General features: G+C 43.9%; 2 protein-coding genes across 4 annotated transcripts in view; one reads left to right on the top strand and one right to left on the bottom strand.

The window, feature by feature from the left end:
* Positions 1 to 20,833: 20,833 nt before the first annotated feature.
* On the bottom strand, positions 20,834 to 48,618 carry gtpbp8 (GTP binding protein 8). 2 transcript variants are annotated; one of them, XM_086006243.1, is made up of 6 exons: positions 48,157 to 48,618; positions 45,816 to 46,199; positions 34,178 to 34,308; positions 30,645 to 30,744; positions 23,658 to 23,776; positions 20,834 to 21,066 (listed from the first exon to the last, which is right to left on the bottom strand). In XM_086006243.1, the coding sequence occupies exons 1-6, from the start codon at positions 48,166 to 48,168 to the stop codon at positions 20,964 to 20,966; spliced, it is 849 nt and encodes a 282-aa protein (XP_085862369.1). In that variant the 5' UTR covers positions 48,169 to 48,618; the 3' UTR covers positions 20,834 to 20,963. The 2 variants fall into 2 exon arrangements, with proteins under 2 accessions (XP_085862369.1, XP_085862368.1); XM_086006242.1 differs by lacking the exon at positions 48,157 to 48,618 and adding an exon at positions 39,062 to 39,160.
* A 21,105-nt stretch (positions 48,619 to 69,723) lies between these two features.
* The window catches only part of smpx (small muscle protein X-linked), a 3,814-nt gene continuing 1,448 nt past the window's right edge, over positions 69,724 to 72,089 (top strand). The window contains exons 1-3 of one of the 2 annotated variants that reach the window (XM_086006245.1): positions 69,724 to 69,940; positions 71,127 to 71,188; positions 71,363 to 71,461. In XM_086006245.1, coding sequence (XP_085862371.1) covers positions 71,153 to 71,188; positions 71,363 to 71,461 — 135 coding nt within the window. In that variant the 5' untranslated portion in view covers positions 69,724 to 69,940; positions 71,127 to 71,152. Of the gene's footprint in view, positions 69,941 to 71,077; positions 71,189 to 71,362; positions 71,462 to 72,089 lie in introns of those variants that run through there. The other variant, XM_086006244.1, reaches the window with a different exon arrangement.

A 72,089-nucleotide genomic window follows, 5' to 3' on the forward strand; every position in this document is an offset into this window, starting at 1 on the left:
GGACATGGGAAATGGCATTCCAATCACTGGTGTACGCCTTTTGTTATTAACATTCGGCTGCTTAACTTTCAATACACCAAAACTCTGCTCATTTTGGATAACAAATGAATTAACAAGCACTTAAAATACTGTTGCAACAGTTATTGCGATGAGTGCATCAATTTTCAATTTAGGACAAACATGTTTCAGCCAAAGGCCATGGCCAGGCTGTCCTGTGCTAACTGACATTAATTAAAAAAAGATATTCAATTTAAAGAACATTGTACACTGGCTTACATATTTTACAGTAGTTATACAGGTTGTTAATGTTATTTGCAGGAGTGTATGTTGATCAGTAAGTTTGTTGGGCCCACTTGATCATTTCACCTAGTCCTTCTAACTTCTGTTATTCCCACCCAGATATTTATCCAAATCCTTTCTGAAGTAGCCAATTGAGAGTTTGGGCCTTTTTCACCTCCAAATTTTTCCCCCCATTCATTCCAGTGGGATGAGCTGGAGTTCATTTTGCAAAAAGTGAAAAGTAAATTTTAAAAATGGAAGTTAAAGACGACTTTTTAACCATTTGGAATTCACAAGATCAAAAAATAATTACGGATGATGTAGGCCATTCGGCCCACCTGAGCCCATCCACCTAGACTCTACAGTCCCTCCTCCATTGCAGCATGCAGCTGTTTCTTAAATTATCCCAGGGTTTCTGCTTCACCATTATATCTTGGAGCCCATTTCCATGTATTAGCCACTCTGTGAAGATGAACTTCCTGCTTTTAGTCCTAAATTTAACTTTTACTAGTTTGAATCTTAGTTTGAAGTAATCTTCCACATTTATCTTTGTCATACCATTTACCGTCTTATGAATCTCTTCACCCCACCATTGGCAACCGTGCCTGCAGCCCTAAGCTCTGGAATTCCCTCCCTATAGCTTTCACCTCTCACTCCTCCTTATAACCTACCTCTTTGACCTAGCTTTTAGTCACTGTTCCTAACATCTCCTTCTTTGGCTTGGTGTCAACTTTGGTCTGATTTAAGCTTCTGTGAAGCACCTTGGGATGTTTTTCTACATAAAGGATGCCGAATCCTTTATTCGTTGTATGAGATCACCACTCAGACACTTCCTTTCGAGACTAAAAGGTCCAAGTTTCTCCAGTTTTTTCTCATTACTCTAACCTCTAATAGTAGGGATCAGCCTCAAGCAAGACTTGCATTTATTTCGCTCATTTCATGACCTCACCGTCGCAAAGCACTTTACACACAATGAAGTACATTTTGAAGTGTAGTCACTGTTGTAATGTAGGAAATGTGACAGCCAATTTGCACACAGCAAGGTTCCACAAATAGCAATGAGATAAATGACCAGATAATCTGTTTTAGTGATGTTGTTTGAGGGATAAATGTTGGCCAGGACACCGGGGAGAACGCCCCTGCTCTTCTCCGAAATAGTGCCATGGGATCTTTTACGTCCACCTGAGAGAGCAGACGTTTAACGTTTCAGACAGTGCAGCACTCCTTCAGTACTGCACTGGAGTGTCAGCCTAGAATATGTACTCAAGCCTCTGCGGTGGGACTTGAACCCACAACCTTTGGACTCGGGGGGGAGAGCTTGGTACCCACTGAGCCAGGGCCGACACCTACACATGTAGCTTGACACGTAGCCCTTCTCAGTACGGCCGCCAGTATTTGAATGTCTCCCATGTGTCTTAGTGGCCAGAACTGGATACAGAAGCCAAGGTCTGGTCTGACCAGAGTGCTGCACAGTTTGAGCATGACTTCCTCTGAATTGTACTGTACTGTATTGGCAATTCTATTAGCTCTGCTGCTCTATGGCTGGAAATGCTGAGCGTCAATGTTAAGAATACTCGACCTTCTCGTGCTCAAACCACAAAAGAATACACCAGCTGGACTTCCTTCTTGGTGGGTAATAGCTGCAGGGTTATTGGTCTATTTATTTGTCACAGTAGGGGAAGATTTCTGGAGTTTAACAAAATCATAAACTCATTCTTTGCAAAGAGGTTTGTTACACGTAGTGCACAGAGGAAATACTCCCCACCATTTTCAAAGAACAAAATGGGAATCAATCTGCCAATGATAAATCTTTAACAGGTGCTATCACACACCTCTCTCTCGCCCAGCCAACATCGCTCTCAAGCACCTGTTATTAGTTTTCTCCCTTCAAAAGCTTTTTACTTCAAAACGCTTCTAACATCCAGCTTATTTTCAAATCAAAAAACATAATAGTGTTCTGAGGAAATACACACTTAGTTTTGCACTGAGGAAAGTTAATCTTAAGGTAAATGACAATTGTTTTCAAATTCTCAGTACAAACAAAATAAAGCATATGTGCTCACACATCATTCTCTGCCTCTCTGCCTAGCAGCAGTCTCTACTTAAAGTAAAAAAGCACCTGAATATAGTTACCTCAAAATCCATGCTCCAACTTGCTTTGAAAAAAATAAACACAAATAGCATTTATAGTCTGAGAAAAAATACACTTCCAGTTCTACGAAGAGAATCCTACTGACACATTCTGGAAGATTCTCAACACCGTACATGTTCAAAACTACAGCATCCTGAGAATTGCAGACACAGGTGTAGCAGATAACACCTTTGAGCTGATTGATAGTTCTGGGACAAATATCAATTGCGAGCCCATGCCAACATCAATGAAGGTATCATTCTGCTGGGATGATGAAGTTGTATCCCTGCTGGGAAGGTAGAATCACCTGGCAGCCTGCAAACTTCCCTCGGAGACAGCAATTAAACTTTAAATGGCACCAGTAGAAAGCAACAAAGGCAGTCATTTGGAATGTGCAGACACACTCTCCTATAACAGAAAATACCATAGCCATAGGGACCGATTTAATCGGAGAGTGGGATTGGCGCATGGGGAAGCTAAGGCAGGTGATGCACTCGAACGATGTCGTCGGAGTGAGGCCCAGTTGATTTTGGCAGCTGGGCCTCGTTAGAATATGATTGGCGGGCTGGCCGGTTGGTTGCGTTGGCAGCAGGGCATACACCCACCTTTGTCGTGCCGTTTCTGGCTGGAGTCCTGAGGCAGAACATTTAAAGGGTGAATGCACCTCTTAAAGCGAGATTGCAGTCACTGAATATAATCACTGTTTCAGTTTCTGATTCGGTTTCTTCTGGACATTGGAAATGGCAGTAATGAGGAGAAAGGTTGCCCTTTGGTTTTCAGATGCCTCCCTGGAAGTGTTGTTGGCACATATCATGGCCAGGAGGGATCTGCTTTTCCCACAAAGTGGGAATAAGATGCCCAACAGCCCCGTTAAGAAAGGTTGGATATAGGTGGCAGATGAAATGAGTTGCAGGAGCATCACCCCAAGGGTCGAGATATAGTGCATAAATGGCCTCACAAGGACAGCAAAGGTGAGTACAGTTCCTCCTTTCCCCTTCTCTTGCATTGCACCTGGTCACAGTCCCGCTCCTCCATCATTCAAAGCAAGCATGTTCCTCATCACCAATCAGAAGGGCACACTATAATACCTCTCATGCTCACTCCTAGGAACAGAGCAACAGTAGTTAATTCAGCCCCTCAAGCCTGTTCGCCATTCAATTAGATCATGGCTGATCTGTACCTCAACTCCATTTACCCGCCTTTGCTCCATAATCCCTTAATACCCTTACCTAACAAAATTCTATCAATCTCCGTTTTTAATTTTCCGATTAACCTGGCCGCAATCCTTTAATCATTTCAAACGCCTCAATTAGATCACCCCTTAATCTTCTATACTCAAGGGAATACAAGCCTAATCTATGCAACCTGTCCTCATAGTTTAACCCTCTTAGCCCTAGTATCATTATAGTGAACCTACACTGCACCCCTTCCAAGGCCAATATATCTTTCCTGAGGTGCGGTGTCCAGACTGAAAGCAATACTCCAGATGTGGTCTAATCAGAGCATTATACAACTGCAGCATAGCTTCCACCTCTTTGTACTCCAGAGGGGATGAGGTAAAAGCTAACACACGTTCACCTGCTATTTGCTGCCCTCACTAATGGCATGCTCTTCTCACCTGGTGTCCATTACTGAACATGCCTCTCCTCTCATGACTCCTTCCTCAATTCACACGCAAGCCACTTACTTCCCATTCAAAATGTAGAGACTAAGATCAGACCAATACTGTAGGTTGGATGGATAGTCACAGCATGGGACTCAGCAGTTACTCATTTACAATGTAGCACCTTCTGAAGTGCCATTTTTAGTATCCCAGGGATCTGCCAAAGAACAAATAGTATTGGGAATATTACAGTGTGATTGAAAAGCAGACGGTATGCCATATGAAACAGATGCTGCAGAGGAGTAGCATGCTACAAGGTTACAAACTCTTGGAAGAATATCAAGGAATGAGGAGGCCTGTGGCAGTCAAAGTTAATGCTAAATGCATCAAGACATATTTTGTTTAAAGATGTGGAACCTTCACAAGAGAAGTTCAGAAAGATTTAATTACTTGGAGAAAGTAGATTTGGCATGAAGTACTTTACAATTATTGTTTGTTTTCAAAATGCAATCTTATAGTAACTACAATATTCTTATGACAGTTTAATGAAACTTCCATAAAGTTTGCAATGATCATCTTAAAAATAAATTACATTTTTACAGAATGCTTACTGCAATTAATAGCTTATCAGCAAGGTTCAATACTTAACAAGTTTGGCAGTGTCCTAATTTTGAATTCCCTCATTTAAAAAAAGTTTTTCTTCATAATTAACTCCATTTCCTTGCTCTCCACCAGTCTACAGCTGAGAGTCAGCTACATACTATTATGCTTCTGCCAGTTCTTTAAATGTCCACTAGGAGGTGTGCAAGAGTTAGGGGTGACATCACTCCATTCTCCATCCCAAGGGAAAATTTGATTGATGTTCCTCAAGTGATCTTAGATGTAGTGTGTTCATGTGCTAAAAAGTGACAATTCTCTTTGAGAGCTTCTTGCATTCTGACACCCAATACACCTAGATTGATGAGTGTGCAGATCCTAAGCTTACATATGCTGTACCTATGCTCTCAGAAATTGAGGATGCAATGTGCACCATGCCTCTGGGAGAAGCTCTGCTCCATGGTTCTAGCCAGTTATCCTATATTGGTGGACATCTAGGTCATGCACTCCTACTTAGCACCTAGCCATTCGCTCACACTGTGCTCCATAGAGTTGTGACCTGTCTGAAGGCACCTGCCCGGAGTTTTCCATCCCTTGGCAATGCAGGAATGGCAGCTAGTAATAAGGACCTTCCCAAACAATCTGTTTCTCTCTGACGCCTGTCCTGGATGCAACTCCTGCTTTTGTGCTATGTCCACTGTCACCAAGTAAAGGGTACTGTTGTTTGGGAAGTGAGATGCTTGTGTTGTTGGGCCTGAGAATGCTCAGTGAAAGGAGCTGTGGAGATATGTGGTTCAGTGGATGTGTGAGGTTCTTCCATCCCTGCCCCCTATTGCACCACAGATGTTATTCTGTGTGTGCGTGATGCCATTTTCATCATCTCACCATTAAGTTTCCATCACAGTGGCAGTTAGCAGATGGGAGATCTGCATCAGGAGTCGCAGGAAACAGATGTGGGCGATGGTGTTTTTGTTTATATAATAAACTTCAATTTCACAGCAGTTGTCACAGAATCTAGTGACAGAGTATACACTCAATCCCTGGCAGAGTAATGAGATATAGGATGAACTTAAATCTGGAGCAATGTAGTGGGAGGTATGGGTCGATGTAGTGCAGGGGTCTAGGGAGAGTCTGGGATAGTGGATGGAGCAGCTAGGCTTCCTGCTGCTCTAATGAGGAAAGGGGTGCACTCAGGGAGGCTTGCGAAACAGTCTGAATTACTTGGAACATGTTTTTCCTTTTGTTAATGCACACATTTTAGGACCACTGAAATTAAAAACCTATAAGAAAAATACTGCCGTTCATCAGTACAGTATATTAAAATATACTTCCAATCTAAATAACCTATAACTGCTGTCAATTTACAGTTCGTGTTTGACAAAATTCTCAGGCTATAGCATTTTAATGTAATGTTACTGTGAAGCTGCCAATGAACAACCTATCTTGTGAACACAAACACAGAAAATGGTGTAAAACACTCGGGTCAGAACTGATGAAGGGTCATCAACCTGAAACGTTTACTTGGTTCCTCTCTCCACAGATGCTGCCTGACCTGCTGAGTGTTTTCGAGCATTTTATGTCTAGATTTCAGATTTCCAGCATCCACAGCATTTTGCTTTATTTTCCTATCTTGTGATAACGCAGGTGCTCTGGTAGTTAAATAACATCACTACGACTTGCAGCAATTTGATAGTAGCAAAACAATACAATGCAGTAATCGCTTGAAGTCTGGGGCCTAGAAATTGAGTGCCCTTAGCGCCGATTTTGCGGCGCTAGAGGGCCTAGCGCTGCATTTGGCGCCGGCGCCGAAATTGCCTGGGGCCCTTCCGCCGCGGTAGACCGGTAGCGCTGCGCCGGCACCGATGACGTCATCGGTGTGCGCAGCGTCCCGGTTGCCATGCCGACGGGCCCCAGCGCCGAAATTCAGTTGCGGCCGTCTCGCCCGTGACAGCCGCAACTAAGACTCTGGCAACAGAGTCTTACAAGTCTTTGCGCCGGCGCATTAAAGGCCCCGCGGCGGCCGGCCGCTTTCCCGCCGGCCGCCTGGCCGCAGCTCCCTCCCCGGACTTCCCCCCCCCCGGAACAGAAGCAAGCCCGGCACTTGTCCGAGGTGCCGGGCTCATTTTTAAAAAGATTTTCGCGGGCCGCGGCCGGGTGCAGGCAGCTCCTCCTTAAGGGAAGGAGGAGGCCTGCACTTCCCGAGCCTGCCGCACCGCATCGGGTGCCGCAGCGCCGGAATTGCGGCGCGAAACGGCAGTTAGCGCCGATTTACCGCCGCAAAGACCCTTCAGTAGCGCCGGCAGCCGTTTGGGCGCGGCCCTGCTGAATTTTTGGCGCGCGCAGGGGGACTTAGCGCTGGCACTAACTTCCGGCGCTAAAGCCCTGGCTAAGCCAAAACTCAATTTCTAGGCCTGGGTGTCTGCCAGAGCATAAAAGCTCCAAAACATTCTGAGACATAAATTGTACGCCTCACCAGAGACTCAGAGAATCTGAAATGGTTGTTTGCATTTAGATGAGCTGTAGCATTTAAAAGGATTAGAAATGAGGAGCGTTTATCAGTCCAAGCCTGTGAACATACTGTGGAATTCTGTTACATGCAATGCTTTGGGATGAAAAAGAAAAATTTCTTATCAACAAATACGCATAAAACTGAAACCTTGGATTTGCCAGCAGTGAATACATACACAGCACTATATTTCACTGTATACTGCAGTCAACAAACCAGAAAATTATTATGATATATAAAATGGTACTAGTATGCTGCTTAGGGTGTACAAAGAACCAGTAAAGATGTTGGGGTTATTACATGGTTCTCCATTTTTAAAAGAGATAAAAATACAAGCAAGATCTATGTCTTGTTCCGAGTACACAGTATGGTGGAATGCTTGCATTGGCATGATTATATCAATGCACATATCACTCCACAAACATGTGGGGGTAAATACTTGCAAAACCACTTCAATTACACATACAGATTTCTGACTCGAATTATAGAATCATTGAATACACAGAATGGAAGTCCATTTGGCCCACCGTGCACACGCTCTTTAACTGGAGCTGTCTACTCAAATCCCATTGCTCTTTCCCTGTATGCTTTTATATTCTTCCTTTTCAATTACTTATCCAATTTCCTTTTAAACAGTGTTTATAAGGGTCAGTAAAGTGCGTGGGACATCTGCTCCCCATATTATTTGGCGCAGTGATAATCTTGAGTCTGTGCCCCGTTGTTACTGATTCGCTGTGGAAGCAATTTCACTACTTACCTTCACTCGACCTTTCATAATTTTGAAAGCTACCTCTCTATGTGGCTACATTTCCTTTAATACCACCTGCCTTAATTTTCATAACAAATCTTTATGTCACCTTATCAAATGCCTTCTGAAAATCCTTATATACAGCATCCACTGCATTCTCTTTGTCTATACATTGTGATTTCCTGAGAAAAATCACTTAAATTAGTCAAGCATGACCTTCCATTTACAAGCCTACACTGAAAGTTTTCACTAATTTAATCTCAAATTACGACTTAACGAGGGTAGATCTTGATATTGTGCGATAGTGTAAAACAGGTGATAGTGAATCGGCAGCCCGTTTTACCTCTCTCCCCGTTTCTATTTCCATCGACATCCGTTGATGTACAATTGTTCTGTAGAAATATCTGCATAACATTTTGAAAACATCACATTTGTATTATCATACTATTATTCTAAAAATTGTCATAAACGTCTCACCTAACCTAAAAATGAGCAAAGTGTAGTACCGACAATATTTTTTGCTTGTTCTGCCAGTGTCAATTGATTAAAAATGTTACACTTAGTTTGCAGTCTAGAAGATGCTGTTCACACAAGCTGAACACACCAAATTTCATAAGGGCCCACCTTAACGTTTAATGTGCTGTTCCCAGTCGGTTTGTAAGGTGAAAGATTAGCAGAACCCAATTACAGCTCTTGGGAATGCTCCAATGCACTAATCCTGTGTGGCATCAGTGGAACGTATCTACTTTCACCAATTTGCTATGGAGGAGTTCTTTAGAAGATTATTCTGGGAAGGTAGGGCTGTCATTAAATAATCCATGTAAAAACATAAGTGGAAGTTAATGATGCACATTAACACTGGTGTCAGCTGTGGCTCAGTGGGTAGCACCCTCGCCTGAGTCAGAAGGCTGTGGGTTCAAGTCCCACTCCAGAGACTTGAGCACATAATCTGGGCTGACACTCCAGTGTAGTGCTGAGGGAGTACTGCACTGTCGGAGGTGCCGTCTTTCAGATGAGAAGTTAAACTGAGACCCCATTTTCCCTCTCGGGTGGAAATTAAAGATCGCATGGTACTATTCGATCAAGTACTCTGAAGAGCAGGGGGAGTTCTTCCCAGTGTCCTGGGCCAATATTTATCCCTCAACCAACATCACTACAACAGATTATCTGGTCATTTGTTGCTGTTTGTGGGGCTTTGCTGTGCATAAATTGACTGCCGTGTTTCTTACATTACAACAGTGACTACACTTCAGAAGTTCTTCATTGGCTGTAAAGGGCTTTGGAATGTCCTGAGGTTGTGAAAGGGGCTATATAAATGCAAGTTTTCCTTTCTTTCATTGACAGGACTTTCTCTTCAAGATGTTACTTAAGTATGGGAAAGAGGATGAGGAATTTGATCCTAAATAACTTGAATTACTGTAATATTTTGTGCCTGAACAAAAATGTTTCACCTCATGAACAGGAAAAAGATTTTTCAAATTACGTATATGTTTGAGGGTTTTCCCACTAGCAGACATTGATTGCTTTGAGGAGATCACTTATAGTTTTTTTTGCCAGCAGATGGGGATGTTGCAATGCCTGTAATTGCTGCTTTAAATATATGAAAACCACAACATCAGCACAGGGAAACTGATTTCATATTTGAGAAATCTAATAGCATAATTTTGCTTCTTATTAAACAGTGAAAGAGTTTATATTGTATTTGTCAATAGGCACGCCATACTTCTTTTAACAAAGCAAAAAACAGACACTCTCCACAAATTAAAGAAAAACACCGAATCCCTGAATTTCTACATGCTGTATTTCAGCAGCAGGCATAGAAATCATCAAAATCTGAAACATCTAACTAAAGCAGCCAATGACTGCTTACAGGCAATAAGAACTTATATTTTGAAACTATGTAGATTCACTGATGGTACCAGGGATGAGAGGTTTTAATTATGAGGAATCAGAGGAGAAACTGGGTCTTTTTTCATTACAACAAAGAAGGTTTAAGAGGGGGATCTAATAGACGTGTTCAAAATTCTGAGAAATTTTGATAAAGTAAATAGGGAAAGAATATTTCCACTGGTCAGTGAGTTGATAACTAAAGGGCATAAATTTAAGATCAGCCCAAGAATGGAGAGGTTAAGAGAATTCTGATATTTTTAATGCAGAGGTTTGTTAGGACATGGGATACCCTACTAGAAATAGCAGAATCCAGAATAACTTTTTAAAAATATTTAGCCACTTCCCTTTTTAAAATAATTTTTTAAAAGAGTATGAGGGAAGGGGAATGGGACTAAGCAGACAGCTCTTTCAGAGAGCTGGTGCAATGGGCCGAGGAGGCTCCTTCTGTGTTATAAAATTCTATCAATCAATGATAAAGTGATAAAATAAATGAATTTTATTCATAAGGGGCAAAATTTGGTTGGTTTGCGCCTCAGTGAGCACCCTAAGGGGGCGCGCTAACGGGGCACAAAGCAACTAGTGCCCGGGCGCGGCGCCACGAACGCCTCCCGCGAAATTCAGCCGGCTGCGGTCGGACAGCCCGACACTCCTCGAGTACCGGGCTCTTTTGCTGGCACCCCGCTCCCTGGTGACCCAGCTGGGTCCTGGTTTGCACTGCGCACGGCCCCTCCCCTTTTTGCCCCATAGTTTTCTTTTGTGCGATCAAGAATAAAGCTAGGATCCAAAATATGATGACTAGTATCATTCCATGTCTAGCAGTATGTGTGCAACTAGTGCATTAAATCAACTTTTGGTGTTAATATGGCAAATATTTAAATACTTAGCATGGGTGCTATTAGGGGGATATCTTAACTAGGATTTATTACCCCACACAGAAATGTTTAGACAAAAATGTGTGATATAGCTTCAGCTACACACAAATGTATTGTGGCTTATGAGAGTCTCAAGATTTGTAGGCAATCTGATTTTTGTTACAATGCTATGCATTAAAACATTGCATATAAAAACATCAAGTAAAGCTTAAGGATGAGAAGAGGCTGCTTGAACTTGTCCCTCTGGGATTTCAGCTTAGTCTACTTTACAAGAATTACATAGAATCTACAGCACAAAAACACGCTTTGGGACATCCTGGTGTGGTATTATTATATAAATGCAAGTCTTTTTTTCTTTATAAATCACATTATCTCCGACACTAGACCATTGTCTGGTTTTGGGTCATAACCTGATCATAACCTCGGCCCCTATTTCATTTTTTCTTGTAATTTTTCCACTCCTTTTCCCCCCCCCCCCACTTTCCTTTTGTTTCTCTCTCACACCTGGCAGCTATCTCTTGCCCTGCCAGTACACTTTACACCTAATCTCAGCCTATTACCATCTCGTCTAGCTTCTAATACCTTTTATTGTCTCTTTTTTACTTCTTTTGTTTCTTTTATTCTTTTGTCCGATCGCAGCCCTGCCTCCGATCTATCTTTTCTTTCCAGTTTTGAAGAAGGGTTCGACCCGAAACGTCAACTCAAATTTCTCTCCACGGATGTTGCCTGACCTGCTGAGTTTTTCCAGCATTTTCTGTTGTTATTTCTGGTTTTGGATGATTGAACCTGTATCCTCCCGTCCATTGTGTTGAGCATTATTGCTCGAATGATCAGCATCAATACTACATTTTGTCATTGATTCAATCTTATATTAACAAAAGAGTTTACTAATTATTCAAATAACAGGTTACTTTACCATATAATAAGCTTTGTTGCTTACCCCAAGATCCATGTCTGCATACAAGTCCAATATATCGAAACATCTGATGCTACTCCATTAGACAGCGCTACTCCATTAGACAGCGCTACTCCATTAGACAGCGCTACTCCATTAGACAGCGCTACTCCATTAGACAGCACTCTATTATGAACACTGCAGCCGTTTCAACTGATGAAATGTTGAAGGCAGTGGACAGCACCAAGTCTGTATTGGGCGTGACATAATTACCAAACTGACTGCAAAAATCCACAAATAAACCAGTCTATTGATGTACCCACAGACTTCAACTTGTAACTCATTAAAAACATAATCCACCAAGATCCCTAGCATAAATCCAAAAGTATCACTCAAAAATGTTGTTAAATCTGTCAGGAGACAACACACAGGCTAAGGTGACAGCATGAAGTACTCACAGTTGAACTTCCTACAGTTGAACTTGGTTATTCGCATTTTCTCAATTTTTAAAAATTCATTCACGGGATGTGGGCGTCGCTGGCAAGGCCAGCATTTATTGCCCATCCCGGATTGCCCTCGAGAAGGTGGTGGTGAGCTTCCTTCTTGAACCGCTGCAGTCCGTGTGGTGAAGGTAGGGAGGCAGTTCCAGGACTTTGTCCCAGCGGCGATGAAGGAACGGCGATGTATTTCCAAGTCAGGATGGTGTATGACTTGAAGGGGAACTTTTGTGTACTCTTTTGTAAGTGCTTGCTCTGATATGAAGATCCGAGGAGAACAAAATGATTTGTACAATTTATGAATTTGTAAATGTATTGGGATAGAGCTTGACTTTGTGCAAGTTGGCAGCCTGTTTTACAGCTCACCCGATTTTTTTTTCCATCAATGGAAATAAAACACTATCGCGCAGTCATGATCTAGCTCATTCTCTCTTAAATGCAATGGTGAATCAACTCTATAAAAGCAGGTTTTCAGTTTATGTATTATTTAGCATGGGGTTTTGTGCTCGGGATCTTGTTCAGTATGGTTATGTTTTCAATGGGTTGCAAGATAAAAGTCATAAAGCTGTGGGTACATCAAAATACTGCGGTCTATTTGTGGATATTGTCTGTCAGGTTGGTATTCTGCCATGCCCAATACAGAAGCCAAGAAAACACCACGAGCACTTTTCACTCCTCTTTTTGCCAAGTTTTAACTGCAATGTTTTATCCTTCGCTGAATAGAGACTGCGAGCCTTGCCAACTCAAGTTCAACTTTTAATTTGGACACTTTTCAAGACGCAGAATTTTGTGCCATTCACTTTTAAATTTTCAACGTTTTGAATTCTTTGCCCAGCAACGACCAAATGTTACATGTTTAGGGTCGGTTGTAGACACCTTCGCTGGTTCCATGACGTCAGTGACTCCCATAAGTGGTGAAGGTACTCCCTGCGCCCTCATGTTCCAGAGTCGACTCACATTGCCCATTATCTACTTACAAGATAGCGTAACCCAGGGGATGTAACAATGTGTCCTCGTTGGTATATGGACACTCTAAATGTATACAAGCCCCTTTGTGCACTTCTCCAATCTTTCAAAAGGCAGACACCCTTTCACAGTTGCCAAAAGGTAGAATAAAGTACCTGTATTGGGAAATATGATGCTCTTCAGATAGTGAAGTGGTGGCTGGGGAAGCAAATATGTTCTCTGCCCTCAATCTACACTGTCTATCTTCATGGAGTAATTGAAAATACTTTCCATACATAGATTTAAAATGATACAATATCTGGAATCCCAACACAAGTAGCCATTAAAGACGTAATGGAAGGAATAAAATGCTTCCCTTGAAAGTAGCAGCAACCAGATCAGTTTCCACCTCTTTCACCTTCAAATTCTGAGAGGTGAATTGCCAGATGCTTCCTCCTCCGGCAAGTACTCGCGTTGTGATGGTATTGCTAAGGATTGCTACACCACTACTTCTTTCTGCTGGTTCCCTTCATGTTGGGTGCTAGAGCATCACGTTGGTGGTCCCCTTGATGTTGCAGTTGACCGACAGAAAGAGTGAGAATATACCCTAAGAATAAAGATTTGGCATCTGGCAACTGTCTAAAGCTTGCAAATCGTGCCAATTGATTCATCCAATTCTACTGAAGGTAAAATAAGAAAAAAATGAGTACATTATTCCAAATGTGAACTCACTAGTGATCGGCATAGGATTCAGCAGAGAGAACAAGCAAGGAAATCATGGTCCAGAAAGCATAGCTTAGATGGCTGGACATAAAATTAGGATAGCTGATGGGCATAGGTGCTATATTGCCAGGCAGTAATAACAAGGCATTTCACAGAGGCGTGACAAAGACAAATGCCAAACCAAAAAGAGATTAGGAACGGTGACCAAAAGCTTGGTCAAAGAGGTGGATTTTAAGGAGAGTCTTTAAGGAGTCGAGGGAGGTGCAGGAACTTAGTGAGATAATTCCCCAAAGTGGGACTCAGGCGGAAGAGAGTACAGAGATAGGGAGTGGAGAGGCTATGGCGGGATTTAACCACAACAATAAGAATTTTCAATCTGAGGCATTGCAGGACCAGAAGCCGATGTAGGTTAGCGAGGTCAGGGATGATAAGCAAGCAGGACTTGGTGTGGGGGGATAGGGTACAGGCAGCAGAGTTTGGGATAAGCTAAAGTTTAAGGAGATCGAAGGATGGGAGGCTATTCAGATGGGCATGGGAGAAATTGATCTTGGACGTGACAAAGCATGTATGAGGGCCTCAGTGACAAAAGGGCTGAGGTGGGCCAGAGACAGGCAATATTACAGAAGTATTTATGATGACGAGGATATGCGTCCCAAAGCTCAGCTTGGTAAAGGTAAAAAAAGACAAATGCAGTTAGTTAGAGAACACCGTAAAACATTGCAGGAAACTCTCTTTTAACCGGCACCTAAATAACCAGAAACCTCTGTTAACCGGCAAAATTCAGGAGTAGGTTCAGGTAAGTTTTACTTCATATTAGTGGCAGTTCCTGGTTCTGTGGCTGTGTAACCGGGGTTCGTGCACTTGTTGCTAAGCAACAGGGACGCTTGGTCTGTGGCAGGAGTTCCTGCACATGTTGCTAAGCAACAGGGAAGCCTGGATTTGTTGCTGTGTACGGAGCTCTCGTACCTTTTAAACTATACCTCTCTGTAATCCGGACTTTTTGATAAACCGCCACCACGCCGGTCCCGTTGGTGCCGGATAATAAAGAGTTTCCTGTAGTCTTGATCTATATAAAAGGTGTGGTGTGGAGATGCCGGAGTTGGACTGGGGTGGACAAATGTAAGAAGTCACACAACAGCAGGTTATAGTCCAACAGCTTTATTTGAAGTCACAAGCTTTCGGAGCGCTGCTGACGAAGGAGCAGCACTCCGAAAGCTTGTGACTTCAAATAAAGCTGTTGGACTATAACCTGGTGTTGTGTGACTTCTTACATATATAAAAAAGGTGTGTAATGTTTTTACCAACTCCTGTGAAAAAAAAATGGGAGAGTAAAATAAGGCACCTGTAAATTTTGAGTGAACACCTGCCCAGTCAATTGTGGAAAGCAGAAAGCTCAAGAGATAGCAGATGCAAATTTTTCAAGCCAGCAGAGCAATTCCTGTAAACAGGCTGTGGTTGATTCGGTCACTTGCAGATTACCCTCGCCTCTGCACGATAGACGCAAACCTGGACAACTGTGAAAGATAATGTCATTGCCAGGAGGACGTTGTGGTGTATGTAACCTGTACCACCTTAAGAGACTACCTTAAGAGATGGACTACTTTCTCTTGGCTACTGTATATTGTAGTACCGGTGGTGACCACACCGGTATATAAACTCTGTGTAGTAATTTGCTAAGCAGTTCAGCCCTGACCTTCGATTAGTAAAGACCTGTTTTAGTTATTCTTGTTGTCTGTGTCCAGTGATTTATATTAAGCATATCTGGAACACTCAGACTCAACAGTGGCGACGAGTCCGATCTTACCCTGCGGCAGTTTGCATCCAAGGCAGCTTCGTCCCCAGAACGGGCGTCGAGAAGAGGCATCCGCCCTCATCATCCTGCTGAGCACCGCATTCGCACGGGAGGCATCGAGAACCCAGGGAAATTACTGACCACGAAGTCCTCCATCAGCGACAGCCAGTGATCATCCTTCTACCACGGTGGTGGGTAAGCCGATCTAGCGACACGGGCAGAAAGTCGGCCGCGTTGTCAGTGGAGAAGGGGAGGGAAACCGGAGGAAAAAGGGTGGAGAACTCGACCGCAGCCGGTGAAAAGGACCGGGCTGCAATCGGGGCCGAGAGGCGCAGCGACAAGGGCAGCGTTAAGGCCACGAGAACCGCGGAGAACTTGACCGCAGCCGGTGTAAAGGGCCGGGCTGCAATCGGGGCTGAGAGGCCCAGCAACGAGGGAAGCGTTGATGCCCACAAGAACCGCGGGGGAGCAAAAGCAGCGTCGGGGGAAAGTAAGAACCGCTGGGAGGCGAGAACGGCAACAGCGCGGTCAGCGCCATTGTAGCCAGCAGGGGAAGAAGACAAGCGCGGGACAAGCCGCCAAGCGCGGGAAGCCGCCATTGTAGTCGGCGGGGGAAGAAGACAAGCGCGGGAAAAGCCGCCAAGCGCGGGAAGCCGCCATCTTGGGAAAATAAAAAATAAAAATTCAAGGATGCCTAAACACAGCAACATCACTGCTTTTGATAGTGATGTTGAAGATTGGGCCACGTATGTAGAACGCATTGGAGTTTATTGTACAGCAAATGAAGTACCAGATGATAAGAAAGCAATAACATTATTAAACTCAATGGGGGCGAAGACGTACGGGTTATTGAAGCATCTGATAACACCAGATAAACCGGCGGATCAGACTTTCGCAAAAATTGTTACGATCCTGCAAGAACATTTAAACCCCACGCCGCTGATGATAGCAGAATGATTTAAATTTTACAGTAGAACGCAGCTGAAAGAGGAAAGCAACGCTGAATTCTTAATTGAACTGCGTAAGCTATCAAAGTACTGTCAGTTTGGTACAGGACTAGCAGATACTCTGAGAGATAAATTCGTGTGTGGATTATTAAAAGAAGGAACACAAAAGCGTCTGCTAGAAGAAAAGGACCTTACGCTTGAGAAAGCTGTCACCATTGCAGCATCGCACGAGGCCGCAGCAAGAGGCACCGCGGAAATGCAACTAAGGTCATCGGAACTCAGCACCAATCAAATGGCATTGGGTGCAGTAAAGTGTTATCGTTGCGGAAGGACAACGCACGATCAGAATCAGTGCTGGTTCAAAAATCAGGAATGCAGAAAATGTGGCAAGCTCGGTCACATAGCTAAAGTATGCCGGTCAGGTAAGAAGACCAGCAGCAAAAAGTCACCGCAGGAAAAGTGCAAAAAGGTACACAAGGTGACAGAGAACAGTTCGGATGAACAGAAGACGGATTCAGACTCCAGCAGTAAGGAACTGGGTTGTCTAAGAATACATAATGTGGGTAACACAGCAGACCACCAAACTATCTGGGTCACACTTCAGATAGCAGGAGTCCAAGTGAAGATGGAATTGGACACTGGATCGGCATTGACGGTCATGAATAAGCAAGATTACAAAGGGTTATTTCCACACATTCCCTTAAGGGATACGGAGATTGTTTTGAAAACATACACGGGGCAAAGAGTATACCCCATTGGAAAGATAAAGGTAAAGGTGGTCCACAAGGATAAAGAAAGCCGAGGAATGGACTTATATGTGTTACCTGAGGGAGGTCCACCATTACTGGGACGGGAATGGATCAGGAGAATAAATATGGACTGGCATTCCTTAAAAGCACTAACTGTAGATTCCGGCAAAAAGGAAGATGTCAAACCTAAACGACTGTCCAGAATATTGGACGATGCTAAAGAGGTGTTCCAGCAGGGACTGGGAACACTGAAAGGAATTACGGCAAACATCAAAGTTGAAGAACATGCAAATCCGAAATTTTTCAAAGCCAGACCGGTACCTTATGCGATACGACCTGCTGTGGAAGCTGAGCTGGAAGGACTAGAACGGTCCGGAGTACTGTCAAAGGTGGACTGGAGTGAATGGGCCACGCCCATTGTTCCCGTCATGAAGCGTTCATCGAGTAACAAACCGGGGGAACCGGGGAAGGTTCGCATCTGTGGCGATTTCAAGATCACTGTTAATCCGGTGCTTCACACGGTGCAATATCCGCTTCCACGGATTGAGGATATCTTCGCTTCGTTGGCTGGCGGGAAACACTTCACCAAGATAGACCTGGCGCAGGCGTATTTACAGATGGAAGTTGATGAAGCGTCACGCCAGTATCTCACGATCAACACGCATAAGGGCTTATATCGGTATAATAGACTGGTTTTTGGAGTGGCATCGGCTCCAGCGATTTGGCAAAGGGCCATGGAGCAGGTATTACAGGGAATTCCAGGCACACAATGTTACCTGGACGACATTCTGATTACAGGAAATGATGATGAGGAACACCTTGCAAATTTGGAACAGGTGCTCAACAGATTGAAAGAATATGGACTTCGAGTTAATCACCAGAAATGTGAGTTCTTTCAGAAGCAAATCTCGTACTGTGGTCACGTCATTGGCCAGGAGGGGCTTCACAAGTCACCTGACAAGATCGAAGCTGTTGTGAAGGCTCCCGCTCTGGAGAATGTATCCCAGTTGAGGTCGTTCCTAGGGTTGATTAACTATTACCATAAGTTTCTGCCAAATTTATCCACGGTGCTACACCCGCTGAACGCTCTTTTGCAGAAGGGAGTGCCATGGAAGTGGAGCGAGGACTGTAAGCGGGCCTTTCACAAAGGTAAGGCATTGATCACCTCTAAGGAAGTGTTGGCTCACTTTAACCCAACGCTGCCTATTCGGTTAGCTTGTGATGCTTCTCCATATGGTATTGGGGCAGTGCTCTCACATAAGTTGCCAAATGGCTTGGAAAGACCAGTCGCATTCGCATCCAGATCATTGACCTCCGCTGAGCGCAACTATGCTCAGATAGATAGGGAGGCTCTCAGCCTTGTGTGGGGAGTAAAAAAATGTAATCATTACCTGCAAGGGCAAAAGTTTACGCTGCTGACAGACCACCAGCCGTTGGTTTCCATTTTTAACCCTAAGAAGGGTGTTTCGGTGATGACAGCGCAGAGGCTCCAGAGATGGTCCCTTTTCCTAGGGGCACATCAATATCAGATCGAATTCAAAGGTACAAAGCAACATGGTAATGCTGATGGGCTGTCGCGCCTGCCACTACCTACAGCGGAAGAGGCACCGACAGTTGACCCTGTTGAGCTATTTCACTCGACAATCATCGAATGTTTACCAGTCACTGTCTCGGGTCTACGAATTGACAGTGAAAGGATGGCCAGCTCATGGTGAACCACTGTTACCGGCATTCTCAGCCAGACGAGAACAGCTGTCCGTCTGTCAAGGAACATTGATGTATGGAACACGGGTGATTATTCCTCCTAAATTAAGGGAGAGAGTTCTAAAGGAACTGCATGAAGGTCATCTGGGGGGGGAGTCAAGATGAAAAGCCTTGCTAGGGCTTATGTGTGGTGGCCAGGCATCGACCAACAAATAGAGGATCTGACTAAAAGCTGCTCAGGGTGCCAAAAGTTCAAAATGCACCTCCAATTGCACCGCTGCATCCATGGGAATGGCCTTCAATCCCATGGCAACATGTACATATTGACTTCGCAGGTCCATTCATGGACTCCATGTTTTTAATTGCGGTAGACGCACATTCTAAATGGCCAGAAGTGATTAAGATGGCGACCACTACCTCGGAAAAGACGATCGCAGTTCTAAGAACAATATTCGCAAGAAATGGACTGCCAGAACAAATATGTTCAGACAACGGACCGCAGTTTGTGTCGGATGAATTCCAGAAATTCATGAAGAAGAATGGGGTGAAACATTATACCTCTGCTCCATATCATCCGGCTACAAATGGGTTGGCTGAGAGATTTGTACAAACGTTCAAAAAGGCGATAAAGGCCATGAGCGAAGACCAGATTCCACTACAACACAAGGTGGACAATTTCCTAATGGCATATCGAAACGCCACTCATGCAGTGACGAATCAAAGCCCTGCCATGATGTTCTATAACAGGAGGTTGCGGTCCAGGTTGGACTTGTTAAAACCAAATGTGCGGAGGGAAGTAGAAAACAAACAGTTCCAGCACATAAATAACAGGACCACTCGGAGTTTCGAAATAGGACAACCAGTGTTAGCCCGGGACTATAAGAATGAGAAATGGCAGTCGGGAACAATTCGTGCCAGACAAGGACCCCTGATGTACACGGTAGATATTGGTGAAACCGTAATACGACGTCATGCTGACCAACTTGTAGAATCGAGAACAAGGGTCGAACCCATGACTACGACAGAGACACCAGTAGAAGTTAGTGAACCTGAAGCATCTACCTCAGACGCCAATGTATCTGATGATGTCCAATCCATAGAAAATCAACTAGATGAGTCACCCCAGCAACGAGAACCAGAGACCCCTGAAAGGCGTTATCCAACTCAGATCAGGAGGTCTCCTCAGAGACTGAATCTTTGAACAGTTTTGCATGAAGTTGTATATATGTTATCCATGTTATGTTTAAATGGGGATGTACACTGTTAAGCTAAAAAGGGAGGAATTGTGGTGTATGTAACCTGTACCACCTTAAGAGACTACCTTAAGAGATGGACTACTTTCTCTTGGCTACTGTATATTGTAGTACCGGTGGTGACCACACCGGTATATAAACTCTGTGTAGTAATTTGCTAAGCAGTTCAGCCCTGACCTTCGATTAGTAAAGACCTGTTTTAGTTATTCTTGTTGTCTGTGTCCAGTGATTTATATTAAGCATATCTGGGACACTCAGACTCAACAGACGTTATGACCATAAAAAGGTTTCCACTTACAAAGATGTTTGACCGTATCCAGCATTTGAATAGCCTTGTTTCACATGTGAGTGCATTACAAATGCTCTTAAGAACAACCCACCACTGGAAACAAACTTCTTTCTCGATGTGCACATACTTGATACAATTAACGGGTAATTTGCTAGGGAAAAAAGCTTTCAACGTCTCAGCTGTTCAAACGCTTCAAAAGTATTTGATAAAAATATGCCGAATAGTTACAGTGGGGGTTCTAAGAATTACAATGCTGTAAGTCAATTTAGGGCTAATGCCAACTGATTTTACTGAAATATCAATCAGAACTAGATCCATTTTCTAAACAGAAAATATATAGTCTGCACAGATAATACAAGATAGAAAGATTCGGTATTATTTTCCATGAATACACAATCATAACGGAGTCAAACTTAATTTGACCTTTTAATTTGCATGTATTCTCCATTCAGCAGGTCAGTACAGTAAGTCAGCATTTGATACTGTAGACTCATGGTGATGTTCTGAAGTCAATTTTCATATCCTTGCAGAATTTCCCACTGATCATGAAGAAGAAGAAATGGAGTTCTGCTCATTAATCCGAAGGTTCCCAGTTACGTGAGCTATGAAGCATCTCAGCAGATGAATCCCAGAATAGTTCAAAGAACTGTGGGAACAAATAACGCACCAATATTATTTTTTTAATGACAATATTTCCTTAAGTTTTGCAACCTGCAAGAGAATTCTGTATCATACAACTTCTGATTTTTTTGGTCTGAAGTTTGATATTAGGGCTCTTTATATAAAATAAACCTGAAGTTAACACCAGCCAGATATGGATGGCACAGTGACAAACCAATATACTAATGCACCAACGAGCTAGAGTACAATTTTATCCACATGCCAAACTCCCAACCTTAGCCACTCTCATGGGGAGGAACTGAACAATGGCCAGGTAGTTTCCCACAGGAAGAGAACACAAAACACTCACACACACACCCCAGTGATTAAAATAGAAATTGTTATCAAGGATACTCAGCTCCTACACCTAGGCTTTGACCCTGACATTTGTTGTCATTTTGTGTTTATTCCGGTTAAAAGGGCTTGATTTAGTGCTCCACTTCCCTCTTGCAGCAAAAAGAGGGAATTTAACAAATGTTTGAAAAGGTTAGCACCTGGCACTAACTTTCCAAACATTTTTCACTTAGCGCCCCAAACGGCCCTCTAGGGGAATTTCTCCCCCACTAAATTGAACAGTCCTAGTGGCCTCTGTCCATCTGCTCTAAACTGATTTCAGTGTGCCAAAATATGTCAATCATACGTATTTCATTCATATACAAACATTTCTCATACAGACCAGGAAGGTTCCATGTTCAATCCCTGTTCTGAATGAGATAATTCCAACCACCAAGGTAGCTGGGATTCTACAGCTGCCCCCTGGGCTTGGGAGACCCCATTGGAACTATGCGTGTATGAACATTGGGTAAGGATATGATTGGACTGTACTGCTTGTTCCCTCCCTCGTGACTAAATAGACAGTTCAGTTCCATTCGCAACTCCTCAGATAATGAAGCTGTCCATGCCCGCATGCAGCAACACCAGGACGACATTTAGGCTTGGGCTGATATGTGGCAAGTAACATTCGCGCCACACATGTGCCAGGCAATGACTATCTCCAACAAGAGAGAGTCTAACCACCACCCCTTGACATTCAACAGCATTACCATCGCCGAATCCCCCACCATCAACATCTTGGGGTGGGGGGTCGCCATTGACCAGAAACTTAATTGGATCAGACACATAAATACTGTAGCTACAGGAGCGGGTCAGAGGCTGGGTATTCTGCGGCAACTGTCTCACCTCTTGACTCCCCAAAGCCTTTCCACCATCTACAAGGCATAAGTCAGGAGTGTGATGGAATACTCTCCACTTGCCTGGATGAGTGCAACTCCAACAACACTCAAGAAGCTCGACACCATCCAGGACAAAGCAGCTCGCTTGATTGGCACCCCATCCACCACCTTAAATATTCACTCCCTCCACCACCGGCGCACCGTGGCTGCAGTGTGTACCATCTACAAGATGCACTGCAGCAACTCACCAAGGCTTCTTCGGCAGCACCTCCCAAACCCGCGACCTCTTCCACTTAGAAGGACAAGGGCAGCAGGCGCATGGGAACACCATCACCTGCAAGTTCCCCTCCAAGTTACATACCATCCTGACTTGGAAATATATCGCCATTCCTTCATCATCGCTGGGTCAAAATCCTGGAACTCCCTCCCTAACAGCAATGTGGGAGTACTTTCACCGTACGGACTGCAGCGGTTCAAGGCGGCGGCTCGCCGCCACCTTCTCAAGGGCAATTAGGAATGGGCAATAAATATTGGCCTTGCCAGCGACGCCCACATCCCAAGAACGAATAAAAAAAAATATAGAGTCTATTGTCTAGGCTCACACTGGAAGAATGCCCACTTGGGAAATCAGGAGTGGAGGAGAGACAATTAGTGGAAAAAAAGAAAAAGAAAGTAAAGCAAAAATTCTCTATTCTGAAAGATATAAGCTAAGTTCTTTTGAATGTTCTGAAAAATTAGAGGTTCTGAAAATAATTGATAAATTCTATAATCAATCAGTGTGGTTCTGTTTGACAGAAAATGAAAAAAAACATACATTATATTGTAGTAAGCAATGTAGCAATAAAATCATTATACATAGCTGTAGTTACAGCTGCAGGTCCCAATGGTGGCTGATATTTCAATCTACCATGAAGGGAGAGATCGAGTGTTTTGGGCTTGTCCTGGAAGCGGGCAGGGGAAGGGGAGAAATCATCGGACTTGTCTGACGTCAATCACACTTTCTGCTAGTTTCTCACCAAGCAACCTAATTGAGAACAATAGTGAAGTTGATATTGGGTCATTCCATTCAACACACATTTAAGGGGAAGCTAGGTAAATACATGAAGGAAGAAGGAATAGAAGGAAATGTTGATAGGGTGAGATGAAGTAAGTTGGGAGGAGGCTCGTGTGGAGCACAAACACCGTCATAGACCTATTGGGCCGAACGGCCTGTTTCCGTGCTGCAAATTTGATGTAATTCTATGCAACATGGGCCCCCCTCCTCCCACTGAAGGATCATTTGCTGCAGAGGAAACAGAGCACAGAGCAATCGGATTGTTTATTTCACTTTCCACATTTTCCTCCAGAAACCTTAGCCACTGTCCTATGGAGCTTGAAAACAATACAATAACATTTTTTAACCTACCTCACAAGGAAGAGCTGAGGAAAGCACCCCAAAGTTTGTTTTTCTATCACTTCTTGTACTCCTAGAATTATCTTCAGCAGGTTGCCCTGCTGAGGTCTGTCAATCTTTGTTAATACAAGCTGTAGTGAACATAACAGAGGGAGGCAATTACTCATTACTCGAAGGATGTAATTTTACCAGCTCTATCATTATTATTTCACATGATTTTGCAAAAGGATTTTTTAAGTTGCCTATCAGTCTGTCAATTTGTCTATTTTAATGGCGCCCTGCAAAACAAGTCTGCATTTTTATAGCAGCAGTAAAAATAAATCTATGTGGCGGTTCGTGTAGATCGCCACTAAATAAGAGAGTTTGACTTCGACAAACTATTAACAAGTTGTTTATTTACAGGAACAGACTAATTACATCAGGTAAGATGGCTGACTGTAGGAGCACCGTGGTATAGGTCTTGTCCCAGCGGGGACTCCACGAGGACTGAGTTCGCAGTCCTGTGGGGAGCGTGATGACGTCATCGCGTTTGTATTGTGACGTCATCACGTTGTTCGCGTTTCCCGCGCTTAGGGCGTCACGTGATGCGCGTCGTTGCGTCGCTGGCCGTTGAGGCCGAGGTCGCGAGGCCGGGCTGTGCTGGTGCTTGCCGCGGGAGCGGAAGATCGCATTGTTCCCGTCGGCTGGCCGTTGAGGCCGAAGACACTAGGCCGGGCTGTGCCGGCGGCCGTCCTAGAAGGCCGAGTCAGGCCGGCGGCCGCCGCACGCACGTCACGTCGTACGTGACGTGACGTCAGCGCGCTAGGGCGCGTCTTAAAGGGGCAATGGCCCCAACGGGTAAGTTAAAAGGGCAATGGCCCCAAAAGGTAAGTTAAACATACAATAAGGTAAGTTAAAGGGAATTATGTGTCTTTATGTAAGGTACAACCGGTGGTACCGCCACATCTGCATTTTTATGTTGCTCGCTGTCAAAATCAGGAAGCGTATTGACAGTTGGTGTTACATGTTCAGACTGAATCAACAAATATTGTCATATAGAGACATGTTGGACTGTTCAATTTACTATCTTCAATGGACCTCAACAGTTACAATGGAGCTCTTAATTGAACAGCACAATGTTTTTGAAGCTGTACTTAAATTTTACTCCTTTTTAATTCGATTTTTTTTTACAATTCATTAACTTGGATTTGTTTATATACTTCATATATACAGTTATAGAAGCATGTGTAAAGGATTAGGACAGTGATTCAAAATTAAATTGCGCTTAAAGGTCTTGAAACTATATGGTTTCAACAAACTATGCATGTCAATGGTTATTTTCCCAACCATAGACTCAAGGTTAACAGTATTTCAGAGTAATGATTATTGTTAAGGATTACTATTCAAAAAAGGCGGGAGAGAGAAAACAGGGAACTGCAGGCCAGTTAGCCTGACATCAGTAGTAGGAAAAATGCTAGAATCTATTATTAGGGGCATAGTAACATGGCACTTAGAAAGTCATATGATTGGGCAGAGTCAAAACAGATTTACGAAAGGGAAATTATGTTTGGCAAATCTGTTATTGTAACTAGCAGGGTAGATAAAGGGGAACCAGTGGATGTAGTGTATTTGGATTTTCAAAAAGCATTCGATAAGGTGCCACACAAGGGGCTATTACACAAAATTAGGGCTCATGGATTGAGGATTGGTTAACGGACAGAAAACAGAGAGTAGGAATAAGCAGGTCATTTTCGGGTTGGCAGGCTGTAACTAGTGGGGTACCGCAAGGATCAGTGCTTGTTGGGCCTCAGCTATTTACAATCTATATCTATGACTTAGATGAGGGTACTGAGTGTAATGTGTCCAAGCTTGCTGATGATACAAAGCTAGGTGGGAAAGTAAGTTGTGAGGAGGACACAAAGAGGCTGCAAAGGGAAATAGGTTAAGTGAATGGGAACGAACATGGCAAATGGAATATAATGTGGAGAAATGTGAAGTTATCCACTTTGGTAGGAAAAATAGAAAAGCAGAGTATTTTTTAAATGGTGAGAGATTGGGAAATGTTGGTGTTCAGAGGGACCTGGGTGTCCTTGTACACGAATCACAGAAACTTAACATGCAGGTACAGCAAGCAATTAGGAAAGCAAATGGTATGTTAGCCTTTATTACAAAAGGATTTGAGTATAAGAGTAAAGAAGTCTTACTGCAATTATATAGGGCCTTGGTGAGACCACACCTGGAGTATTGTGTACGGTTTTGGTCTCCTTAACTAAGGAAGGATAAAGTTGCCCTAGAGGGTGAGCAAGAAAGATTCACCAGACTGATTCCTGGGATGAGGGGATTATCCTATGAGGATAGATTGAGTAGACTAGGCCTATATTCTCTAGAGTTTAGAAGAATGAGAGGTGATCTCATTGAAACGTACAAAATTCTTAAGGGGCTTGACAGGGTAGATGCTGGGAGGTTGTTTCCCCTGGCTGGGGAGTCTAGAACTAGGGGGTCATGGTCTCAGAATGAGGCTCAGCCATTTAGGACTGAGATGAGGAGAGATTTCTTCACTCAGAGGGCTGCGGAGGCTCAATCATTGAGTAGATTCAAGACAGAGATCGATAGATTTTTGGCTATTAAGGGAACCAAGGGATATGGGGATAGTGCGGGAAGGTGGAGTTGAGGTAGCAGGTCAGCCATGATCTTACTGAATGGTGGAGCAGGCTCGAAGGGCCGAATGGCCGACTCCTGCTCCTATTTCTTATGTTCATGTGTTATGTTGTTGATTTAAAATTTAGCCCTGTACATAGGTATGGTGCCACGGCATAAGCACTCACTAGCAGAGTGAGAACCTCTAAAAGGGCCCAACTAGGAATCACTTATTTAAACATCGTTAGCATCTGATAAGGATGCACTGAGATTAAGCAATTTTCAGCCTTATTTTAATTTATAAACACAACATTTTTTTGCTTGTGATCTAAATGAGTATTTTTATACCTTTAAATACTTTTCTGATCACTGAAAGCTTTATGACATCTTGCAATAATTGAAGATGTAGGGTTCGATTTTCCTGACTTTTGCACCTGGGGACACCCATTCCCCAGCTCGAAAAAAGGGGATGGAGACCCGTTACATCAGGTCTCTTTGTTGCCCATGGGTTTCCAGGGCTGCTTCGAGGGACAGAGCCAGGCCTGCACCTACAATGGGCACAGGCCCATTACTGTGGATTAAGTGAGTGGGGGAGGAGAGTTCTGTCTCTTGATTCTGTTTCCTGGAATAATGATCGTGGCATGCCCATGGCATGTCAGGATGCAGGGGCACCCCAAAAAAGCTGGCATTGGGCTTGCGCCTGGATCTCCCCTCGGAGTGAGCATGCTTATGGCATGCCCTTGGACCATGCGAATGGCCCCGGACATACACACCAGGTGCACTGCTCATGTCCAGCGCTGGGGAAGGGCGGCCAGCTGTATGAATACATGTAGGGCAGGATTTTCATTGGGCCGTGGAGGCGGGATTGGAGGCATGTGGAGGGTTAAAATCCCGAAATCAGGGGGCACGAACCCATCCCGCTCCCAAGCCAGTTTCAAAGGAGGCGGGTACCCGACCCGCACTGGGACCCGCCTCCCCGAGGCGGGAAGGGGATTAGTGCCAATTAACTGCCTGTTAACAGGCAGTTTTTAGCCTAATCCCTATTTTCATTGTTGAAATGTGGGATTCCCGACGGCTCCACACCACGCCAAGTTAGTGAGGCGGGCCATCTGGATGAAGAGCTTGGAGGGATCGAGATGTCCGGTGTTCAGGTGAGTGATAGGTGCATGAGTGCAGAGGTAAGTGTGTTTGGTGTGTGTAAAGTGTTTAAAGAAGTTTTACTTACATTTACATACCTTTACAGCCTTCCTTCCCTCAGGTCTCAGGAGTCCCTCATCTCACCGGCACAGAAAGCAGAATGGCCACGATCTGTCAAAAGTTCCAGCATTCAGCTTTTTGTTCTGGGGAGATCTCTAAATCATCCTGACAGGAAGGCATTAACTTGGAGTACAGATTGTCAGTGTTTGACAGCTTCAAACAGCTGTGAAACGCGGATATTTCATCTGTCAAAAGGTCTTGACAGATGAAATATCAATCTGTGACGTCACCTGTTGCCGGGTGGCCCTTAATTGGCCTGCTGGGCGGGCTCAACAAGGTCAATCAAGTTTAAATCGCGTGGGTTGGCTAGAACTCGATGGAGGCGGGACTACAACCCCGAAAGTTGTAGTCCCGCCTCCTACCCGACTCCTCAATGAAAATCCAGCCCGTAATGTGTGAATCCGGTGTCTCAAACACAGCCATGTGGATACATATGCTACATCTTCAACTGAGTTGAACACTAATGGCATCTCATCAAACCTGCACAGTGAATCTCCATCTCACTCACTTCTCCCAAGGAAGGAATAGCCACTAGAGAGAACATCAGTCTGGGTTGGATTTGGACTTGGACTCAACTAGTACCCATTTCAAAGCATTGGCACTGGACCAATATGTCGAGGAACCAACTAGAGATCAGGCCATCTTAGACTGAGTATTATGTAATGAGAAAGTATTAATTAGCAATCTTGTTGTGCGAGGCCCCTTGGAGAGGAGCGATCATAATATGATAGAATTCTTCATTAAGATGGAGAGTGAAGTAGTTGACTCAGAGACTAGGGTCCTGAATTTAAATAAAGGAAACTATGATGGTATGAGGCACGAGTTGATGAGGATGGATTGGGGAACGTTACTTAAAGGGTTGACGGTGGATAGGCAATGGAAAACATTTAAAGATCGCATGGATGAACTACAGAATTTGTTCATCCCTGTTTGGCATAAAAATAAAACCAAAAAGGTGACTCAACCGTGGCTAACAAGGGAAATTAGGGATAGCATAAGATCCAAGGAGAGGACATATAATTTGGCTAGAAAAAGCAGCAAACCTGAGGATTGTGAGCAGTTTAGGATTCAGCAAAGGAGGACAAAGGGATTAATTAAAAGGAGGAAAATAGATTATGAGAGTAAGCTTGCAGGGAACATAAAAACTGACTGTAAAAGCTTCTATAGATATGTGAAGAGAAAAAGATTGTGAAGTCAAGCGTAGGTCCCTTGCAGTCAAAATCAGGGGAATTTATAATGGGGAACAAAGACATGGCAGACCAATTAAATACATACTTTGGTTCTGTCTTCACAAAGGAGGACACAAATAACTTCCCAGAGATATCGAGGAACATAGGGTCCAATGAGAGGAAGGAATTGAATGAAATCATTATTTGTAGGGAAATGGTGTTAGGGAAATTGACGGGATTGAAGGCCAATAAATCCCCAGGGCCTGATAATCTACATCCTAGGGTACTTAAAGAAGTGGCCCTAGAAATAGTAGATGCATTGCTGGTCATCTTCCAAAATTCTATAGATTCTGGAACAGTTCCCATGGATTGGAGGATAGCTAATGTAACTCCACTATTTAAAAAAGGTGGTACAGAGAAAATGGGGAATTATAAACCGGTAAGTCTGACATCGGTAGTGCGGAAAATGCTAGAGTCCATTATAAAAGATGTAATAGAAGAGCACTTGGAATGACAGGATCGGACAAAGTCAACATGGATTTACAAAAGGTAAATCATGCTTGACTAATCTACTGGAATTTTTTGAGGATGTAACTGGTAGAATAGATAAGGGAGAACCAGTGGATGTGGTGTATTTGGACTTTCAGAAGGCTTTCAATAAGGTCCCGCATAAGAGATTAGCGTGCAAAGTTAAAGCACACGGGGCTGGGGGGTAAGGTACTGTCTTGGATAGAGAACTGGTTGGCAGACAGGAAGCAAAGAGTTGGAATAAATGGGTCTTTTTCCGAGTGGCAGGCAGTGACTAGTGGGGTACCGCAGGGATCGGAGCTAGGACCCCAGCTATTCACAATATATATAAATGATCTAGACGAGGGAACTAGATGTAATATCTCCAAGTTTGCAGATGACACAAAGCTGGGTGGGCGTGTGTGCTGTGAGGAGGATGCAGAGAAACTCCAGTATGATTTAGACAGGTTGGGTGATTAGGCAGATGCATGGCAAATGCAGTATAATGTGGATAAATGCGAGGTTATCCACTTCGGTGGCAAAAACAGGAACACAGATTATTATCTGAACGGCAATAGATTGGGAAAAGGGGAAGTGTAACGAGACCTGGGTGTCCTTGTGCACCAGTCGCTGAAGGTAAGCCTGCAGGTGCAGCAGGCGGTTAAGAAGTCAAATGGTATGTTGGCCTTCATAGCGAGAGGATTCGAGTACAGGAGCAAGGATGTGTTGCTGCAGTTGTACAGGGCCTTGGTGAGACCACACCTTGAGTATTGTGTGCAGTTTTGGTCACCTTATCTGAGGAAAGATGTTCTTGCCATGGAGAGAGTGCAGCGAAGATTCACCAGACTGATACCTGGGATGGCAGTAATGACGTATGAGGAGAGATTGGGTCAATTAGGCTTATATTCGCTAGAGTTTAGAAGAATGAAAGGGGATCTCATTGAGACTTATAAAATTCTAACAGGACTAGACAGACTAGGTGCAGGAAGGATGTTTCTGATGGCGGGGGGAGTCCAGAACCAGGGGTCACAGTCTAAGGATAAGGGGTAAGCCATTTAGGACTGAGATGAGGAGGAATTTCTTCACCCAGAGAGTGGTGAACCTGTGGAATTCTCTACCACACAAAGCAGTTGAGGCCAATTCATTAAATATATTCAAGAATGAGTTAGATATATTTCTTAAGGCTAAAGGGATCAAGGGATATGGGGAGAAGGCAGGGACAGGGTACTGAATTTGGATGATCAGCCATGATCTCATTAAATGGCGGAACAGGCTCGAGGGGCCGAATGGCCTACTCCTGCTCCTATCTTCTATGTTTCTATGGCAGAGGTCCGGTAATAGACCAGCTGCATGTTCTTGCAGTAAGGGAATGCTATGTGGAAAAAATCCGAAGGGGACAGGGGTAGGAAAAACAATCAGAAAAATTAGACAACTGGAATTGATTACTTACAACATATGGGATGCCGAACTCCTCACACATTTCAATTGCTATTTGGTCTGGTTCTTGGACTCCTATTGAACCATCCAACAGCAAAAATGTTCTCTTTAAGCTATGGAAGAAACAAATGATCTATTCAATTTTTTACACCTTAATAACTTTTTTTTTTTAAACATGCTCATTAAAGGAGGGGATGTCAGTGGAACAGTTTTTCCACTTTTGTCCAAAAGCAAAATACTGCGGATGCTGGAAATTTGAAATAAAAACAGAAAATGTGGAAATATTCAGCAGGTCAGGCAGCATCTGTGGAGAGAGAAACAGAGTTAACGTTTCAGGTCGATGACCTTTCGGCAGAACTGGAAAATGTTGAAGATGTAGTTTTTGTGGAGATCTATCTTTCCACTTTGGTCACCGAGTGTCAGCAGCAAGCACTTCCACATCAGAGTTATATGAACAGTAAAACTAATAGGAACGCAAGATGAGGAAGCCATTCAGCCCAACTTAATTCAACGACCCAGAGAGATCATACCATCCCCCCGTTGTAGCAACTAACTTTTCTTAAATGATTCCAGGGCTTTTGCCTCCACCTCTCTATCTGGGCGTTTATTCCACATGTTGATCACTCTGTGTGTGGAAAAATTTCAGTATTTCCTACCCTCCAATCAGTTTCTTATCCATTAGGTGTCAGCCTTGGTTCAATGGCAGCACTCTCTTCTCGGAGTCAGAAGGCTGTGGGTTCAAGCACCACTCAAGGGCATGAGCATATAATCCAAACTCACACTTCAGTGCAGTACTGAGGGAGTGCCACACTCTTGGAGGTCCCGTCTTTTGGATGAGACATTAAACAATGTGTGGTGAAATAAGTCATAAGTATATACCTTATTCTACCTGTATATAGTTTCCTATTGTAATCTATTGTAACCCTGCGGCTTTCTTGGTTGGCCAGGAATGCTGATGTACTGTATACCACTCTGCTGTGCCATTGATTGTCCTGATACTGTTACTTCGCCCCTGGCTCCGCCTCCTGGCAGTTCTGAGAAGCTGGTCTGTGAGCTAACATGTGTGTTCTGTTCTGTCCAGTTCTAAGCTAATAAAAGCCAACTGTTTGAGTTATAACTACCAGTCTCTAGTTATTTAAGGTATATCACTATGCTTCTTATAGTTCACGGAAGATGTAAAATGGATCTTTAGGCAGCGAGAACATGATTTTACATAGAAAGGTTTAAAACACAGTCACTAAAATTGCTCAAAATAACAACAGAAAATGCTGGAAAAACTCAGCAGGCCAGGCAACATCCGCGGAGAGAAATTAGAGTCGACGTTTCGGGTGAACCCTTTTTCAAAACTGAAAAAGAGTTCACCCGAAACGTCGACTCTAATTTCTCTCCACGGATGTTGCCTGGCCTGCTGAGTTTTTCCAGCATTTTCTGTTGTTATTTCGGATTTCCAGCATCTGCAGTATTTTGCTATCACAATAAAATTGCTCGTCTTCTGCCTCTGTCTTACTGGACAAAAATCTATTCCTTCAGATTGACCTATGGCACTATTCGAAGAAGTACAGGGGAGTTCCCCAGTGTACTTGCAAATACTTAACCCTCAACCAATCATTAGAACAGATTATCTGGTCATTTATCACCGTGCTGTTTGTGGGACCTTGCTGTGCACAAATTGCTGCTACATTTCCCTCTATTACAACAGTAAGTACACTTTAAAGTACATCGCTGAGCGTGAAATACACTATACGTGCAAGTTATTTCTTTCTTTCCTTCCTTCACAGGGTGTACCGCTTTGAGTTTAAGAAATAGCCTTTCATGTGGAACCTTCTGAAAAGCCTTTTAGAAGTCAATGTACACCACTTCATAGAGCTTACCACAGTTCACTTGAGTGGTCACTTTCTTCAAATTCAGGAGGTTATTCAAGCGGGATCTCCAACTTCGTGTAAGGACTCTATTGCATTCTCCCAGTTTCTCCATCTCTGTCACATCTTTTCCCCTCCACGGTGGTTGACAGGGTGCATTCCATTTCCCGTACTTCATCCCTGACCCCTGACCCACCTTCCCAGAACCATGATAGGGTCCCCCTTGTCCTCACCTTACACTCCACCAGCCTCCACATTTAATGGATCATCCTCCGCCATCTCCAGCATGATAGAAACATAGAAACTAGGAGCAGGAGTGGGCCATTCGGATCTTCGAGCCTGCTCCGCCATTCAACGAGATCATGGCTGATCATCCAAACCCTAGCACCCGGTCCCTACACCGACAGCCATCCCACCCAAGCCCTATCCACATAACCCCACGTATTTAATCCCCCCTAACACTAAGGGCCAATTTTTTTTTTTATCATGGCCAATCACCCTAACCCGCACATCTTTGGACTGTGGGAGGAAACCGGAGCACCCGGAGGAAACCCACGCAAACACGGGGAGAATGTGCAAACTCCACACAGACAGTCACCCGAGGCCGGATTTGAACCCGGGTCCCTGGCGCTGTGAGGCAACAGTGCTAACCACTATGCCACCACCAAACACATCTTCCCCTCCCCTTTCATCATTCCAAAGGGACCATGCCCTCCGCGACACTCTGATCCACTCTTCAATCATCCCCAACACCCGTTCCCTTTCCCACGGCACCTTCCCGTGCAAGTGCAGGAAATACAACACCTGCCATTTCACCTCCTCCCTTCCCACTTTCCAGGGCCCAAACACTCCTTTCAGGTGAAACAGCGATTTACTTGTACTTCCTTCAACTTAGTATACTGTATTCGCTGCTCACGATGTGGTCTCCTCTACATTGGGAAGACCAAACGCAGATTGGGTGACCGCTTTGCTGAACACCTCCGTTCAAGTCTGCAAACATGACCCTGAGCTTCCACTTGCATGCCACTTCAATTCTCCATCCCACTCTGACCTCTCTGTCCTTGGCCTCCTACATTGTTCCAATGAAGCTCAAGGAACAGCATCATATCTTTCAATTAGGCACTTTACAGAACTCAAAACATTGAGTTCAACACTTTAGATCATAACCACCGCTCCCATTTTCTCAGATAGCATGGTTCTGCTGTAACCATTTATACCTCCTCTGGACCCACCTTTTGTCTTTACTTGTCCCATTACCATCCCCTTTTGCCTCGCACCATCATCCCTTTTGTCATTTAATCTCTCCTGCCTTCCACCCTATCACAGACCTGCCCTTTTGTTCTTTCCTCCCCTCCCCCTTAAAACCTGTTAACTCACTAAATTCTTCCAGTTCTGATGAAAAATTCTGTTTCGCTCTCCATAGATTCTGCCTGACCGGCTGAGTGTTTCCAGCATTTTCCATTTTTATTTCAAGAAATAAAGGAATCAGTTTTACATTTGGACATTATAAACACATCAGCTTAAGATGCAGAAAGTACATGACTCCTGAGGAACATATTATAACCGGGGTTCATCTGCGTATTTGCTTGGAACATTGCTCACAGTTTACAATTAGTGAAATATTTAACAATTATACAACATTTAGAGGAAGAGAGAATGGGTAAATTGGAGACCATGTGGCACTCACTTCTGTCTCGCTTGGAGATAGGTCTCTACCATTTCCACAAAATCAGATGGTGCTTTGTATCCATAACCAGGCATGTCCACTACAGTAAAAGCCTTACCTACTTTAAAGAAATTCATCTTCTTTGTATGTCCCTAAAATAAAATAACAAGGAGAGAGGTTAGCTCATGAATCAATGAAAGCCCCATTACTGCAGTGATACATTACTTGGGGCTCGAGGTCACTGAGTTGCTCTTACAATTTACAAACATAGTCTAGAATCAGCTACCGAGGAAACATGGGGCCAGAATTTGCAGTCGGTGTGATGGCGTACTCCATCATACCGCCTTTGAAATGGACAGCCAAGTTTGGGATTTCCACATGCGCTTACACTAAATCCCGAACTTGCGATCTGTCAAGTTCCGACTTGACAGATGATCCGCACCAACAGGGAAATCCTAATTGCTGGCGCAGAGTTGGGCTAATTGCCCGCCAACTGTCCAGCAATTACGTCTGAAAATTTCCAAAGCGTAAGTGGATACCTCCTGACAAATCCAAGTAATGTTAAAAGCTATGTGAGGCCGGAAATGGAAGCATTTTAGGATTTTGTCCATGAAAAGTATTTATTGTCCATGAACAGGTTGTTATATTGAGGGTTTAATCTTTTTTTGCATCTATGTGGAGCATAAGCTTAAAGAAAATCTGTACAGAAAGTGGAGGAAAGAAAAAAAAACAAATCCTCATACTAGAGCCTTCTGGGATTTAACATGCATAAACATCTATGTTATAAATAATGAGAGGCCACTTCTGTTTGCTGATTGGAGCACCGGCCCACCTGATCCCAGGTATGCTTCTGCAGACGGTGCACCCCTGGGATCCGTGAGCCACTACACTGGCCTCTACTACACAGCGTCTGCCAGCAAGTCCTCCAAGGAGGGTCCCCATCAGGTAAGTGCGCATTCCATTCAGGTGCCGGCGACGTAATCCGTAGTTATGCTGCCGACCGCAAAATAATTTTAAACATTATTGTTCTTCTACAAACCTACTGTGGTGTTGTTCTGAGTAGCAAAAACAAAACTCGGTTCCAGCTCCCAGAATCAATGGGAAATCAACTGTAAATGTTACACCAAATTACAAGTTAGCTCTCAGATAAATTGGGACTTTGGATAATTGATCACAAAGTACTTGGAGGCATATGTCACAGGAACTGAACTGAAGCCCACCACCAGTGGAAATGAAAGAAAGTCATTGGGCCAGAAGGTGCTGGAGTGGGGCATGTTGCGGCGTGTCCCCGTGAGTTGGAATTTTTTTCTTCGCCTTTCAACTTGAAAAATTTTTGCATTGCAAATTGCTGGAAGTGCGAGGTCAACGGGACATCTGGGAACCACCGGACCAACAGTCCATCTCCTTAGCTAATGAAATTTAAGGATAGAAATAGAAACAGAGGAACGACAGAGAAGGAAACAGGGTGAATTGGAGTCAAATTAGATACAGAAAGAGAAATAAAGAGAGGGAAAGAAAGATTCACTTAGGAGAGGAAAAAGAGACAAAAAGGAAAAGTAAAAAAAAAAAATTAAAATATTTTAAATTTAAAAAACATTTAGGAACAATTTACTATCTGCAGAGTGAGACTCCACAGTTAAATTTTTTTTTTTTTTTTAAATGAAATTTTTATTTTAAATGTTTAATTAAATGGTATTTTAAGTAATTTTGAACCTGTGATTATTTATTTTTATTTCAGTGTTGTGAAATTGTATTTTTTTTTGGGTGATTTCGATTCTGTTTATGGGGATTCCGTACGTAAATGGACTCCCCATAAGCGTAACAGGAATCCCCCTTTGTCATTGGTTGGACTGGCCCACGTGATCCTAGGGACGCTTGTGAACCGCATGCGCCCCTGGGACACGTGGGCCTTTAGGCAGGCGTAGGTCCAGGACTGCAAGAGTCCGAAGCTCCTGAGGCAGCAGGTAGGTGCGGAGTTTTCTTGCGGTTCAGAGTTATACGCGGGCGGCAAGCCTCCGACCGCAATGTCCAGGCCAGTAACTTTTACGTAACTGAGGCAATACAAATATGAAGAAAGACTCAAACAATTGCGGCTGTTTTCTTCGAACAGAGTAGTGATTTTATACAGGTGTTTAAAATTATGAAGGGATGGGACAGATTAGATAGAAACAGACTGTTTACAGTGATTGACGAGTCTAGAGTAAGGGGGCACAAATATAAGACTACATGCAAGAGTTTTAGGACAGAAAGCAGCAAATGTTTTAAACCTATTTTTAAGAACAGGTAAAATAGGTGGTTGAAGGAAAGGGGAATAATGTGGGCACAGAGTGGACACATGGGATTAGGACCACTGCTCATTTGGAGGATAAAACACGAACGTGGGCCGATTGGGCTGGTCGGCCTGTTCCCATGATATAATGTCTCTGTAATTCTTAGACTGAGTCAGGAAGACCACAAGATGTTTATATATAACCAGAATTTAAACAACATGAACTATATTAATGCTACAGATTCAGCGACACATTGTTTTTGTCAGTTATTTTTCCATATTAGCATAACAATTATAAATAAAAATAAGTTTCAAAAAAGAGACAAACAACTTATATTTATATAGTGCTTTTAACGTAATAAAATGTTAAACCTAAAGCAAAAATTAATTTTACAACATATCGCTCCCTTTACTGTGAAGTTCAGCATGACATGAGGTTATGATCATTACTCCATCAATGGTGGTATTCACAGTTACCTTCCATACCACACTGAGCCACATATGATCCATGATGGCTAAGTTCTCTCTTGTGCAACTGTGTGTTGTGTGAAGTACTAGGCAGAATGCAAAGCAAAATAAGCTAGAACCTAAAGGGGAATCATGACAATGTTTATATGTCAGTAAAATATAACAAAGCAATTATTGGTTTTGAGAGAGAGGGAAAATTCAGAGGGCAAGACACCCGATCCAATTTCATATACCTACAGCAGAGACTGGCTGTACATACCCTCAGTTGAAAGTTGTTGGGTGAGGACCTGGCTAAGGGAGGGAATGCTAGGGTGTGGATATGTGGCAGGAACTAAACAGGATGGCTTTGGTCTTGGCAACATTGAGGCTGGAGAAAATTCAGGCTCATGCATAACTTGGTGCATAACTTGTACTCGAGTACAAGTAATCATAGAGTTCAGTAACATTTGTGGAGTAGAGAATAATGACAGAGAGGTCAAGCTATGTGTTGTCCACATACATAAAGAAGCTGACTCCATGCTTGCCGATGATGTTGCTGATGGGTAGTGTATAGACGAGGAATGGGGGGGAAACAAGGACCAAACTTTGGAGCACAATGGAGGTGACCACGCAGGCTTGGGAGGAGAAGTCATTGCAGCAAATTTGCGTACTATATTTGGTATGGGTGTCCTTGTACATGAGTCACTGAAAGTGAATGTGCAGGTGCAGCAAGCCATTAGGAAGGCAAATGGTATGCTGGCCTTCATTACAAGAGGATTTGAGTACAGGAATAAAGTCGTCTTACTCCAATTATATAGGGCCTTGGTGAGACCACACCTGGAGTACTGTGTACAATTTTGGTCTCCTTACCTAAGGAAGGAGATACTTACCATAGAGGGAGTGCAACGAAGGCTCACGAGATTGATTCCTGGGATGGCGGGACTGTCGTATGAGAAGAGATTGAGTAAACTAGGCCTGTATTCTCTTGAATTCAGAAGAATGAGAGGGGATCTCATTGAAGCATACAAAATTATTACAGGGCTTGATAGGGTGGACGCTGGGAGAATGTTTCCCTTGGCTGCGGAGTCTAGAATCAGGGGCCACAGCCTCAGGATAAAGGGTAGGCCATTCAGGACTGAGATGAGAAGAAATTTCTTCACACAGAGGGTGGTGAATCTTTGGAATTCTCTACCCCAGAGGGCTGTGGAGGCTCAGTCATTGGGTATATTCAAAACAGAAATCGATAGATTTCTGACTAGTAAGGGCATCAAGGGATATGGCGATAGGGCCGGTGAATGGAGTTGAGGGAGAAGATCAGCCGTGATCTCATTGAATGGCGGAGCAGGCTCGAAGGGCCGAATGGCCTACTCCTGCTATTATTTCTTATGTTCTTATGAACGAGTCAAAGTGGACAGTCACAAGTAGGGTTGTTGATAACTTTGACCAGGAGAGTCTCGGTGCTGTCAGCAGGATGGAATCCAGCCAGAAGAAACTCAAATGTCGGGAGAGGTGAGCACAGAGCTGGGAGACAACTATGTATTCAGGGATCTTAGAGAAGAAGCGAGGTTAGGAAGAGGAAAGAGGGGTTGACAAAGTACTTTTTGAAGAGGGTGATGACAGCAGTACTAAAGAGGAGAGAACAATGCCTGGGAGCCATCTACAATGTCGCCGTACTGAGCAAAGAAAAGTAGTTTGGGATGGCTGAAAAAACAGAAAATGCTGGAAACACGAAGAAGGGTCATTGACCTGAAACATTAACTCTGTTTCTCTCTCCACGGATGCTGCCTGACCTGCTGAGTGTTTCCAGCATTTTCTGTTGTTATTTCAGATTTCCAGCATCCGCAGTATTTTGCTATTGTAGTAGTTTGGGAGGGCGTCATGTTAGCAGGAGGTGAGTCTTTTGGAGGACGTGGGGGGGGGGTGTGCGGGGGCAGAAGATGGGAGAACAGATACTGACTAATGTGGGATCAGGTTAAGATTAGCAGGTGTGGTGTGGGATTGGGGAGGGGGTGAGGGAGGAGGCGGTGTCTGAAGCATCAGGATTATAGCCTAATTCTGGAGTCAAGCAATTCATGAGCTCTTCACAGATGTCAGTAAAGTATGGCATTTATACAGTTAGCATCCTTCGTTGACCATCTGAGTTAAAATAAGTGTGCAATGCCCAAAGTCCATAATTGACAGATACTCACAGGATTTTTTGAAACTCTAACTTCAATATCAGGAACCAGGGAAAACAAGGATTTTATCAACGAAGACTTTCCTACATTACTTCTGCCTATAAAACACACCTGGAAAGAAAAAAAAACTTTGTTCATGTCAAAAATATCAGAAATTTGAGAAGGTACATGGTAGTGCAGGGGCTTGGAACTTGTGGTTTCAATCTGCCTACACGGAGGTGGTCAACATAAGAACATAAGAAATAGGAGCAGGAGTAGGCCAATCGGCCCCTCGAGACTGCTCCGCCATTCAATAAGATCATGGCTGATCTGATCCTAACCGCCAATCCACAATCACAGAACCATCTCCTGAATCTAACAGAATTAGACACACGAAATAGGAGCAGGACCAGGCTACACGGCCCCTGGGCCCGCTCCGCTACGCACAGGGCCATGACCGATCCGAACCTAGACTCATGTCCAAATTCCTGCCCGCTCCCCGTAACCCTTAATTCCCTTTACTTCTAGGAAACTGTCTATTTCTGTTTTAAATTTATGTAATGATGTAGCTTCTACAGCTTTTTGGGGCAGCATATTCCATGGACCTACCACCCTCTGAGTGAAGTAGTTCCTCCTCATCTCAGTTTTGAAAGAGCAGCCCCTTATTCTAAGACTATGCCCCCTAGTTCTAGTTTCACCCATCATCGGGAACATCTTCCCCGCATCCACCCGATCCAACCCCTTCACAATCTTATATGTTTCAATAAGATCGCCTCTCATTCTTCTGAACTCCAATGAGTAGAGTCCCAATCTACTCAACCTCTCCTCATATGTCCATCCCCTCATCCCCGGGATTAACCGAGTGAACCTTCTTTGTACTGACTCGAGAGCAAGTATGTCCTTTCTTAAGTATGGACACCAAAACTGTACGCAGTATTCCAGGTGCGGTCTCACCAATACCTTGTACAACTGAAGCAATACCTCCCTATTTTTATATTCTATCCCCCTAGCAATGAAAGCCAACATTCCATTGGCCTTCTTAATCACTTGCTGTACCTGCATACTAACCTTTTGAGTTTCGTACACCAGGACCCCCAGATCCCTTTGTACTTCAGTACTTTCCAGTTTCTTGCCATTAAGATAATAACTTGCTCTACGATTTTTCCTGCCAAAGTGCATAACCTCACACTTTCCAGTATTGTATTCCATCTGCCAAATCTCTGCCCACTTACTTAGCCTGTCTATGTCCCCTTGCAGGTTTTTTATGTCCTCCTCACTCACTACTTTCCCTCCCATCTTAGTATCATCTGCAAACTTTGATATGTTACACTTGGTCCCCTCCTCCAAATCGTTAATATAGATTGTAAAGAGTTGGGGACCCAGCACTGACCCCTGCGGAACACCACTAGTTACTGATTGCCAGTCTGAGAATGAACCATTTATCCCAACTCTCTGCCTTCTGTTAGATAGCCAATCTTCTTTCCATGCCAGAATATTACCCCCAATCCCGTGATTTTTTATCTTAAGCAATAATCTTTTGTGTGGCACCTTGTCAAATGCCTTTTGGAAGTCTAAATACACTACATCCACTGGTTCCCCTTTATCCACTCTATATGTTACTTCCTCAAAGAACTCCAGCAAATTTGTCAAACATGACTTCCCCTTCATAAAACCATGATGACTTTGTCCTATTAAATTATGATTATCCAAATGTCCTGTTACTGTCTCCTTAATAATGGACTCCAAAATTTTACCTACCACAGATGTTAGGCTAACCGGTCTCAAGTTTCCAGCCTTCTGTCTACTGCCCTTTTTAAATAAGGGTGTTACATTAGCAGTTTTCCAGTCTGCCGGGACCTTTGCCGAGTCCAGGGAGTTTTGGAAAATTATTACCAATGCATCCACAATCCCTACCGCCACTTCCCTCAAGACCCTAGGATGTAAGCCATCAGGTCCAGGTGATTTATCCGCCTTGTGTCCCATTATTTTACCGAGTACCACTTCCTTAGTGATTTTGATCGTGTTTAGCTCCTCCCCCCCTTTAGCCCCCTGTTTGTCCAGTGTTGGGATATTCTTAGTGTCCTCTACTGTAAAGACTGATACAAAATATTCATTCAGTGTTTTTGCCATCTCCATATTTCCCACCATTAATTTCCCGGTCTCATCCTCTAAGGGACCAACATTTACTTTAGCCACCCTTTTTCTTTTTATATAACTATAAAAACTCTTACTATCTGTTTTTATATTTTTTGCTAATTTACTTTCATAATCTATCTTCCCTTTCTTAATCAATCTTTTTGTTATTTTTTGCTGTCTTTTAAAGTTTTCCCAATCCTCTATCCTCCCACTAGATTTGGCTACCTTATATGCCCTTGTTTTTAGTCGAATACTATCCTTAATTTCTTTACTTAGCCACGGATGGCTGTCTTTTCTTTTACACCCTTTTCTTCTGAGTGGAATATATTTTTTTTGGAAGTTGTAAAATAACTCTTTAAATGTACACCACTGATCATGTATCGTCTTACCCTTATCGTGTAACATCTCCACTCTATGATCCCCACAGGGTTCTGTGTTGGGGCCTCAACTATTGACTGTATTTATTTATCCAAGTTTGCTGATGACACAAAGATAGACGACATTGTAGATGGAAGCATCAAATTACAAAGAGATATTAACAGATTAAGTGAATGGGCAAAACTGTAGCAAATGGATTTCAATATAGGCAAGTGTGAGGTCATCCACTTTGGACCTAAAAAGGCTAGCACAGGGTACATTCTAAATGGTGAAAAGCTAGAAGCAGTGGAGGTCCAAAGAGATTTAGGGGTCCATGTACATAGATCATTAAAATGTCATGAACAGGTACAGAAAATAATCAAAAAGGCTAATGGAATGCTGGCCTTTATATCTAGAGGACTAGAATACAAAGGGTTAGAAGTCACGCTACAGCTATACAGAGCCCCGCTTAGACCACACCTGGAGTACTGGCTTCAGTTCTGAGCACCACACCTTAGGAAGGATATATTGGCCTTGATGAGAGTGCAGCATGGATTTACAAGAATGATACCTGGCCTTCAAGGGTTAAGTTACGAGGCGAGATGATGCAAATTAGGGTTGTATTCCCTAGAATTTAGAAGCCACAGGGATCAGTGCTGGGGCCTCAACTTTTTACAATTTATATAAATGACTTGGATGAAGGGACCGAAGGTATGGTTGCTAAATTTGCTGATGACACAAAGATAGGTAGGAAAGTAAATTGTGAAGAGGACATAAGGAGGCTACAAAGGGATATACAGTAGGTAGGTTAAGTGAGCGGGCAAAGATCTGGCAAATGGAGTATAAAGTGGGAAAATGTGAAATTGTCCATTTTGGCAGAAAGAATAAAAAAGCATATTATCTAAATGGTGAGAGGTTGCAGAGCTCTGAGATGCAGAGGGATCTGGGTGTCCTAGTGCATGAATCACAAAAGGTTACTATGCAGGTACAGCAAGTAATTAGGAAAGCTAATAGAATGTTATTGTTTATTGTGAGGGGAATTGAATACAAAAGTAGGGAGGTTATGCTTCAGTTATACAGGGCATTGCTGAGACCACATCTGGAGTACTGTGTACAGTATTGGTCTCCTTATTTAAGGAAGGATGTAAATGCGTTGGAAACAGTTCAGAGAAGGTTTACTAGACTAATACCTGGAATGGGCGGGTTGTCTTATGAGGAAAGGTTGGACAGGCTAGGCTTGTATCCACTGGAGTTTAGAAGAGTAAGAGGTGACTTGATTGAAACATATAAGATCCTGAGGGGTCTGGACAGGGTGGATGTGGAGAGGATGTTTCCTCTTGTGGGAGAATCTAGAACTAGGGGTCACTGTTTAAAAATAAGGGGTTGCCTATTTAAGACAGAGATGAGGAGAAATTTTTTCTCAGAGGGTCGTGAGTCTTTGGAACTCTCTTCCTCAGAGGGCGGTGGAAGCAGAGTCTTTGAATATTTTTAAGGCAGAGGTAGATAGATCCTTGGTAAGCAAGGGGGTGAAAGGTTATCGGGGGTAGGCGGGAATATGGAATAACCAGATCAGCCATATTTTATTGAATGGCGGAGCAGGCTCGAGTGGCCAATCCTGCTCCTAATTCGTATGTTAAGGGGTGATCTGATCAAAGTTTTCAAGATATTAAGGGGAACAGATAGGGTAGATAGAGAGAAACTATTTCCGCTGGTTGGGGATTCTAGGACTTGGGGGCATAGTCTAAAAATTAGAGCCAGACCTTTCAGGAGTGAAATTAGGAAACACTTCTACACACAAAGGGTGGTAGAAGTTTGGAACTCTCTTCTGCAAATGGCAATTGATGCTCGATCAATTGTTAATTTTAAATCTGAGATTGATAGATTTTTGTTAACCAAAGGTATTAAGGGATATGGGTCAAAGGCGGGAATATGGAGTTAGGTTGCAGATCAGCCATGATCTCATTGAATAGCGGAACAGTCTCGAGAGGCTAAATGGCCTACTTCTGTTCCTATGACTATAAGGGTTTGTCAAAATTAATCTACTCCCCAGTCAACATCAGTTCCGAGCACAAAGCTATTCTCAAAGTTGGCAGTTGGCACTAATTCAACTACCAACAGAAACAAGATACAAGAAGTGAGGAGATTCAATTGGTAATTCCGTGAACCTACACTCAGGGAGTATAGATGGGAGACTAGGTTACAATACGGCTGGGAGCGTGGGACAGCAAAATTACCCCTTTTGTGTGACGCTAATAACTATACAGAGAAGTTAGTGAAAAGTTGGGGAACAATGAGACAGAGGTTGCAAGCTAGAGGATAGATTCCACAACCTGCTGAGCTTTAGGACTGTACGCCAGTGCAGTGCTGGCTTCTAGGCTTTACTTTGTTGCTGATTTGGGTCCTGGACAGAAATTTGCTTTCTCTTGGGGTAAATTCCATGTCTCTGCTGGCTTCTGGGCTTTATTATAACCTCCATCTTCGTCACTGCTTTCGACTGAGACTGTATTCTCTGTTGGACAGATTCTATTCCAGCAGCTGCTCCTCTGCTGGGACTTTACACCTTACATTGAGCTAGCTCTAATTCATTAGTGCTGGTTCTTATCATGCTCTGGATTCTGCTCCCTGCTCCTGAATAATCTCTTCTATCTGTGCCCACCCCAGTGCTGCTCAAACCCTCACCCATGCCTTGGTCACCCCCATGCTCAACATCTCCAAAGCTCTGTGGAGAGAGAAACAGAGTTAACGTTTCAGGTTATCTGAAACATTAACTCTGATTCTCTCGCCACAGAGGCTGCCTGACCTGCTGAGTATTTCCAGCATTTTCTGTTTTTATTTCCAATCTCCAGCATCCGCAGTACTTTCCTTTTGTATCTCTAAAGCTCTCTTTACTGCAACTTATGTAGAACTCTGTTACCCGCATCCTATCCTCCCATACCAAGTCCCTGTCACCCTCCACTAGTTTCCTGTCATCCAACGCATTGATTTCAAATCCTCGTCCTCCTTTACAAATTTCCCCACGGCGTTATTTTATCCTACCCTCTCAACTTCCTCCAACTTGGTTGCAGCTCACACCCTCCACTCCTGACTCTGGACTGTGTGTCCCCCTTCCCTTCCCTCTCCTCCATCACTTAGTTGAAGAAAAGAAAAAAAGAAAGACTTGCATTTCTCTAGCGCCTTTCACGACCACCGACAGCCAATTAAGTACTTTTGAAGTGGAGTCACTGTTGTAATGTGGGAAACACAGCAGCCAATTTGCGCACAGCAAGCACCCACAAACAGCAATGAGATAATGACCAGATAATCTGTTTTTGTTACGTTAGTTGAGGGATAAATATTGGCCAGGACACCGAAGATAACTCCCCCTGCTCTTCTTCGAAATGGTGCCGTGGGATCTTTTACATCCACCTGAAAGAGCAGACGGGGCCTCGGTTTAACGTCTCATCTGAAAGACTGCACCTCTGACTGTACAGCACTCCCTCAGCACTGCACTGGAGTGTCAGCCTAGCTTTATGTGCTCGAGTCCCTGGAGTGGGACTTGAACCCACAACCTTCTGACTCACAGGCGAGGGTGCTACCAACTGAGCCACAGCTGACACTGACCTCCAGTTATCACTCTATGATTGATTCCAGCCACAATTCTGTGCAAACCTTATTAAGAAAAAACTTTCAGCTATCTGCCACATACACCAGTCCACAAATTTCTCAGGATTAGGATATTTAGATTTACCAATCTCTGTACTTATTAACATAACTGGTGTTTTGGATTATTAGGGGAAAACAATTACAGGAAACTCTTTTTTATCCGGCACCGACGGGACCGGCGTGGTGCCGGTTTATCAAAAAGTCCAGATTACAGAGAGGTATAGTAAAAGGTACGAGAGCCCCGTACACAGCAACAAATCCAGGCTTCCCTGTTGCATAGCAACAGGTGCAGGAAATAACAACAGAAAATGCTGGGTTCGACCCGAAACGTCAACTCAAATTTCTGTCCACGGATGTTGCCTGACCTGCTGAGTTTTTCCAGCATTTTCTGTTGTTATTTCGGATTTCCAACATCCGCAGTATTTTGCTATCGTACAGGTGCAGGAACCCCGGTTACACGGCCACAGATCCAGAAATGGCCACTAATATGAAGTAAAACTTACCTGAGCCTACTCCTGAATTTTGCTGGTTAACAGAGATTTCCGGTTATTTAGGTGCCAGTAAATCGAGAGTTTCCTGTACTTGTTTGTTACTGAGTGACTGTTAGCTCATTTACGATTTCTTGTTATCTATGGAGAAAAGTAGCACTAACCTCTGGTTGAGCTGTTGCTGGTGCATGAGCAATCCTGACAGCAGAGGTGAAATAATCTATACTGTGCTTATTCGAAGGCGTGAAGAATCGTTCTGCATTGCCAATATCCTCAAAACTCGGAGCAAACATTTGAAAGTTCATTATATTCACATTCTTGGCTAGGTATCTTTCCAAGTCTTTGAACGGAAAAATAATACTGTTTAGCTTCTTCTTGCTAAGTTTGGAGATTTCCTGGATAGAAGCTAATTTGTGAGAGTTCCTATGCACCGAACAGACTAAAATAGCTCTCTCTTGCACCACGTTTGCTTTTAACAGGCACAGTAAACTTGTTCGTATTGTGAACATTCTTCCAATCTCCTGCTGTACTATAATTGCAAAATAAACCTGAAACAGAAAAAATTAAATGACAATTAAAAAAAAGGAAGCATCTAATAGGGTAAACATTTAATGACAAGATTCACAAATTTGTTGATTTAAATGATGTGGAATGAAGCAACTTTTTACCTCAACCTCAGTACTCACCAGAAGCTGATTCTGGAAGTACTCAATTTTATTTAATTCCTGAGACAGAACGGAGCAATGATTCTTTCTAGATGATCTTACTATGACTCATCACTTAGAATTGTGATTTTATCAAAAACGATGCAGCCAGGTACGATAAACGTGTGTGTGTGTGTGATGTGCTTATGAGTGTGCGTCTGTGTGTTTCCTTCCTCCTCCTTTCTCTTGTTATGTTCCTTATTAAATGCTGTTCATCTGCAATATGTTTTGGTTCTGACGAAAGGTTTTATATCCGAAATATCAACTGTCTCCTATTTTCTTGACAGATTCTGCTTGGCCCGCTCCAGCATTTTCTGTTTTTGTTTCAGATTTTCAGCATTTGTAGTATTTTGCTTTTTGTTCAAGGGAAATACCAGCATCTAAGGAAATAAGTCATTAACTAAGGAACCAATAGAAGGTGAATAGCTCGACACCACAGTCTTGAGGGGCTGAATGGCCTACCTCTGTTCCTAGGTTCCACAGAATTTTAATAGGGCTACATTTTTTTTTTTAATGGGCTATTGACAGTGGAGCAGCACATCACCTTATTTTTAAAGTGAGTTGTTCGCAGTTGTCTCACAGCATTGTTAATTTTTAATCTGAGATTGATAAGATTTTTGTTAACCAAAGGTATTAAGGGATATGGGGCAAAGGCGGGTACATGGATTAAGTCACAGATCAGCCATGATCTCATTGAATGACAGAACAGGCTCGAGGGGCTAAGTGGCCTCCTCCTTTTCCTATGTTACCCTGGCTACTCTTTCATATTAATTTCCAAGCAACCTTGGCAAAGGCTGGGGGAGGTGGCCGGCCATCAACTCAAGGATAGTGTGTGATGCAATGAGATCTGATTTTTGGGGATAAATTACCAGGAAGATTTGGAGTAAGCAGCCCATCTTACAGCAACAGAATAAACATTGGCAACGAGGAATATACGCAGCGAGAGGAGCACAGATTGCAAGCCTATTTATTTGCTGTGAAGGACAGTCATATCCAAATAAGGCCCCACAACCTTCCAGGAATGTCCTGGAGTTTTCAGCAGTTAAAGATTAATCCCCTGGACACTGCTGTGAGCAATTTGGGAGAGAGATAAAATAATTGGGGCATTAAAAGGAGATGTGTGTATTTTTTTTTCAATTTTCTTCTAAAATTTTTGTTTATTAGTTATTAAAATATTAGCAATGGAGGGAAAAGGCTGGGACAGTGGGAGGAGGGAGTTCATGTGATTAAACCTCCAGGAGTACATCCACCCAGAGTTGGCAACTCGATATCCAACCAGGTCACATTTTAAAGCACTTTTATGGGACTAACTGTGTGAGACTTGGGGGGTGATTTTCATTCAGAAGTCGGGAAGGAGGCAGGACTACAACTTCCAGGGTTGTAGTCCCACCTCCATCGAGATGCGGCCAATCCACGCGATTTTAACTTGATTGACCTTATTGAGCCTGCCCAGTGGGCTCAGCAGGCCAACTAAGGGCCACCCGGCAACAGGTGACATCACAGGCTGAAATTTCATCTGGCAAGACGTTTTGACAGATGAAGTATCAGCGTTTCACAGCTGTTTGAAGCTGTCAAACACTGACAGTCTTACTTCTAACATGAGTCCTTCTCCACAGACTCAGTTAGAAATCTCACCGGCACAGAAAGCTGCAGGCTGTCACTTTTGACAGCTCGCAGCCATTCTGCTTTCTGTGCCGGTGAGATGAGGGACTCCCGGGACCTAAAGGAAGGAAGGCTGTAAAGGTAAGAAAAAGTCATTTAAACTTCTTTTAAACACTTTATACACACCAAACACACTTACCTTTGCACTCATGCACCCATCACTCACCTCGACCCCTCCAAGTCCTTCAACCCGACGGCCCGCCTCCTCTAACTTGGCGTGGTTTGGAACCGTCGGGAATCCCACACTTCAAGCTTCAAAATAGGGATTAGGCTAAAAACTGCCTGTTAACTACCTGTTAACAGGCAATTAATTGGCACTAATCTCCTTCCCGCCTCGGGTCGGTGGGTCCCAGTGTGGGGCGGGTACCCGCCTCCTTTGAAACGGGCATGGAGGTGGGGTCAGGACCCCCGAATTCAGGGCTTTAACCCCCCACACGCCTCCAATCCCAACTCAACAACAGAAAATGCTGGAAAAACTCAGCAGGTCAGGCAGCATCCGTGGAGAGAAATTTGAGTTGACGTTTTGGGTTGAACCCTTCTTCAAAACTCCAATCCCGACTCCACGGCCCAATGAAAATCGACCCCTTGGGCTCTGCTGACAGTCAGTCACTGGCTCTTCCTGCATGTCAAAACACCCTGTCGGATTTACACGGCATCTAAAATTAAACTTCCCTCACCCTGCAACTCATTTCGAAAGTACGACTCACCTTCAGCGATCCTTTCGGGCCGCCGTCCCTTTCCCTATCGTTTGACTGCTCGTCCCGTTCCCTCCCTCAGCGACCGGAGACCGCCCGGGTCACAGCTCCGCAGCCTCTCCTCCTCCTCCCCCGCCGCTCTCGGTGTACATCAGACCGGCCGGCTGTGCAGAGCGTGGTCAGCGGCGCTGGCTGACGGCCCCAGGCTCCGGCTCCAGCTCCAGGTTCCAGGCCCGGCCGCTCTCCCGTTGCCCCGAGCAACGGCGCTCTGTGTCTCACCCCTCAATGTCTTCCCCAGGAACCAACGAGAGCGAATAAAAGGTCCGGACAAACCCTTCACCAATACAGTTCTGGAAACATGAACAGGTCATTGGTTTAAATCTAAGGAAGGGAGTTGTGCTGAATCTAAATCAGTGAGAATAGAGAGTTGAAGTGAGGGAGTTGGATATATTTCTTAAGGTTAAAGGGATCAAGGGATATGGGGAGAAAGCAGGGACAGGGTACTGAATTTGGATGATCAGCCATGATCTCAAGGCTTATACTCGCTGGAGTTTAGAAGAATGAGAGGGGATCTCATTGAAACTTATACAATTCTAACAGGACTAGACAGACTAGATGCAGGAAGGATGTTCCCGATGGCGGGGGAGTCCAGAACCAGGGGTCACAGTCTAAGGATAAGGGGTAAGCCATTTAGGACAGAGATGAGGAAGAATTTCTTCACCCAGAGAGTGGTGAACCTGTGGAATTCTCTAACATAGAAGGCAGTGGAGGCCAATTCATTAAATATATTCAAGAAGGAGTTAGATATATTTCTTAAGGCTAAATGGATCAAGGGATATGGGGAGAAGGCAGGGACAGTGTACTGAATTTGAATGATCAGCCATGATCTCATTGAATGGCGGAGCAGGCTCGAGGGGCCGAATGGCCTACTCCTGCTCCTACTATGTTTCTATGTATGCTATGGTGCCAATTTTCACATTTATTTACTGTAAACTCTTTTGTCAAACCCTTAAATGGTGTGCTATAAAATAGACTTTATGTTTAAACTAATTTTACCTGTAAAATACATGTACAATTTTGACAAATATATACTAAACAAAGTAAGAAAATGATTTTTAAAAATTCTTAAAGCAATGTAGAATATTGTTCTTTAATTTTTATTCCCTTTTCATGCATCTCACACATGCACCATCTCCAGTTGCAGAATGGATAGGAACAGGAGTAGGCCATTCATCCCCTCGAGCCTGTTCCGCCATCGAATGAGATCATGACAGATCTGTATCCTAACTCCATCCACCCACCTTAGCTCCATATCCCTTAATACCCTTGGTAAGACGTCTTTACTCTTATACTTAAATCCACTTGTAATAAAGGCCAGCATGCCATTTGCTTTCCTAATTGCTTGCTGTACTGCATGTTAACTTTCAGTGATCCGTGTACAAGGACACCCAGGTCCCTCTGAACACCAACATTTCCCAATCTCTCGCCATTTACAAAATACTCTGCTTTTCTATTTTTCCTACCAAAGTGGATAACTTCACATTCTCTACATTATATTGCATTTGCCATGTTCTTGCCCACTCACTTAGCCTGTCTATATCCCCTTGAAGCCTCCTTGCATCTTCCTCACAACTTACATTCCCACGCAGCTTTGTATATACTTATTGACTAATGGATCATTTAGTCAGGGCTACAGCCAACAAATTTAAAATAACAGTCTTTCAAAATGTTGAGCCCCGCCCCACCTTCCCTGGACCTGGTCAAGTGCTGGTGCATTTCTGGGGGTGGAGGGAAACTGGGGGCATGCCACCCCCCCCCCTCCTGAAAAATGCTAATGTTTACATTTAAAATGTAGCATTGTGGTTCATTTTAAACACTTTCAGACTTCACAATTGATATATTTTTAATCCAAATAACAGAAAGTAAATAGTGACATTTGGGTTTTCAACAGACTAACCAGAGCCACCTTCTCCAAAAGCTACCTCAATGCTATCCTCCAAAGCCCGCCACCCCACCGCCCCCCCCCCCCCGCACCCTGTCCCACCCATTCACAGAGGCACTCTTCCCCTTTCAGACCTAGTTGACAGACAGTTTCTTCCCCTCCAACTCTTCCAGTTCATGCTTTCACTCTATTCCTTCAATTCAAACTGGCCTTCCTCTCCCATAGTTAAGTTCAAGTTGGCATTCTTCTCCCCCTCCAAGCTCCTCTGTTTAGGCTATCTTCTTACTTCTTCTCAATCAATGCTAACACTTTCCTTTCCCTCTTCAGTTATTGCTGGCATTCTCCTTCCTTCAACTCACAAAATCAATTAATACTGCAACTCTCCTCGCCAATTAGCACTGCTTTCAGCTTCCTGCTGCCCTGAAAATTGCTGCTCCCAGTTTCTCCTATCTCTTCCCCCTCCAAAGCACTGCTCCCTGTTACTGCCACCTGTAAAGGATCCTTCTGACTTCTCCCATCTCCTCCCCAAAGCACCATTTCTGGCCTCTCTCCTCCAATAATGTTGCTCCCATTCTGCCCTCTCTGAAAAGCATTGCTTTTGTCTTCACCCCTCTTTCTCTCCAAACACATTGCTCATGACTTCTCCCCTTTTTCTTCCTCTCCAATCCATTGACTCCTTTGCTCCCAAGTAACACTCCCTAGCTCCTTCAATGCGTGCACTACAGATTGCAGACTTGCCTGCCTTCTTAGTCTAATGAACAACATCACATTTTAGAATGGAAGGGTGCATAACAACCAGCCTATATTTTATGGTTGACAACATTCACAGATCATACGAAGCCTTTCTGTTTATACACATTGCTCCCCACAGTCCCAGGCCAATTCCAGTGATGGAAAAGACCTGACAGCAATAAAAGCCAGGAAGCCAGTATTAGGGGTGAGAAGGTAAATGTGAATGCATTTGCTTTTTATATAACAACATCACGGAAAAGTGATCCATCCGTGGCTTACTAAAGAAGTTAAGGATAGTATTAGATTAAAAGAAGAGGCTTATAATGTTGCAAAGAATAGTAGTAAGCCTGAGGATTGGGAGAGCTTTAGAAACCAGCAAAGGATGACCAAAAAATTGATACAAAGGGAGAAAAGAGAATATGAGAGTAAGGACATCGGAAATGCCGTTTCAGGCATGCGAAGCGCATGCGCTGAAAACCGGCATTTCCGATCTGTCAAGATTGACAGATCCTCCGCCTGCCCTGGAGAAGGGCCTCTGCGGTAGGAGAGTTCCGCTTTCTGCAGAACTTCCGACCGCTGAAAACACTTAGAAATCTTACACCTGGTAAAGCCGTATGGTCTGCTTTTACCTTCATAAGAGTTTAAAAAAGTTTTTTTTTTAAATTTTGTCACTCATTTATAATTTAATAAAAATACTTTTAAAAAGCTAAGTTTATTTTTAGCCCTGTAAAAAACTTTAATTTCTTTTTCAAAATATTACATTTTTGTTTAAAATATTTAATGTAATGTAATTTTAAAAACGTGATTTAAAAAAAAATTATTTAATGTTTTGATGTGTTTTTGGAGTGATCTCCATTCATACTTTTGACAGGTCTATCTGTCAAAAGTATGAAGGGAGATTCCCTTCTCCCATTGGCTCGCCTGGCCCACGTGATCCCAGGGATGCTTGCGAACCGCCTGCGCCCCTGGGATACGTGGGCCCTGCGCATTTCGACTGTGGAGAGGCCCAGGATCGGAAATGGCTGGACCTCGGGAGCCCTCAGGTAAGGGCGTAGATTTTTTCCTGATAGGAGGCCTCCGCACGCAGGAAGCCTCCTATCGGAAATTACGGGCCATTAGATTCTGAAGGGGGTTGGACAGGGTAGATGCAGAGAGGATGTTTCCCCTCGTGGGGGAATCTAGAACCAGGGGGCACAGTCTCAGAATAAGAGGGCACCCATTTAAAACGGAAATGAGGAGGAATTTCTTCTCTCAGAGGGTCGTGAATGTTTGGAATTTTCTTCCCCAGAGAGCTGTGGGGGCTGAGTCATTGAATATATTTAAGGTGGAGATAGACAGATTTTTGAACGATAAGGGGGTCGAGGGTTATGGGGAGCGGGCAGGGAAGTGGAGTTGAGGCCAAGATCAGATCAGCCATGATCTCATTGAATGGCGGAGCAGGCTCGAGGGGCCAAATGACCTACTCCTGCTCCTACGTCTTATGTTTTTATCACAAGTAATGAATGCTACATCTGACGATCCTGCTAAACTCCAGGCAGCATTTATTAATAAAGGAGTAAAAGTGGATAATCAAATTTCAGTGGCATGTGGTATGTTTGATATAGTGTCACAGTCCAATACAAGTTTACTGAGGCTAACCTGGGAGAGTGATTTAGGGAATGTTGCAGGGGCCCAGATTTGAGATTCTGTTTAGATCTGAGTTCCCAGTGACAACCTGCACCCAACTTTAAGAAATACGTTTGAAGATTTTAACAGACTGATCCACATAAGTAAATCCGACTCAACTAACTTTTTAGTTTCTGTGGGTTTTATTGAGCAGCACATAGAATGCAGAGTTCCAGTACACAGTACATACTTACAGTGGCACACAACATATTTATTGTCACAAGGATCATATTTTCATACACTCAATATATGTACAGGAATGGGTCAGTCTTGGGAGAGGTGTGCATGTGCTTGCAATATGTCCTCTCCACATACAGATCAACCCAGATCCATCCACAACTGTAACTGGCTTGTATTCTGATGTTTCATCATTAGATAATGAGTCTTTCTAGCTTCATAACCATAATGTTGATAGTGTTGTATATAGAATACGGCAGAGTTAGAACTCTGATAATATACCGCAAGTGAGACTATAACTTAGGAATCCCCTGCAATTACTAGAATAACCCAGATTGCAACTTTGAGAATGGATTATCTTCCGAGAAACTTCAATGGGAAGGATGTGCTACTAGGAGTCGAAGTGTAAACTCCCATCAAAAATAGGTGGCAATTTGAAGATCTGCCTCACTGTGTCTTTGAAGAAGTAAGAAAAGATTTTCATTGCATCATTGAAGGGCATGGAGGAGTTCAAAATGGGGTTATTTAAGCATAGCGCTGCAAAAAGACTACAGGTTGCGCACAACGAGGATATGCGATCTGGAAGGATGTTGGCGAATGTAGAGCGGAATCATCAACAAAGCAGGATTAAGGTTTGATGATGAGTGAAAGATGTTATTGATTATTACAGCACAGAGTGATGTATGAAAAACTATCCATGAGGATAGCTTTGTTGGGAGGTCATACCAGGGTTAACTTGTTTAGAAGTGCGCAAAACCAAACCCTGCCAAAGCCTTCCAAGAAGTCCAAGATAATGACCGCTAATTCACCAAAGTATTCAAGAGCAAAATTCCACTGGCGCCCAACATAGGCAGCAAGATCACCAGTAAAACATGCATGCCAAAAACCTTCACTTGTAAGCTGATGGATAATTTGAAAGTGTCTTGAGGCTTAGAGGGGCTACAATAAAGATTCATTGCATTCAGAAAACTGCTGGCAGTGATAACAGAAGGGATTGGCTGAAGTTCCCTTTAATTAAATTTCACCTTATCTTTAAGAATTTATGCACCTGCCATTTTGTTAGCAGGTTATAAATAATGATTTATTTTTAAAGGGTTATTAAATTAAATAATGATAAAAAGACAAGGAAATATAGTTCTCTGTGTCAGTATTCATAAGATAACATATACTAGTGAGCATGTGGGTGAAAACAGACATTGCTGCTCTGTCATTGCTACAGTTGGGTTCTGACCTGTAAATTCCTTGGAAATGTTAAATATCTCATCATCCAGAGCCTTGTTCCTCTGTTATTTCTTTCTGCTTTTGAGCACCAATAGTGAATGCCCTCTCGCAAGAAACATTGCAGAACTAACTAACATGGCTAACGAAGAGATTTCAACACCACTCCCCGTAGTCCTATTTCCAAATCATTGATGCACAGTGAACAGAAGTGGCCCCAAAACAAAACCTTGTGGGACACCACTACCCACTTCCAATTACTCTGTAAAACTGCCCTTAACTCCTACTCGCTGTTTTCTCCCTTCTAAACTATTTTTAATCCAGTTTTGCATCCTCCCGCTAATTCCATGCCCTTTAATTTTTTCTAATAATCTCACATTTGGTACTTTGTTATAGGCTTTCCTAAAGTCCATGTACACTACATCCACTGAAATTCCCATATCTGTTACCTTCTCAAAGAATTCTATGAGGTTGGTAGGACAATTATCCTTTTTCAAATCAATGCTGGCTACTTCTAACCATTTTCTCTTTATCTAGATACATGGTAACTTCATCATTAATTAAATTCCTTATGCTAGATGTTACGCTAACTGGCCTGTAATTACCCAGACTAGCTCTGTCTTGTGGTAAACCACTGTTTGTATTCCTGTTTGTCCTGTTTGTATTCCACTGTGTACATGCCTGGACATGCCTCGGCTGACTCCTCCCACAGGTCCTAGTATAAAGGTGACTGCTCCCCAGCCCTTAGTATCATGGACCGGTCGACCACGCGAGGCAGACCTCCATTCTGTAGTTAATAAAAGCCTTTAGTTACTCTTCTAACTCTCAGTCTTTTATGAGTAATTGATAGCGCATCATGTCTCCCTTTTTAAAAATGGGTCTTCTTAATCCAGTTTTGTATCCTCCCGCTAATTCCATGCCCTTTACTGTACTACGCTGGTCACTCTCCAGCTCTCCAGCACACTTCCACACTCAATGGAGTTCTGATGTTTCCTCTGTTGCAATTCAAAGGCATTTTTGGGGGTTGAGAATGTTTGTATTGCTGCATTGGATATCTTGCACATTGTGTGAAAGCCCTGTTCTTGGACATTATTTTGCTGAATTGGTCATTCCTGCCAGAAACACGTGCTTGCAGTGTTTGGCTGTTACTACAGCCAAGCAAATATCAGGATGGGAATCCCTTTGGGGAAACCAACCATGCTACGTAACCTAAATTAAAAGGATGAATTAATGAGAACACGTGCCCCTTTCAGGTTGAAAGGCACCTCAGGGACTATGTACACTTTCACCAGCACCCCAGGATCACGCACAGTGTCGTACCTGGTGATGTCCAAGAAGATCTGTCTTTGGTACCTCCAGTTCAGCAGAGAGGCAGTGACTGAGCTATTCCACTTACTGCAGGCTGGTCTTCAGATGGCCTCCAGGAATACTACAGCACTGCTTGTAGCTGAGACGGTGACAACAGCCTTCACTTTTCATAGCTCAGTATCCTTTCAGGCCACAGCAGGAAACATCAGCCAAATCAGCCACTCAGCTGTACACAGGTGCATAATGCAAGTCACAGACATGTTTGCTGGGGCAGTACCTTCATAACTTTCCAAGTACCAAGAGGTCCCATCTGCCCGAGAGGGCGCAGAACTTTTTCGGGGGGGGCAGGGTTTTTACGAATTAAAGGCTTCGTGGATGGAACCCATGGGGCCATCAGCGGCTCCACATGAGAACTCCAACATTTTCTGAACAGGAACTCCACAAATGAGCAAGTGATAAATGTTATCCTACACGTCAATGACAGTTTCCCAATGGGCAGCCTTGACTCTTCTGCAGATTTCTGACATGCTGCAACTATTTGACAGCTTCAGTTGCTGGCTTTTGGGAGACATAGAAACATAGAAACATAGAAGATAGGAGCAGGAGTAGGCCATTCGGCCCTTCGAGCCTGCTCCGCCATTCAATGTGATCATGGCTGATCATCCAAATTCAGTACCCTGTCCCTGCCTTTTCCCCATATCCCTTGATCCCTTTAGCCTCAAGAAATATATCCAACTCTTTCTTGAATATATTTAATGAACTAGCCTCCACCGCCCTCTGTGGCAGAGAATTCCACAGGTTCACCACTCTCTGGGTGAAGAAATTCCTCCTCATTTCAGTCCTAAATGGCTTACCCCTTATCCTTAGACTATGACCCCTGGTTCTGGACTCCCCGGCCATCAGAAACATCCTTCCTGCATCTAGTCTGTCCAGACCTGACAGAATTTTATAGGTTTCGATGAGATCCCCTCTCAATCTTCTAGACTCCAGTGAGTATAAGCCCAATCGACACAATCTCTCCTCATACGTCATTCCTGCCATCCCAGGTATCAGCCTGGTGAATCTTTGCTGCACTCCCTCCATGGCAAGAATGTCCTTCCTCAGGTAAGGTGACCAAAACTGCACACAATACTCAAGGTGCGGTCTCACCAAGGCCCTGTACAACTGCAGCAAGACATCCTTGTTCCTGTACTCAAACCCTCTTGCTACGAAGGCCAACATACCATTTGCCTTCTTAACCGCCTGCTGCACCTGCATGCTTACCTTCAGCGATTGGTGCACAAGAACACCCAGGTCTCTTTCCACTTCCCCTTCTCCCAATCTATTGCCATTCAAATAATAATCTGCCTTCCTGTTTTTGCCACCAAAGTGGATAACCTCACATTTATCCACATTATAGTGCATTTGCCATGTTTCTGCCCAATCACCCAACCTGTCCAAATCATACTGGAGTTTCCTGACATCCTCCTCGCAGCTTACCCTCCCACCCAGCTTTGTGTCAACAACAACAACACCTTGTATTTATATAGCGCCTTTATTGTAAGAAAACATCCCAAGGCAATTCACAGGAGCATTATCAAACACAAACACAGAGCCACATAAGAAGCCTGTGGAGGAGCAGTGAATGACAGACCACAACTTCAGGATTACCACGTTAGGCTGAGCATGCACTAAATCCTGAAGTTGTGGTCTGTTTCAAAGGTGAAATGATGGCGAACACTGCCAGTTCACTGTCACCAGGACCACAGGTTCTGGGCCAACGAAAAGATCACCTGTTTTAGTGCGGTAGCAAAATACTGCAGATGCTGGAAATGTTGGTTGAGGAAAAGGACACCAGGGAGAACTCCCCTTGGTCTTCTTCGAAAATGGTGCAATGGAATCTTTTACATCCACCTGAGAGGACAGGCAGGGCCTTGCTTTAAAGTCTCATCCAAAAGATGGCAGCTCTGACAGTGCAGCGCTCCCTCAGTACTGCACTCATGTGTCAGTCTAGATTATGTGCTCAAGTCTCTGGAGTGGGACTTGAACTCACCACCCTCTGTCTCAAACACTGAGCCAAGGCTGACAGGTGCTACAAGAAGATTAAAAAAGAACAAGAGAGACTGCAGAGAGAGGGGTTCTGCTCTGGGTTACAGGAAAGGAAGAAGGAAGATTATTCTCTTTCATTTAAGTATGATGACACGCTGGAGGCTGGAGTATGGGTAGTGTTGCGTCTTCTTTATTTTGTATCACTGCACAAATGTAAGTTAAACCAATTTAACGAAGTGACCCTAACCATACCAATTGCTAGGGGCCTAAGTTAGAAAGTCCAACCAGGCCAGTCTCCCTCGCACCATACGCTGGCACACATGCATCATGGACAGGCATAATTGTGATCTTGAAAAATGACTGTAAAAAACTTATATTCCTGTAAGCAGCAAATATGCAGCCACATTACCACAGGTTGACCCTAGTCAAGGTTCTATATCACTGGATCATTTCCACTTGGAGACAATCTGGCAGTAGCTTGTTAATTATTTGGGTAAGTAACTAAATAAATCAATCTAATTGCTATATATACTTTCTGAAAATGACAGTCTGGAGATGACAAGTAATTACTTTTGATGAATAGAATCAAAGGTATGAATTAACATCTATACTGATTGGGGATTAAAGGCACTCTCAACCTTCAGTCTCCAATCAGTGAATATGTGGATTCACATTCTAAATTCTATTCATCAAAAGTAATTACTTGTCATCTGCAAATGGTAACATTTAGAAATAATATGTGCAAACAGATTTATTTATTCATTCATTTATTTATTTAAGTTTTGATTCTGAGATGTTGGTTCTTTGTGTTATATCAAATTAGGGCAGGATTTCATCAATTACATATCATTATATGGTTACTAGGTCTAAATTACAGCTATATAACTGGCTCAAATGATATGATACGTTCAATAATTCTTGGGTGTCTTTCACTCAAAGTAAATGCAGGTTGCACTTACAGGTTCCATTTGTTCTGGTTCCAACCAGGCAGCACCCTGTTTACATTGCAGGGCTCTGGCCGAGTTGGAACTTTAACTGTCCAGTTTAGCAGAGAGCTCTGGGCGTGCCTGGATACAGACAGGGGTAGAGCTGTCTACAAATGTTTAGACAATGTAAAAGAGAGAATCTTTTCCCTCTAAACATTTAAATTGAGGTCAGGTCAGTTTATAAACTGACCAGAGGGTCCAAGGCTTGACAAGGCACTGGAATTACACTCCATGCGGTATCAAACCAAAGTGGTGTAAGACTACCTCATCCACGCACTTTCATTCCACTTCACCCTGGAGTCAAGTCGAACCCTGGTGTGGATTTACATCAGTCTGTCCAGCTTAGCATCAGTCTGAACCCAAAATTGCTTCGCACTGACACTAAACCTACAGTGTAAATACACCAAAAGGCAAAATATTGCAGATAAAAACAGAAACACTGCAATACTCAGCAGGTCAGGCAGCATCTGCGGAGAGAGAAACAGAGTTAACGGCCAGAATTTTCTGGGGTCCGTGCGGTGTAATGATCAGTAACCTGTCATTCTAGAATGGTACACTAGGTGGAGCTGTAGAGCTGTATGTATTTAAGAGTAGGCTACCCACAAGGCAGTAGTCAAGATGAATGCTGTAGAAGTCCACATGGCATGAATAAAGTGACTAGCTAGAAGCTAGCTGTTCATAATGAAAACGACTAGTTATTAATGAACATAACATGGTACCAGAAGTGGTCAAATCTGCTGAATATTGTGAAACGCGACATGGAGACTTTGAAGCCACCGGAGGGTTTGAAACTCACAGGGAATGTCGACTGCAATTGGCGGACTTTCAAACAACAATTCGAACTCTACATTGCTGCCATCGGATTCGGTACGAAGCCAGACGCAAGGAAAATAGCGTTGCTGCTTACGGTTGCAGGCCCACAAGCGATAGAGGTATTTAATATGTTTGTATTTGATCAAGCGGAGGACAGAGAAAAACTGGACGATGTGCTAAAGAAATTTGATACACATTGTTCTCCCAAAAAGAATGAGACCTATGAGAGATACGTGTTCTGTTCATGGACACAGCAGCAAAATGAGACTTTTGATAGCTTTGTGACCGATCTGAAACTGAAAGCACAGACATGTAATTTCTCTGAACTGAAATCATCCATGATTCGTGACCAGATTGTGTTTGGTATTCATGATAAAAAAAAGTCAGGGAACGTTTGTTGAGAGAAACTGAACTAACATTGGAGGATGCTGTGAAAATATGCCATGCCAGTGAGCTAGCTCAACAGCCGCAAAGACTTTCAGTGAAATTAATAATGGTGCAACTGTAGTGAATGTTGGTGCTGTGTCCTGCAAGGGGAAGAAACGTGGGCAGAACAGAAATGCAAAGCAATCGGAGGATGGAACTTTTAATTGTAAACGCTGTGGTTACCAGCACCAGTCAAGACAATGCCCAGCATTTGGGAAAATGTGCACAAAATGTTATGGAAAGAATCACTTTGCCAAACAATGCTTTTCAAAAGTAAAAACAAAGAAAGGGCAACAAGTCAATGTGATTAAGGACACTGATTTAAGTGAGACATTTTTTGTACGAATGGTGTCATTTGACAACATAGAAAAGGATACAGAAAATGTGCAGCCCTCAGGAATGGACAATGCTGAACATAAAGTTAATGCAGTAAAAGAGGACAAATGGATGATCCCACTGCAGGTAAATGGAGCATTAGTTACATTGAAACTAGACACTGGGGCAAAAGCAAACTTAATCAGTATGAGTGACATTAAAAATATGAAAGAAAAGCACAAAATACAGAAAAAGTCAGTACTACTGAAGGACTATAATGGACAGAAAATAGATAGCTTAGGTGTATGCAGACTTAAAGTGACAGTCAAAGACAAAGTGCATCATCTCATGTTTTCTGTTGTGGCTGAAGGACTTGATTCACTACTAGGTGACAAAGCTTGTGAGGGCTTAGAACTGGTCAAGAGAGTCTACCGTATAAACTGTGCCATAAGCAGACCAGATGACTCGGTGGATTCTGTAGTGAGTAATTTCAAGGATGTGTTCAAAGGATTTGGAGTTCTACCATTCACTTACAAGATCCAGCTAAAGGAGGATGCTCAGCTCCATGGAGAGTTCCAGCACCCCTGCGTGACCGGCTCAAGAAAGAACTGGGCAGAATGACCACACTAGGAGTCATCAGGAAAGTCAAAGAGCCAACAGACTGGGTTAACTCCATGGTATGTGTAAAGAAAAAGAACAATGATCTAAGAGTATGCATGGATCCAAAGGACTTAAATGCAAACATAAAACGTGAACACTACCAGATTCCCAAGCGAGAAGAAATCACCAGTGAAATGTCAGGTGCCAGATACTTCACAAAGCTCGATGCCTCACAAGGATTTTGGCAACTAAAACTGGATGAAGAGAGCACCAAATACTGTACCTTCAACACACCATTTGGCAGGTATTGTTTCCTCAGAATGCCTTTTGGGATAATATCTGCATCTGAAATCTTTCATAGAGCGATGGAACACATAATTGAAGGTCTGGAAGGAGTTCGAGTCTATGTTGATGACATCATCATCTGAACACAATGAGAGACTGACTAAAGTGCTACAGAGCATACGCCGGAATGGGCTGAAGCTCAACAAAGCCAAGTGTCAGTTTGGCGTCCAGGAAGTCACTTTCCTAGGAGATAATCTATCTGGTAGAGGAATAGAGCCAGATATGGAAAAAGTAAACGCCATACTCAACATGCCCCGACCCACTGACAAAAAAGGAGTGCTACGTATCATGGGGATGATAAACTTCATTGGAAAGTTCATTCCTAACTTGTCAGCCAAGACAGCCTGTCTGCGAGAGCTGCTACATAAAACAAATGAGTTCGCATGGACAGAAAGACATGAACAAGAGTGGATGAACCTTAAAACAGTGCTGACAACCACACCTGTACTCACCTTCTTTGACCCAACACAGAGAATCAAAGTGTCAACGGATGCATCAAAAGATGGCCTAGGCGCGGTCTTGCTACAAGCAGAGGGTGAAGATTGGAAACCTGTTGCCTATGCCTCCAGGTCTATGACTGATTCTGAGTGTCGATACGCCCAGATTGAAAAGGAATGTCTAGCCGTGGTAGTTGGACTAGAAAAGTTCCATGGCTACATGTATGGACTTCCCACCTTCACAGTTGAGACAGACCACTGCCCACTGGTTGCCATCATAAAAAAGAACCTGAATGAGATGTCTCCAAGGATTCAACGACTCATGATGAAGCTGCAAAGATATGACTTTGAACTGATCTACACACCAGGCAAACACATAGTGTTAGCAGATGCACTATCCCGAGCACCCACAATGAGTCATGGGAGCTCTCCTGAAGAAGACGTGGATGTTCATGTGAGTATGGTCACTGCTGCGCTGCCCGTGTCAGACACAAAATCAAAGCAAATAGCAGAAGAAACAGTAAAAGATACAGTGTTACAAACAGTAATAGAGAACATTCACAATGGTTGGCCAAAAGGTTCCTGTCCAAAGTACTATCACATAAGGTCAGAGTTGAGTGTCGCAAGTGGACTATTACTAAAACAGAACAAAATAGTCATTCCACAGGCTCTACGTCAAGACATGCTCAAAAGGATTCATGAGGGACACCTCGGAATTGAAAAGTGCAAAAGGAGAGCAAGAGACACTGTTTATTGGCCTGGCATAAATAAGGACATTGAGAACATGATAGGCAAATGTGAGACATGTCAGAAACACCAAAACAAGCAAGCAAAGGAACCAATGATAGTAGCTGACTTACCAACAGCACCATGGCAAAAGGTTGGTATGGACCTTTTTCATTTGAATGGTAAAGAATATCTATTAGTGATTGACTACTATTCTAACTATCCTGAGATGGCACTGCTCTCAAGCACCACAGCAAGCAGTGTCATAATGCATGCTAAATCCATCTTCACCAGACATGGAATTCCCAGGATTGCCGTTAGCGACAATGGTCCGTGCTTCAACTGTAAGGAGTGGCAACAGTTTGCAGCACAGTATGACTTTCAGCACATCACATCCAGTCCTTTGTATGCTCAGTCGAATGGTAAGGCAGAAAAAGGTGTTCAAGTTCTCAAACAGCTACTGAAGAAAGCAACAGAAAGCAAGTCTGATCCTTATCTCGCCCTGCTGAGCTACCGAGCCTCACCTTTTAGACTCTGGTTCTTCCACCTGCTGAACTCCTAATGGGTCGCAAGTTGCGTACCACGCTACCCTGCTGTGCAAAAGAAAAGCAGAGTAAGGAACTGAGACAGAGACTTCAACTGTTAAAGCTGAAACAGAAATCAAACTATGACAAGTCATCCAAAACTCTGAAACCATTGACAAGGGATGATGTTGTCAGGATTGAGGATCCAGATGCATGGAACAGGAAAGCTACAGTTCTTGAGGAAGTAGGACCAAGGTCATACACTGTTAGAACTGAGGAAGGACAGATTCTCAGGAGGAACCGCCGTTCCCTCCTAAAAACACAAGAGACTATCCAAGAGCAAATCGATGACAATGCCGCAACTGAATCTTGTCACTCACCACCAGAACAATCTAACACAAACACACATACAGGCTCTCATGAAAACACATCAGACTTACCCGTGCTAAGAAGATCCACACGTGAAGTAAAGAAGCCTGATAGACTTAATCTTTGAGTATAAAGTAAAGCTTTGAAAATGTGTTGACTGTTGTGAAAATATTTATGTTTATAGAGCACTAACTAAAGTGTTACTGATATCATCTTTATCATTTTTCTTGAAAGTTGATTGATATTGATTTTGTTTAACCTCAAAGAAAGGGGATGTAATGATCAGTAACCTGTCATTCTAGAATGGTACACTAGGTGGAGCTGTATGTATTTAAGAGTAGGCTACCCACAAGGCAGTAGTCAAGATGGATGCTGTAGAAGTCCACATGGCATGAATAAAGTGACTAGCTAGAAGCTAGCTGTTCATAATGAAAACAACTAGTTATTAATGAACATAACAAGACTACAGTGTAAATACACCAAAAGGCAAAATATTGCAGATAAAAACAGAAACACTGCAATACTCAGCAGGTCAGGCAGCATCTGCGGAGAGAGAAACAGAGTTAACGGCCGGAATTTTCTGGGGTCCGTGCGGGTGCAATTGGAGGCGAGTCGGGTGGGAAATCTGAAATATCTTGCAGCGGGTCGGGGAGCCGCTGCCATCCCACCCCCCCACGCGCCTTTCTCTCGGGCGCGTTTGCTGGTGCAGTAGCGATCCGAACAGCAGAAGCGGGCGAGCTAATTTAAATCATTATCAGGTACTTGTCAAACCCTCCAGACTTACCGGCTGGCTGCTTGGAGACAAGGGCTATCCACTGAAGACATGGCTCATGACACCCTTGAGAAGGCCAAGTACTGAAGTCCAGGAGAGATATAATGAAAGCCACATTTCCACCAGATGTGTCATAGAGCAGACAATAGGCATGCTGAAAATGCGCTTCAGATGCCTTGACAGATCTGGAGGAGCCCTTCAGTATGCACCAGCCAGGGTCACCAGAATCGTCGTGGTCTGCTGCGCCCTGCACAACATAGCGCAGCAACGAGGATTGGAGCTGCAGGAGGAGCAAGGCACAGAGCGCACAGCTCCTTAAGAGGAGGAGGATGAGCATCAGCTGGAAGACAAGTAGGAGGAGGAGCAGATCCCATCAGCACCCGAGCATGTTGCTGCCCAGGAGGCCAAGGATGGGCTCTTCATGGCCAGATTTACTTAACTTTACAAATTACACCCATATGGCTGCCACATGCTGCGCGAGGTTGGCACCACCTAACAACAACACTATAAAGCATCCCTGCAATGACCAGCCATTCCTTTCACACTGACCACCATTGCTGGAGGTAATGTTATGTCTCACCATTCACTCCAACTCACAAAGCCACTTCCAAAGGTGCACACAAATTTGTCCATGACTGGAAAGTGGTGAAAATAAAGATTTTTATCTGTGATGTCACAGTAACGAAAACTTTACAGAAACATTTAATAAAACACCCAAATGGCTACCCTTGTGAATCTACTTGTGTTTCATCTTTCTCTTATGCGTGCTTCTACGAGGTGCTACCCCTGTGGCTTCAGCAGAATTCCAGGCAGCCTGCTCACTTTCCTGCTGCGACTACACAGATCTTTTTGGCGGACATCCTCTGGGTTTTGGAGCCTGTGGTGGCCCCGCCAAAGTCTGCTCCTCCTGCGATCTGAGGAGGCATCTGGGGCTCTGACTGGGGTGGGGGAGGGGCAGGGGGTGTGGATGAATGGGAGATAAGTGTGAGCACTTTGAGAGGAGCCCCCACTTCCATGTCCCCTCTCACCATCATCCCTCTCATGGGCCACCCGCACTTCCCTGCTAGCAAGGAGCTGGAGAGCACCTTGCTGCACATCAGTGGGGCCATGAGGACCCACGTCTACACTGACATCCCTCCTAGAGAGGAGGTCTGTGAGCCTCTGCCATCTGTTCTCCATAGATAGCCATCTGTTCTCCATAGAGACCATGTGCTCCTGTGAGTGGCGCATTAGCTGCTCCATGCAGGTGGCCATCCTATCCATGGAGTCTACAGTCGACATCGCCTGTGACATGGTGGTGCTCATGTTGGAGATGGACTCCTCCATTCTCTCACATTTACAGACATCGCACTCGCAAAGCCTGCCAGAGCCTCCTGCAATCTTGCTGCCCCTGCAGGATCACCCTTTTTCTCGATGGCCCCCGAGGCTCAACATCTGCATACAGCTCAGCAGAGCTGGGAACGTCCTGCGCCCTCCGGCGAGAAGTCTCCACTGCTGTCCCTGTTGCCACCACCTGCTCTTGCTCACTTGTGTGTTGTGAGACACTAGGTGACAACACTACTCTATCTCGCGTGGGACCCACCGAGGATTGCGTATCTGCACTGGTGCTGGGTGTGCTTCTGTCTGGTGATGGTGTGCCCTCAGAGGCTGGAGGCTCCTCTGAGGAGTCGTCTTTCTCTTCCTCCTGGACAGTGCAGGGGAAGGGTTCTTGATGGACCTGTGGGAAAGTAAAGAGATCAGTTAGATGTCATATGAAGAATGGGTACAGATACCATTATGCACATGATGAACATTCACTGGCTGCTGACATTACTCCCCATATGAGTGACTGCTGTACGCCATGTCGCTGTATGATATGTAATTCTGTCACCAGGTTGCCGAGATGTCCCCCTCTCTCCGTCTTCTACCTCCAGCTGCTTGGCGACACCAGAGACTTCCAAGGCAGTCTCCTCTGCTGGTGTTAGGGTGGCCAATGATGGAGTGCCACTTTCGGTCCTCTCCCTCTCCCTCTTTTCCTGCAAGGAGGGAAAGAAGAGAAGGTTGAGTGAGAGTGATGGTATAAGTGTAAGGAATGGATGGGTTACATCTGTAGAGTGAGTTGGCAATGCCAAGTGGTCTTTTTATGTGTTGTTAGCTGGTATGATTGCATTAAGATAAGGCTGAATGTGAGGGGTGCCTAGTCAGATGGGGTGTGATAATGTAGATAGAGAGGGATGGGTGGGTGTGCAAGGTCTGTTGGTGTGAGTAAGGATGTGCAGAGCAGGGTTGGGAAGGCAGAGTGTTGGGGATATGATGAGAGGCACAGCAGAATGATGTTGAGTGTGGCTTTGCCCTCACCATTCCAGATCTAATGAGATCATTTAGATGTTTGCGGCACTGCACCCAGGTCCTCCTGACCACATCCCTGCTGTTGACCTCCTCTGCTATTTGGAGCCAGGCTCCTTTTGCCTCCTGGGGAGGCCTCTTCCACTCATTAGAAGGGAAGAGAACCTCCCTGTGAGCTCTGACTCCCTCCACAAGCATGTGGAGGGAGTCACTGGAGAACCTGGGTGCAGCCCTCTGCCTCTGTGCAGTCATGTTTGCCACTCTTTGCAACACTCCAATGGTGCAATACAGTGCCTGCACTATCCTAGATGAACCTTCAAATGCAATGTGGCCAAGGCTCCTTTAAATATCCCGGCTGAAAACGCGTCATCGATGAAGTCATCAGACCCGCACCATTTAATTGGGCCGGGTAACATGCAGGGCAGCCTTAATAGCCCCCATTAACTCAAAGTCAATTTCAGGAGCGGCATGGTATGAAGAACGGGGTCGCGACCCGCCACGGTGAGCACTCGCACCCGACCCACCCAGGTACACAAAATTCCGGCAAACGTTTCATCAGAACTGAAAAAGATTAGAGATATAACAGGTTTTAAGCAAGTATAGAGGCAGGGAAAAGGGGAAGGAAAGAACTATAGGGGAGATCTGTGATAGGGTGGAAGGCAGGAGAGATTAAATGACAAATGGAATGATGGTGTGAGGTAAAAGAGGATGGTAATAGGACAAGTAAAGAAACAAAAACTGGGTCTCTAAGAGGTGTAAATGTGAATAGCAGAATCATCAACAGCTGCCATCTGAAAAAATAGGGGCAGAGGTTATGATCTGAAATTGTTGAACTCGATGTTGAGTCCAGAAGGCGGTAAAGTGCCTAATTGAAAGATGAGGTGCTGTTCCTTGAGCTTATGTTGAGCTTCATTGGAGCAGTGTAGGGGGCTGAGGACAGAGAGGTCAGAGTGGGAGTCGTCCGGAGAATTAAAATGACAGGCAACCGGAAGCTCGGGGTCATGCTTACGGACTGGAGTTTGGTCTCCCCAGTGTAGAGGGGACTGCATCGTGAGCAGCGAATACAGTATACTAAATTGCAAGAAGTACAAGTTTGGGGTCCTGGACAGTGGGCAGGGAGGAAATAAAAGGGCAAGTGTTGCTCACTCTACTGGGCTGAGATCAATAAAAGCAGAATGGCATACAATAGCTCCGCTGGTGGGTCAGTTGTTAAATACACAACCCAATGTGGTACAGAGCAATACAGGTCGGGAAAGTGCCAGGTTCAATTCCTGTGCTGAATTAACTGCTCCCATCTGGGCAATTAGGCTCGGTGCCCTTAGGCTAGGGAGGGCACAGGTCAGGCAGCAATTTGTGCTTCTGATCATTATCCATTGGACTGCCAATCCTCCAGGATTGTCCTGGAGTCTCCATGAATTCAATATTAATCTCTTAGACATTGCTGTGGGCAACCCAGGAGAACAATCAATAGGGCATTAAAAAATGGTGTGTTTTCCATTAAATTTTCTTTGCACACTTTAATTCATTAGTTATAAAAAATATTGGACATGAGGGAGAAATGGCTGTTTGACCGGGCCGGGCAGTTGGAGGTGGGAGGTCATTTGACAAAACTTCTGAAATCTCAGGTCCCACCTCCAACTGCCCGGCCCGGTCAAACAGCCATTTCTCCCTCATGTCCAATATTTTTATAACTAATGAATTAAAGTGTGCAAAGAAAATTTAATGGAAAACACACCATTTTTTAATGCCCTATTGATTGTTCTCCTGGGTTGCCCACAGCAATGTCTAAGAGATTAATATTGAATTCATGGAGACTCCAGGACAATCCTGGAGGATTGGCAGTCCAATGGATAATGATCAGAAGCACAAATTGCTGCCTGACCTGTGCCCTCCCTAGCCTAAGGGCACCGTTTGCACATTCTCCCCGTGTTTGCGTGGGTTTCCTCCGGGTGCTCCGGTTTCCTCCCACAGTCCAAAGATGTGCAGGTTAGGATGATTGGCTATGATAAAATTGACCCTTAGTGTTAGGGGGATTAAATACGTGGGGTTACGGGGATAGGGTGGGATATGTGTTGGTGTAGGGGGATCGGGTGGGATATGTGTCGGTGCAGGCTCGATGGGCCGAAATGGCCTCTATCTGCACTGTGGGGTTTCTATGATTCTATGATTCTATGATTGGCAGCCAATGAATTTGGTTGGAAAATGTGTAATGTGTGAATGTAGTGCGAAGACATGGGGTTGATTTTAACTAATCCTGACTGGCTGTCAATGGAAAGCAAAATCAGGCGGGGTATAAAATGAGAGGCTAAGCCTCTGTCACTCGTTTGCCACCCAGCAGGAACAGTTAAAATCAACCACAGGATGATTGTGCTCGTGTGATATACACACAGTTGAATAGCTCACTGACACTCACACACGGCAAATGTTACTTGGGTCACTGTAGTGGAGGGGCTGCCAGTGGGTATGGAACTGTTCCCCAACAGGTGTCGCTGACTTCTGTACAGGAGGACAGAACAGTTTGGAAGAAAAGAGAATGTAAAAAATATCCTGTTCTGCAAAACTGCACAAAATTAATAGGCTACTGTTTGGGATGTAAATCCTTGGGCAGAAACACCTGAAACAGTCACCTGACTTTTCACTGTTGGGTTGCTGATGATCCTAATGTGTATTTGCAGAATTTTCTGTTTTTGTTTCAGATTTTCAACATCTTTTTCATAACGATAAAACTGTCAGAGCTATGAAGCATTCCCCAACAGTCTTACCCCATCCAACTTCCAAGTGTGGCCATTCCCAGTGACCTCCATTAGCAAACGTGCAATTCGCGTGTTGCGATCTACCTGCTGAAAGTTATTTCAAATATTCAAGTACTTTGATAATTCGCCTGTATTTCTTACGGACTTGATCGCCAATCTTTACTCTTTGTTGTCCTTATTCTCTCCTTATTTACCAATTATCACCCCAGACTGAAAATGCCTCCGTATATATTTATAACGAAACGCCAGGGACAGTTAAACAGGAATCCTGTGTTCTTTTTGGGTCACTGTGGTTGTCCAAAGTATTCCTTCGGTGCGAAATAAGGCAATCTTGGAGCTCGCTGGATTCCAGCGTTAAGAACGTTTTATAGAAAAGCTGGCGTTAAATGGGCGAGGTTTGCCGATACGATGCTCTCCTGGTGTGGTCCAGTTCAGGAGGGTTCGACCCATTGACATTTGACCCTTTCAGTTAAAAGGGCAAATACTAACATGGAAAAAAGCAGCCTCTGCCTATCAGGCGCTATTTTTAGTCGGAACAACTGTCAGCCACGTCAGGAATCTTTTCACAGGCTGCCTCCAAACTAAACTGATGCACAGTTCCAGCTATCTTCTCTGATCGACTTCTGCCCCGTCCAAAAACACCTCAGACATTTCAACCCTCAACTGCACCAACACCGCGAAAACACCTGTTGGTTTGGGATAACTAACACGGAGAGAGAGAGAGAGAAAACCCTCTCAGCAGTCACAAAGGCGCCCGCCAGTTACAGGTAAGTTTCTGGAAAGTTTTGAGTACATTCTTCTGTTGGTTATTGGTGCGTTCGCGGGCCGAGTGGCATGTTTTTCGAAAGAGTTGAACCAAGTGTAAGGGGATCCGGCTTGATTATTGTCCTGGGCGAGAGAGTGAAGGGAGGAGCCTCAAACAGAACAAGGAGAAAGTGGTAAGGCATTGACCAAACGCCCACTATAACCGGGGAGATGGTTGTGGAAAGTCGACCCTTTCTCGCCCTGGCTAGCTCTGGCCTTGTGTGTCTTTGTTGGACTGACTTATCTCTCCGAGTTGGACACGGGGTCAGTGATACTGACAGCGCCAGCTCCAGTCCTGTGTCTGTGACGCGACCCTCCCAGGAGGGCGACAACCTTTCAGCAGTCTGACCACCGCAACTTGCAAACATTGATGCTGTGAGTCATCCAGATGCAATCCACTGTAGACGCCAATGCTTATTCTTAGGACATGATTCTCCTGTTAATACCTCGCGAGCATCAATCAGTCCAGTCCCCTCTGCTCTGTTTTAGGCAGTGCGGCTCCAGGATGTTAGCACGAGAATATTTAACACTGCACATTGTTTCGTGAAAGTCACCTGTGGGGGTTGTCTGCGACAGAAAATGTTTTTTTGAATTGTACATTTCAATGTTTCAAAAAGAAAAGTAATTTCAATAAATGCCATCCAAACATATTTGCTGAGATTTGGGTAGTAACACACCACTGATCACAGGATCCATAGAATTTGTTACTTCTCTTATTTATTACCACTTTGTCATTTCTGAAATAGCTCTAGAAATAAAACGCAATTATCTGCTTAAAGGAACCATCAGGAATATCCAGTGTATTTTGAGTTTTTGTTATTTGATGTAGCTGTTTGAAATAAAGGAAAACTTTCTTTAAAATGTTTTCAGCTCTGCATTCCTCCTGTTCTTTCCGTGCCGAGGTACACAGTATTCAGAACATCATTTCGGTGTCTATTAAAGATTCACTCAAGTCTGAGCGAACAGAGGCTCAAGTGTTCATGTTCTGTGTCCCTGTAAGAGGTATCTAGGCAACATTGAAATGGACACTGAAAGATTATCTGCAGCGGGCCCACTAACAATGTTACAGCCAGAGAGTTAGTTCCAGCTCCCACCGTACGGCCTCCGCATTCTGAATGTTTGGATTTAATTGTCTTTTCTCGTTTCTAGTGGGAAATCAAGCTCCCCTTTACAAAATGTCCAAACGAAGCTCCAATGTCAAGTCGATTCAGGTGAGATGGATACTCCGTAAAACTTGGCAGTTAGTAAATTATCAGGTGTTCTGTGTCAAGAAAAAAGTTGTGTGACTTTGTGACTACCCGACCCGAATCCTATCGGGGGTTAGTGTGGACTGTCATGATTGCTAGTGGATGCTTAACAGGTTGTTTTGTCTGATGCAATTGCAGGCCAACATAAACATCCCCATGGGCGCCTTTCTGCCTGGAGCTGGACATCCCAGCAAAAGAAAAGAATGTGCCTCAGAGCCTGATGAGGTGAGAGAGAAAGTGAGTAATAAAAGAAAAAACTTGCATTTATATAGCGCCTTTCATGACGCCCCAAAGTGCTTTACTTTGTACTTTTTTTAAGTGTAGTCATTGTTGTAATGTAGGAAACTTAGCAGCCAATTTACACACAGCAATGTGATAATGACAACATCATCTGTTTTTAGTGATGTTGCTTGAGGGCTAAGTATTAGCAGGACACTGGGGAGAACTCCCCTGGTCTTTCTCAAATAGATCCGTGGGATCCTTTACATCCACCTGAGAGGACAGATGGGGCCTCGGTTTAATGTCTCATCCGAAAGATGGCACCTCCAACAGTGCAGCACTCCCTCAGTCCTGCACGGAAGTGTCAGCCCACATTTTGCGCTCAAAATCCAAAACCCACAACCTTCTGATTCAGAGGTGAAAGTGCTGCCAGTGAGCCATGCTGACACCTAAACGGTAATGGTGGAACTATACCAATAGCTAGAGAGTTGTGAAAGAATTGGTGCTAACTATGGTGTGTGTTGGAATTAGCCACGACTGCTGAAACAATGCCAAGAAATGAAATATAAAGGAAGATTTTACCTCGCTCTATTGTTCATTGGTGTTAAAGAACATTGGAAACGTGTCCCCTGTCTCCACACCTATA

Source organism: Somniosus microcephalus, chromosome 14 (assembly GCF_052327205.1).
Source record: "Somniosus microcephalus isolate GS21.2 chromosome 14, FLI_Smic_1.0, whole genome shotgun sequence".
NCBI classification, from domain to species: Eukaryota; Metazoa; Chordata; class Chondrichthyes; order Squaliformes; family Somniosidae; genus Somniosus; species Somniosus microcephalus.

Bases quoted from the DNA above. Each gene is read 5' to 3' on its own strand.
- gtpbp8 (XM_086006242.1), bottom strand. From the start codon at position 46,160: ATGTTCACAATACGAACAAGTTTACTGTGCCTGTTAAAAGCAAACGTG. The intron at 39,161-45,815 runs GTTAGTGCTACT...TTTTCTTTCCAG, and splicing joins CAGCAACAGCTCAACCAGAG to GTGTGTTTTATAGGCAGAAG. The intron at 21,067-23,657 runs GTAGGTTAAAAA...TTGTTCCCACAG, and splicing joins CCTCAGCTCTTCCTTGTGAG to TTCTTTGAACTATTCTGGGA.